Here is a 72,089-nt window from a genome sequence, read left to right on the forward strand (position 1 = left end):
TCACATGACTCCTTATTGGAGTTGATTTTTTAGTTACAAAGAATGCGATGGTGGACATGTCTTTATGGGCAATGACAATGCATGTAATATTGTGGCTATTAGTACAGTGAGTATCAAGATGTTTGATGGTATGGAGCATACTTTGACTGATGTCAGGCACATTCCTGATATGAAGAAAAGTCTAATATTAATTCTCTTTGTGCACTCGAGGTTATAGGGTGTAAGTTTACTGGGCTTAATGGTGTCCTTAAAGTTTCAAAAGGGAACTTGTGGTTATGAGAGCGCAAAGGCACGAAAAATTTTACAGGTTAATCAGGAGCACTTCAGCAGGTGGAGCGGCAGAGGCTGTTGCGGATTTCATGTCTACACGTATGTGGCATACCCTTCTGGGCCAAATGAGCAAGCGGGGTATGAAGGTACTATCTGATCATTATTTGATTCCAGTTTTTAAGAATTCTGATTTAGATATATGTGAACATTGTATATATAGTAAACAATTTAGATTATCTCTTAAATCTGGAAACCATGTATGTAAGGGAGTGCTTGATTATGTGCACTCTGATGTATGGGGGCTATCGCTAGAGGTTTCCGTTAGGGGGTCAGCATGGTTTGTTTCATTCATTAACGACTACTCTCGAAAATTTTGGGTTTACTTTATGAAACATAAATCTGAAGTTTTCACTATATTTAAACAATGGAAGGCAATGGTGGAAAAATGATCAGGGTGAAAAATAAGGTTTTAGAGATTAACAATGGTGGAGAATTTACTTCCACTGAGTTTAATGAATATTGTAAGGATGAATGGATCATTAAGCACAACACAATGCGCCACACACTCGAATAAAACAGTGTGGCTGAGCAGATGAATCGAACTCTCTTTGAGAGGGCCTGATGCATGTTATGTAATACTGCATTGGGTAAGGACCTATGGACAGAGACCATTAACACAGCTTGCTATTTAGTGAACTAGTCTCCTTTGACAATAATTGAATGTAAAATCTTAGTGGAAGTATGAGTGGTCATAAGATGAACTACTCAGATTTGCACATATTTGGTTGTGAGGCTTACTCTCATGTACCGTCAGTTGAGAGATAAGCTAAACCATAAAGCCAAAAATATATCTTTGTTGACTATGGTGTTGGTGTAAAAGGTTATAGGTTATTCGATAAGGTCACGCGCAAGGTTATCACTAACTGTGACGTCAAATTTGATAAAAGCACCCTATTCCATAAGAATAATCAACGAGGAGCAAGAGGAACCAGAAAGGTTGATCGTAGAAGTTTAGATTGACATATATGATACTCAAGTAGAGACAAATGCGCAGACAGATATACATGAGAAGGTGGAGTAGCCACCTGTGAGAAGAAACTATAACACCCTGGTTCTCATAACCCGAGGACGATCGCTCAAGTATGAGAACCCAAGTATTACACTACGAAGTAACCAACTTTACATCTAATTACTAGAAAATTTCATGATGTAAAACAAGGCAACTACCATGTAAACTAGAATATCAAGAGTAACAACAAAGAAGTTTAATACAAGTAATTGAAAGCAACATGGAATCCCACAGCAGGGGAATTGTTATTACAGCTCAAACAAAACTTAAAGTATAGGATACGAAAGTAAGTAAAATCCTAAGATATCAATTAAGCTTCAACGGCTCAACTACATTCACATTGAGTACTTCCTCGCCAAACTCCACCTTAGTTGTCCCTAGAATCCCATCATAGGAGGTCTCCACCTGTTCATCATACTTGTGTTTATTTGGTGCAACTGCACAATTGGGTAAGTGAAAACTTAGTGAAAATTTTCTGCAAGGATTCACGCATATCAATTTATTCCAAATTAGTTTCAATCAACATATTACATCTTAATAGAAATAATATGAACTCAAATATAAACGTATGGATGTATGAATGTATGTTCAAGTCATAGACCTAGGGATACACATCCAGCTGTCAAAATAAAAGGTCGCCTAAGGAGAACTAGTCACCTAGAAAAATATTCAAAGATACACCTAAGGAGAACTACGCACCCGAAAAAGACCATGCAGGTGAGTGCGCCTAAGGATATCTCCTGAAAAAATACACGGGGTACACCCAAGGAGTGTCTAATCCCAGAAAAGCCTCATGTAAAGAAAGAACGCCCTAAGTGACACAAATGCACATGCTCTATGAGTTTAACTAAAGTGATAGAACTTTCAGGAATTCGATCAGAGTGTGGCTTACATTTAGCACTCAAAAAAGCTCATATGTCGTGCGTGTATACCATGCACCATGATACTCATGCACACCATAGGATTCATAGGATTATATTCATAAATGTGGTCAAAGCTCATGGTCTTTTAATAGTATATCAACCATCCACACTTGGGTTTAATATAAATTCATTTCCATTCTCTAGATCCAAAGGAAGGCCCACAATTATTACATTTCAAGCATATTAAATTGTTAACAAGTCTATTCAACATTTCTCATGAAAGATAACATTCCATACATAACTTTAGTTTGTAAAATAGGATGAAATGGAATATCATGACCCTTGTCATTACTAGTAGGACTATGTCTAAAATCAAGCCATTGCTAAAACATCATAGAGAATGTAATGCTAAATTCCAACTACATAGTTATCAACCGTGGGGTTTGAGTAATGGAATTCGATATACTAACTCATGTTCATCACATCCATATGGAAACTAAAGAGTTACTATTGGTATTATTCTAAAATTTCATTAGTATAAAATTATACAATTCTAACCTATATAATGAGAAATGGAGCAAGCTTATCATTGTAGTGGAAGCAAGAATTCTTACAATTAATGCTACTTGAAGATGCATATATGTACTTAAGTAATTTCAAATGTGGCATAGTGAATGTGCAACAACCCTTATGAGGTGGATTAGAGTAACATAATTTAATGCATTCCCACATGTTTATTCATGTCAATTCAAACTTAAAGGAACACAACTACTATTTGCACAATTATAATATCTTTCTACAACTATTTAGAATTCCATGAAATGATGAAGCCATGTGGGATATCCCTCACCTCGAATGGATGTTTCTCGTCTTGAATTTCCTCTCAAGTGAGCTTATGAGTTCTTGATTGAACTAATTGAAGGAAGAAGTGCCTTCTAAGGAGAATTAGTGGTTGGTTGTACCTGGAGCATATGACCAGGGACCAGTAAGTCACGACCGAGTTGAATCGGTCGGGGTTGTTAACTAACAACGAGTTGAGTTAATCGATATGAGTTCTATTAATCACGTGGCTCAATTAATGATTTCATTGGATCGAATTGTAACACCCCGATTTCTAAAACCTAGGTACAAGACTCATTTTCAAAAATCTGGGGGTTTAGAAATCAGAGAACCATCGGAATGTAAACTCAGAGTGCGATAGCAAAAAGAAGCATATATAATCATGTAAACCCAAATATTTGGCCAGCCTAGCTGGGGGTCTTAGTTACAAAATTTCCATAAGTTCACAAAACACTAAACCATTGAAACAAAAAGAAATTGAACTACTAATTAAGACTGAAATATGCCGCTGCTTCTTGTTGCGGCTCGTCATCATAGTACTCTCCCTCGGGCTCCACGATCGCGTCATCAAGGTCAACACCATCATCCTCTACATCCGTCCCTGCATATTCTGTACGGTTGGATAGTTGATGGATGAGTAGCCAGCTCAGTGTGAATTCCCCTCAAGATTACACATCGCCGCCTTAACAAACATAGTTGAAAGGAAAACAAGCAGTAATCCAAAACAGACAATATGCAGTCTTATTAGATGCATGGATGCATGAATGCACATTGACTAGGGGATGCACATCCAGTCGGACTTGGGCTCGTCACTCATGCAATCATCGACCTAGGAATGATCATCCAGTCGGAACAGGGGTCGATAGTCGATAGTTTGGGAGCTAGCGAAACGATACCCCAACAACTCTAGGGCACGTGCTACAGCGTCCAGAATTAATCATACATCATCATCAATATGCCATGAATGCATGATTACCCAACTGTTATTAATCCAGTTACAATCAACCAATTTAAGTAACTCAATGATCACTACGGGAGGCTCGTTGCCCAGCGTAGGCTGACAGCTCGAGCATACTGTCCCATGACCACCATCCCCGGCTCATGAGGTTCTCCACCTTGGGATGTTTTAATAGGATACCTTGATCAAAATGACACTAGTTCAAGGGTCCTATTTCCCCACACATTTTGTCTAATTACATCTCAAGTGTGACTTGCATACAATTATGGAATCTTTCATGTGTAGCATCAAAGGCTATGTAAAGAGGCAATCATATTAGCATGTGACAACATATGAAAATAAAACATGTAAGGAAGCATCATGAGTTAATAACGACTGATGATATGCTACCAAGTCATGTGAATAGTGGTCATTATTTAAGGATTAACTAGCATCTGAGCCTATCATATGGTAAAAGTAAGTATTACAATGGTGGTAATCTAGTGCAAACTAGGTTTAGCTAATTTAGAAATGGAAAGTCCAAGGGGAAAGTCATGACCTGTATGGTAGTATCCACGAACTCGGTCTGAGTCTCCTTGTAGCCTGGGGTCACTCAAGGAATCTCCTAAAATTTACAGTTTACGTTTGTCAGGTATTTCTATGGCTTGGATTAACAAATATATTGCAATGAAGTCCTGTGGATGGTGTAGATATGCAACATATCACGAGGTGGGCCTCACCCGTCCAAAGGACTGAACGGGGTGGATGCAGAACACTCATTGAAGGTAGGGTCCTATGTCATTTGGTTGGTGTAATTAAGCACTACATTAGGTTGGGTTCCACGGTACCAATGGCGCAGATAAGATACTTATGCTGTGGTGGGATTCACTGCACATATGGATACGTATATCAGGGTGGAATCCACATGTATGGCCCATAGAAATTTCTAATGATTCAGAAGATATTTTGGCATCTTGGTCATCCATGACCAACCAGGGGGCGCATCTAACGAATGGTTCAGATGGCACTGGCGCCACCCATGCCAGTACACACACTTCATGTTAGCCACCCTGCTAGAGGTCGACACCAAGACCACAAGTGTTGTAACGAGGTATCTTCACTCAGCCTGCTAGTGGAGCTATGGATCTGGGTGTTCAGATCCCACGCTGGATGTCCACCGAAGGACGGTCTGCAGAAAGTTCCAGCCTTGACGTGGCCCACTGAGATTGAAATCTCAGGTGCAGCCCACTGTTTTAATGGTGCGGCCCACCAGCTTGCATTTAGCAGAGCAATACGGTTTTCCCGCCGTCCCAATATAGTTCGGGTAAGTTGGCACCGTCCAGACGTTGGACCGCGTGGTTGCAGAATGGTTTCATCAAGGTGGGGTCCCCACAGCCCTTACGTGTCGCACGTGTGGGATGGCCCCATGCATCCAACGAACAGATTGTTCAAATAGAACACGTACATCATTATGGAATCCCACGATCGCGTCCAACCACTGGACGGCTTGGATTACATCACGCCATGCGGTCAGAGCCATGGAATTGGCTTATGCATGCAGCAGTTTGCTGTTCAATGCTGGCCACCTGCTCACAGAGGTGGGTCTCACGTGGGTCCCACCATATATATATATATATAGTGTATACTATCTTATTTATTATTTTATTCTTTTTTTGGTTAGTGTGTACAGTAACCGTCCAGAGCTGGCTGTTCATTGGACGGCCTGGACATGATGTCCGTTGACAGACGGCCAGGACGAAACATGATGGTCCAGGGCTGTTTGAAATGGATGGACGGCCTGGATGCAATCCACATACACCATGCTGCATATATCAGAGGTACTTTATATAATATAATATATTTTTTTCTTTTAAAAATTCACATGTACGTGTTATATGTACATATATATGTAATGACGGCGGGGCCACATACATAGCCCACCAATTGTTGTAGGGTGAAGTCCACCTGCTGATGCAGGATGCGGCCCACCTGCACTTGTGCAGGGCCCAAAACTAGGGAATCCTATCGGTTTTGGGTGAGGCCCACCTGCATTTGTGCAGGGCCCACCTGCGTTTTGGCGAAGCCCGGATGCAGCCCACCCTCGTTTGCAACGTGCTCAGCACCCTACACGCTGGCAACGTGGAAACAGCCAATGTTGCAGGCTATTTTCGGAGCCCATTTCCGGCCCTGTTTTCAGCCCAAACGTGGTCCTTTCCGGCCATATTTCGACCCTCACCAGTGCTCAACTAGCGGCACAGTGGCTGTCACCTTCGTCGTCCAAAAATGGCCTGAAACAGGGTCGTTTCCATCCTCATTTTCGGGATGATATCAGCCCACACTGCAGCTCAACGGAGCTTGTTTGTGAGCTGCTACTACACTGCGTTTCAGCCCCCGGCTGGGGCCATTTACATGTCACGGTTTAGCCCCAAGCAGGGCCCGATCTCAGGCCATGTTCGGCCTTAAAACAGCGCCTGAGCGCAGGCTACTTTCAGTTTCAAACAGAGCCTGTCCTTGGCTATACGTTCAGTCCTTGCTGATGGGTGTTTAGTCAGCCATGAACGTGTGTGGTTGAGGTGTGATGGAGTTCTTGTTTGAGTTTATTTTAGAGTCCTAAAAAGTGGAGGGAAGGTTCTACCTGTTTCAGTCGGGTCCGACCCGAGCTCGAGCTGTCACGCGCACACCCACCTTTCCTTCTCCTACTTCCTTTCTTTTCTTACTCTCTCCTACTCAAGTGGCGTGGCCGTGGGCTCACACTGACTCGGCTCGGTCGGTTTCTCACGGACCCCTCTCTCTCTCTCTCTCTCTCTCTCTCTCTCTCTGTTTCATACCTTTCTTACCTCTCTTTCTGTGTAGGCTGAACCTTCCCTTATATAGGCAGGGAGAGGACGACTGGATTTAATGCGGCCTCAGGAGGCAGCGGCTGCGTCGCTGCCCTCCCCAACCTAAAAGAGGAAAGCCTCAGGTGCTCCTTCATGGCCCTGCCTAGCCATTTCTGGCAATGAGAGGACCCGCCCAGCTGTGCCGGTGAAAGCTTGGGTCCATTGGTTCACGGGGTGTTTCCCTTGCAAGAGAAGCACTCCGGGGTCCCTCTCCTTTGAATCCTAAACCCATGATAAGGGAATGGACAGTTGGGACTCAAATCCCAAGTCCCTATGCGTGGGGTCGAATCCTTATACCGTTTTGGGTGGGTGGACCCCACGAGGAGAATGGACGTCTTGGATCGTCCGGAAAATGGCCACGGTGGCCCACTTTGAAGCTCAAAGGCCATTGTTTTTAAAACAATGAGTGGTAGGATGAAGAGTTGAACACGACAAGTAAATATAATTTTATTTATTACAAATACTTGTACACAACAATGGTATACTTTACAACACTCACAAACTATCACTCTTGAATGACAACTCTCACACACAAGGAAAAACTTTTTTGAAGTCTTAATACTTGGACACCTTACTTTTACTCTTGAACTCACTCTTTATTGTTTATGTGTTATGTACATAATGAGGCTCTTCCCATATTTATAGAGAGCTATGGAAGATTCTAGAATCAATATAACTCTAAAGGGTTATAGAAGCTTCCAGAAATCCTATAAAGTTCTATTATATTCCGGAACATTCTAAGAGAATCCGGAAGGTTCTAGCATAGTCCGGAACATTGTGGAAGAGTCAAGAAAACTCTATCAAACTCTAGAAGTTTCTGGAAGATTCTAGAGAATTCTAGAACTTTTCAAAAATGTCTGGAAGTTTTTGGAAGACTCCGGAATATTTAAGAGAGGTGGTGATGACATTTAACAGTCCCCCTCAGCACCAACTCTCACAATTCTGCCTTGGTCATCATGCCAAGTTGTTTTTTGAATTCGGTGAACTTAGTATTGCTAAGTCCTTTTGTGAGTATGTCTGCAACTTGATCATCGGTCTTCACATGACTCATCTCGATTTCTTCTTGAAGTACCTTCTCTCTCACGAAGTGATAGTGTACCTCCACATACTTAGTCCTGGCATGAAACACTGGATTCTCAGCCAAGCAGAATGCTGATAGATTGTCGCGGCGCAATATCATTGGATAATCATCTAGTTGATGAAGATCCCTCATTAAATGTATAAGCCATGTGCTTTCTTGTGCTGCCATCGCCATTGCTCTGTATTCAGCCTCCGTGGTTGATAAAGATACTGTAGGTTGTCTCTTGCTACACCAAGAGATTGCTCCTGAGCCAAGGTTGAATACGTATCCAGTAGTTGATCGTCGTGTATCATGATCACCACCATAGTCAGCATCGCAGTACCCAACTATCTTGCATACTCCACTTTTCTTATATAATAGACCAAGGTCTATCGTACCCTTCACATACCTCAGTATTTGACATACTGCTTCAAGTTGCGGCTTCTTTGGTATTTGTATGAACCGGCTAACCACACCAACTGCATAAGCTATATCTGGTCGTGATAATGTAAAGTAGATTAGAATACCAACTATTTGTTGGTACATAGTTACATCTTCCAAGTCTTTTCCTTCTTCCGAACATAGTCTGGCGTTAACCTCTATAGGTTTGGCAATTGGCTTGCATTCAAGCATCCCATATTTCTTTAATAGGTCTTTGGCATACTTCTGCTGACAGAGGAATCTGCCTTTGTTGCTTTGGTCAATCTCTAACCCAATAAAATGCTTTAGTTCTCCAAGTTCCTTCATTTGGAATCGCACAAACAAGTTCTCTCTTGTCCTTTCAATCTCACTGTCATTATCTCCAGTGATGATTAAGTCATCCACGTATACTAGCACTATTGCTAGTTTACCTTCCTGAAATTTTACAAAGAGACTGGAGTCCACAGGTGCCACCGAGAACCCACTTTGCACTAAAAATTCCCCTATCTTGTCGTACCATGCCCTAGGTGCTTATTTAAGCTCATACAAGGCCTTCTTTAGTTTGCAGACGTAATCTTGATGCCTTTTACTCTGGAAACCACTTGGCTGCTCCATGTAGATATCTTGATCAATTTCTCCATGTAGAAAGGCATTCTTCACATCCATCTGCCACAACTTCCAAGATTTGCTCGCTGCAAGTGCTAGTAATACTCGCACCATTATAATTTTTTCTACTGGGCTAAAAGTCTCATCATAGTCCAACCCATATTCTTGTGAGAATCCTCTAGCCACTAGTCGAGCTTTGTACCTTTTTATTGATCCATCAGGGTGAGTCTTGACTTTGTATACCCATTTGCATGATATCAACTTCACATCCTTGGGTTTTAGAACTAGTTCCCAAGTCTGATTTTGGTTCAATGCCTTAATATCTTCTTCCAACGCCTTCTGCCATTTTATGTCTCGGGATGCTTCTTCAAATGTCGTTAGCTCTTTCACAGTCTCTTCTTCTGCTAAGGCAGCATCCACGTATCTTGGGTTAAGCTTTCTTTATCTAGTCAACCTCCTAAGTGGTGGGTTGTCTACCGCACCCTCTTGTTGACTCGGGCAAAGCTCTTCTAGACTACTTTGATGTACTCTAGTTTGCCATGGACTCATCGATTTATCTAGTGTTCCAAACAGATTAGGCACTTACTCACCATCTCATGCTATAGGCATCAACTCCTTAGTTGAACTAGGAGATTCTTCTCCTTCCCTTGTCTCCTCCATCTTCTCATGCAATTCATCTTCTAAGTCTTGAGAGTTTGGCAGCTCCTCCTTCAGTGGTGACCACCATGATGAGGTTTCATCAAAGACAACATTTCTAGATATATAGCACCCTGAATCAACGATCCAATCATCACTGTAGTTGATAGCTCCTTGATTGGAAACTGCGGTAAGGGCTATTTCACCAGTCTTTGTCACTATTGAGGAAGCAGCTACTTCGTCAATGACTGCGTTAGACTGCTTGAGTGGTTCGTCAAAATCTATCTCTTTATCTGAACAATCTCCTTTGATAGATTCAGACACTGCTAAGGATGTCTGAAAGTCCCAATCATCTTCACTGTCTTCTTGGTGATTTCTAGAAGTCACCAAGTTACCTTCGACTGATTTTTTCTTGAACCAACAATTTTTTACAAAGTGACATTTCTTGCCGCAATTGAAACACTCTATATCACACCTTCGAGATACGGATGATCGTCGTTTATTTGTGTTGTTGTCGGATTGAACTCCCCCTATCCGAGGACTTCTTCCTTATGCTTCTCTCTTCTTGGACTTTCCAAAGTTCTGCTAACTTTATTTGCCCTTTCTGTTTTGCTGTCGATGTCCGCCTTTTTTATTATTACAGTAGAATGTTTCATTTTCCTTGTTTATCGATGCTCCAACCATTTGTTTACATAAACTTTCTTGATTGGCCAACAAATTCTCCAACTCTATGAGAGTAGGTTGAGTAGGCCAACCTCGTATTGCCGTGATAAAAGTATTATACTCGGGCTTCAACCCGTGTATAATGATCCTCCTCATTCTTTCCTCATGAATATTTGCTTTAGGATCCAATTTTGAAATTTCTCGGCATAAATCCTTCACACCTGTAAAGTATTCGCTTATCGACTTATTTCCTTGGGTGGTGGACATTAACTTATTCTCCAAATATTGAAGTCGAGCATCATTTGTTTTTGGAAACAATGATGCAAAGGTGTCTCATGCCATCTTGGGTGTGTCATCATCCTTGATTCGCACGAGCAATTCATCCTCGATGGTTGACTTGAGCACGTACATTACCTCCCAGCCTTAATCTTCCACTTTTGGAGTGATTCAGCATTTTTCTTAGGAGGTGGAGTAATCTCATTCTCATTAACAACCTCCCACAAGTCCTGCCGTTCAAGGTAGGACTTAATGTGACTCTTCCAACTTTGATAGTTATTGTTGTTAAGCTTCGTAACTCCGCATGTTATGTTCACAAGATCCGCCATCGTGACTTGGTGTGATTATCACTCCCTTTACCAAGCAAGCCAACAAACTTCACAGTCTCCAAACTGTGCACGATCACCTTAGAAAACGGATCCCGACCAAACCTCGCTCTGATACCAAATTGAGGAGTTGGACATGACAAGTAAATGTAATTTTATTTATTACAAATATTTATACACAACAATGGTATGCTTTACAACACTCACAAACTATCACTCTTGAATGACAACTCTCACACACAAGAAAAACTCTTTTGAAGTCTTAATACTTGGACACCTTGCTTTCACTCGTGAACTCACTCTTTGTTGTTGGTGTTATATACATAATGAGGCTCTCCCCATATTTATAGAGAGCTATGGAAGATTCTAGAATCAATATAACTCTAAAGAGTTCTAGAAGCTTCCAGATATCCTATAAGGTTCTATTATATTCCGGATTATTCTAAGAGAATCCGAAAGGTTCTAGCATAGTCCGGAACATTGCGGAAGAGTCAAGAAAACTCTATCAAACTCTAGAAGTTTCTGAAAGATTTTAGAAAATTCTAGAATTTTTCAGAAATGTCTAGAAGTTTTCAAAAGACTCCGGAATATTCAAGAGAGGTGGTAATGACATTTAACAAACGGTTTTGTAATTGGGTTCAGTCAACCATGTTTTGACCATAAGTAGTGGTCCAGTGCACTTTGTGTATTATTATTTGGGTGTACATGCACCTAGTTTTTAGGGGCCTATCGTGACTCTGGTGGTTGATCTGCCCCGCTCGATCGTCTTAGCGTCTAGACATAAGGGTCCCAGCCCGATTTGGGGTGGGGCTGAGGCCCAAGTGGGCCACTATACACCTTTTGGAGCCGTATTTGGCCTGCATGATGTGATCTGTCAGTCAAACGGTTTCGATATTTGTTTTCAACAGTTAAATACATGTATAAGACACAGGGGGGCTTTGTTGGTTATCCTCTGACTCCCGTGGATTGAGTTTCCAGAGTACTGCTAACACATACGGTCTTAGAAACTGATTGAGCTTAAGTGATTCGATCCTGCTTACCTCTTTAATTGGTGTGGAGTGTAAACTGAGTCTTCAAAGTCATGGTAGATTGTCTCACCGTTGCTTGGAAATCCTACCCAGTGCGTGTTAAGTCATTAGGTTGACGGGTCTTGAGTTTTAATAATTGTGGTTTAAAGGGTAACACCAGTGCACCAGAGGTACAGCGTGTTACACGAATGCTACCCAAATCACCCATAGGTGATTGAAGTCAGCATAACTCAGTCAGGAAACTGGCCGAGTCAGCCCATTACTAAGTATAGAGTCAACTCAGTTGGAAAACCGGGGCAAATCCGGGATGCCCATGGTTGGGCTTCTAGCTGACTGGGGCGAGTTACTTCCCAGACCCAACTGAGTCAGGTCTTTTGAGCCTGAAATGGTCCTGAGTCACGGACTCATTGGTGATTCGACTCAGTCAAGTCTTTTCGACTAGCAACGTGCAACTTTGTGAACATATCTGAGACTGATTCCAGGTGCTGATCATTGCTCGAGGCAAACCGATCTCAGCCATGGATTAAGATCAGGGTTTTCACCCTGAAGTGTGGATCTAATTCACCCAACTTGTGACTGAGTTGGGAATGGCTGAGAACTCCATCAACTGAGTTGGTGAAAGAATCCTGAAACTGAGAGGAAACAGATGTGGGTACCTTGATCAGGGACGTCGTTTGGATGCTGAAAGGGACGTCGTTCTCCGAGTTCGTTGGAATCAAAAACTCATCTTCCTGACTTGGTTATGGTTGTCGTTTTGAGGCAAAACGGCCTGATATAACAGAGAGTTGGGTCGGATACTGATTAGTTTGGTAAGTGTTTAAGACAGAGGTAGGTTTCAGTTCCATTACCTGCGTTGTAGTGGGGTTTCCAACTGAGTGAAAAAGGGTCCGAGGCGAGTCCGAGAAGTCTCAGGCGGTCTACTGGGAGCTCGTAACAGAGGCTGGCATTGCCTTTCCTCTCTTTCTCTCCCTTCTCCCTTCTCTCTTTCTATCTTCTCTCCTTCCTACTCTCTCTCTGCTGTGAACGACTCAGGCCGAGTCGAGCTGCAATCAGACTTACAACTCGTTCCAGTGGCGGCAGACACTCCATCTCTCTCTCTCTCTCTCTCTCTCTCTCTCTCTCTCTCTCTCTCTCTCTATTTCCTTTATTTCTTTCTTTCTTTTTTCTTGTTTTTTCTTGAGATTCGCCCTAACGCGCGACTACTTATAGCCTTTCCGTTTCTGGATGGTTCTACCAATAATCATGAAGGTTTGTGCATTGGTTAACGTAAAGCCACCGAGAACGGTCGCCATCAGCGTCTCACCGTGCCTCCGATCTTGTGTATAGACTCCTAAACTAAACTTTGATGGATATTAGATGGGGTGGGCCACACGATGGACGTCTCGGATTAGAGATAGGGTCATCTTTAAAGAAGGTGGGTTCTTGACTGATTTGGAGAAGATGAGCACCTTGGCGATGGTAGTTTTATGGCGACCAAATGATCTACTGATCTAGTCCATTTAGATGGCTCAGATTCTTCCCAAAAGGCGTGTGGGGTCCATCTCACGGTGAAAGGTGGACCGTTGGTTAAGATAGGGCACCATAGGTGAGAACTCCCTGCCGCTCTAATTTCTCCTCATTATCTCGTTCCCTAGGAGGAACGCTTGGCAAACCTATCTTGGACGTCCCAGATGGCTCGGACGAATCTTCCAGAAGCCGGAGAAGAGTGGAGATCGTGCCAGCCAGAAATGGAAGTTATTCTTCTGCCTTTTTCTACTTAGGTAGCCATTCCAGGAAACTGTAGGGGTGACGAGGCTCCTGTTACGCGCGTGGCTTCCGTCCGATGAATTCCAACGGTTGGAATTTCCAGCTCCACCGCAGACGTGGTTGTCTCTCCTCGTCAGCAGTCCTCTTTTTGCAACGTTCGACTGGTCACTGACCGAGCGTGAGTGGGGGTCTTTTGACCATGGATTTCGCCATGGTTAGGGTCGTGGACCCCACCGATCATGATGGACGGTCTGTATCATGGAGACGGGTTTGATAGTGGGCCATCATCAGCATCAGATAAACGGCCTTGTTTGAATTCGAGACGGGCAGGAACTTTTGGAGGAAAATCTGAAATTTTCAAGACCGAATTTACTTCCCATGTACGGCCAGTGCACATGGTTCAGTGCATGTGCATGATTTAAAGTGGGGTCCATGAAGATGTATGGTGCAATCTGCACCGTCCATTTATTAGGCAATTCACATGCTTAGGGGGACCATATCTACTAAAATATCAGCCGTTAAGTGGCCATTTCGTCGATTCGATGGTTGGATCAGTTCTAATTCATACATTAAGTGTGCTAGTAGTCCACTTACATTATATTTTAATTTTTCTGAATTCGTCTTCAAGTTTATTCTTTTTTCTGAATTCATCTTCGAGTTTATTCTTGTGTTAGGGCATTTTGGTAATGTTTGGTTGGATTCCAAATCATCGATTTGTCATAAATCGATGATCTATGGTTTCCTTGGGTTTCCAAGGTGTAGGTGTATAGTTGGACTCCTAAATCAATGGTCAGATTGGCTTTGAATCGGAGATGAAGTGACCACGGGGTTTCTTCCCAAGGATCCATGGTTGGATGATTCGATTAAAACGGAATAAATGATCATTTAGTCCTTTTAGGATCCTATGATGTAAAAATCATCAATATACGGTTTTAGGATCTCTTAGGATTATTCAGGTGAATTTGAATGATTGATTTGGTAATCATTTGTTGATAACTCTAGTAGTTCCACTATCCATCCAAGTGGACTTTAATGTTTGGCTATACATTTAGATTGTTTGATTAGTATGATTAGGCAGTGGATCGCTTTACGGGGTGTTGTTGGCCTAATGGACAGTATATTTGATGACAAGTCTTGATGTTAAAATGATTGGTTTAATTTATGCATGATTGAGTTACATGCAGATCTCGACATCGATTGCTCAATTAAACCCATTCTATGATTACAATGTGAATTGATCAAGTTGATTTAGGGCCGAGTTAAGAGATTGGATTATGTTTATATTTATATTGATTAGGGGTTTGATCACCATTGTTGGTGTAATCTTAGGTTGAATGGTCAAAGGTCAACTCGAAGTACCTTGCAAGTACTTTGTGGCTATCATATTCTGAATCTAATGGTTAAGATGGATAGTTTGTGAATAGTTGGATGAAGGTGTGTTGTTTAAATTACATGTGTTCTCACACATGTATAAAGTTATTTAGATCTCTATAGTAATACCAATTCAGGGTGTTACAGAAACCCACCGCGTGATCGTAGGTTACCGGCAAGATACGAGGATGACTCTAATATTGCATATGTCCTCATTACAGATAAGGGGGGCCCATCTACTATTCAGGAGGCTCTTAATGAGCATAATGTAAAAAAGTGAAAGGTAGCTATAGACGATGAGATAAACTCATTACACAAAAACAACACATGAAAACTGGTAGAGCTTTCAATGGGTCGAAAAGCAATCAGATGCAAATGATTATTCAAAAGGAAACAGGACAAATACAAAGCGAGGCTGGTAATGAAGGGATATGATCAGAGAGAAGGAATCAACTTCACAGAGATATTCGCACTGGTGGTTACACAAGTATCTATCAGATTCATGTTGGCGTTAGTTACTCAATACGATCTCGAGCTGGAACAGATGGATGTTAAGACTGCATTCTTGAACATAGAGTTGGAAAAACATGTCTACATAAAGCAACCAGAAGGCTATGAAATTAAAGGGGCAAAGAAAAAAGTTTGCAAGTTAATGAAGTTGTTGTATAGCCTAAAACAGTCGCCTAGGCAATGGTATAAAATTTTGTTTCTTTCATGATGAGTCAAAAATTTATTCAGAGTAAATACGATCACTGTGTTTATTACAAGACATTGAGTGATGTCAAATTCATTATCCTACTATTGTATATAGATGATATGTTGATCGTCAGTCATGACATGTCTGAAATCAACTTACTGAGGACTCAGTTATCAAGGACATTTGAGATGAAAGATTTGGGAGCTGCAAAAAGGGTTCTCGGCATAGATGTTCATAGAGACAGGAAGAGAAGCTGACTTTGGTTATCACAACCAAAATACCTTGAAAAGATGCTGATCAAGTATGAGATGGACTAGACAAAGTTGATGAGCGTTCCTCATGCGACTCACTTCAAGCTTTCCTCAGAACAATGTCCTAAATCAAATGAGGAAAAACAGGTTATGTCTCATGTGTCGTATTAAAATACGGTTGGTAGTTTAATGTATGTCATAGTTTGTACAAGACTAGACATTCGCAGGTAGTCAGTGTTGTGAGCAGATACATGTCAAACCCCAACAAGTAACATTGAGAAACAGTGAAATGGATACTTCGATACATTCGATATACAAAATACTACGTCTTAACTTTTGAGAAGACATTGGCAAAGTTGGTAGGCTATGTGAATTCAGACTACCCAGGTAGTGTGGATTTCAGAAAGTCAACTTCATGATACTCATTTGTTCTAACGGGTGAAGCAATTAGTTGGATGTCGAAGCTTCAGTTTGTAGTGGCTCTTTCCACGACCGAAATAGAATATATGGCAGTAACAGAAGCGTTTAAGTAAGGTGTTTAGTTAAGGGGCATGATAAATCAATTGAGGCTTTAGCAGAAAGCCGTGCCAATTAATTGTGATAGTAAAAGCACTATAAATTTGGCTAAATTTTCTGTTTATCACTCTCGTACTAAGCACATTGATGTTCGTTACCACTTTATCCGACAAGTGCTTGAAGAAGGAAGCATAACTTTGGAGAAGATTCACGCCAGCGTGAATTCGACAGACATGCTCACCAAGGTTGTTCCTATAGAGAAGTTTAAGTTTTGTGCAACTTCTCTAAGCTTGGTGATGACGTAAAAGGAAGACGGAGTATGCACGAGAAGTATTGATGAAGTTATGATGCAATGCAGAGATAAGAGAAGAGGACAATGAGCTACACATTTGAAGATTGAAGACATGGTAGAGATTATTGTATTTAATGTCTTAAATCTAATTAGATTTTACGCAGATTTTTTTCACAAAACTGTTAAATTGCGGAATTTATTTTTTATTTCGTTTAGGATTCTTTCCAAGGCTCTGTGTGTGTGTGTGTGTGTGTGTGTGTGTGTGTGTGTGTGTGTGTGTGTATATGGGATTAGAATGCATTCCAAGGGTTTCTAAATAATTCTAAGGTTTCAAAGGATTGTAGCAAAGGTGAGATTTGAGGTTGTTCGAATCGAGTAAGCCTTCTTTCTTTGCAATTTCTGCTTTCATAGTGAATTTTTATCGCTTTGTATCATGATTTTTTCTCGAAAGGGTTTTCCACGTTAAATTATTGTGTTCTCCTTCCTTTTTGCTTATTGCTTTTAGATTGCTATCCTAGATTCATCTCTGTGTGATTTCACTGTTTCCCCAACAACATACCTTTTAGATTCCAGTGTATTCTAATTGTAAGTATCCAAACACAATTAAGGATTCAAATTCACACCAATTTCATTTAGCATATAATTTAGATTTCATTATATTCCAATTACAAGCATCCAATCAAGCCCTTAGTGAGAATAAGAGGATATCTGTCCAACTTACCATCATTGCATTCTCAAAATTGGGGCTGATTTTGCATGTGGGAGTGTCTACTGACAAAATTTCTTATTGCTAATTTCTCTGTTTGGGAATTCTGAGAAGATCCTCAGATTGAGAAGCTTTTCAAGGGCTATTATGGAGGGGAAAAAAAATTTGGTTGAAAATAAAACAGGACACTTATGTTTAACATGACACTGAAATCCCCAACTCTACAAATGAGTCAAATTACAACATTAGAATATTCAATAGACAGATTGATTAAGGAGATGAACGCAAGCGAGTCAGCACTACATCTCTTGGTGCTTTTGGACAATCAAAACGTATTAGGCAACAATGTATTTTTCAATTGTAATGGAATTAAATTTCTTTCTTAAAAAATTCTAATATATTTTTCATGAACACTCATTCATCAGCATATATGTGTTGAGACACATCAACAAACGGCATGCTGAATGTAAACATAGACATCTTCTTAAGGTGGCCCGAAATTTCGGGCTCACCTCTTCCACTATCTTTTTTAGGAGAATGTGTTTTAACTGCCACTTATCTTATCAATCGCATACCTAACACCAACTTAGCTGAAAAAAATAAAAAAAAAATCTATATAAAATAATCTGATACCATGAAAATTTTTAAAAAATAAAATTGATTGATTTTCTCTATTGCATATTCTTTCAATGGATAAAATCAAATCCTTAATTGGAGGGGGAAAAAATACAACTAGAAAACATATTGTTGCCTAATAAAACGGTTGATAAGTGGGCCATAATGTAAATGAGGCTATGGATTAAAAAAAAAATTACAGCTATACCACATAGCTATTGCATTAGATGTTAGAAAAATGGACAGATGAATTTTTTTTAAATTAATTTTGCGATTTTATTGGGCATGGTCTATTGAAATGGTGGCCTAACAGATCAACGGTTCTGATCGCATTCTACGTTATCCGTATATAAGGTGGAGATGCCTCCCAATCTTCTCTTTAAGGGAGAGGAAAATTTGATTTTGACCAATTTTCACCACTATATCTCGAGACCTCAAGAGAAATTCAAATTCACATCAATAAGAGATGTGGGCCCATAGATGAATGGTTATGCTCATCGCATCTCTACTTTTTTGGCCGAAGGTAGGGCTGTACACGAGCAGAGTTAGCTCGGTAGCTCACTCGACTCGACTCAGATCGAAGTTGAGTTCGAACCGAGTCGAGCTGATTTTTGGAGCTCGAAATGAGTTCAATCTTGCCCCAGCTTGACTCGACTCGAATACTGCTCGAACTCGGCTCGACTTGGTTCGACTCAGCTTGACTTGGTACAGGGTATATATACCTTTCAAAAAAAAAAAAACCCTGCCCATTTTCAAAAACCATCCTAGCCCGCCCGAACCCTAGACTCTCCTCCCTAACCCTCTCTTCCTCCCTGTTTCTCTCAGTCGGCTAAGCTAACCTCTCTCTCTCTCTCTCTCTCTCTCTCTCTCATCCTCCCTTACCCGCACGACCGTGCCAATGCATGGCCGTCCAATCTCCCTACTGTCTCCCTCCTCCCTTACCTGCACGGCCCTCGCTACTAATCTCTCTCCCTCCTCCTCCCTTACCTGCACTGCCGCATGGCCACCATCCGATCTCTCTACTCTCTCCCTCCTCCCTTACCCGCACGGCCACCGTCCAACCATTTTCCTAAACCCTAAGTCTGTCATTGCTGCTTGAACTCGGCTCGAACTCTGCTCGAACTCGGCCGAGCCGAACACGAGCGGCTGTTCCGAGCTCGAAGGCCGAGCCGAGCCAAACATGAGCTGAGACTTGAGCAATCCAAGTCGAGCACAAGATAAGCTCGGCTCAGCTAGACTGGAGTACACCTCTAGCCGAAGGCATGATAACTGTCACTAAGCACGGGTCAAGATGAACTAGTCTTTGTTCATTGACTCTCCACCGTTCAAATGGTTGTCCTGTTGGTGAGTCCGGATCCTCTGTCTGGTGGGCCCTGTTGTAGATGACCCACTCGTGGAACAGCTAGGCATGGGTCCACGTTGAAAATGGAAAAAGTCAGTACGAAGGCTAGGTTTAACCAATGGTTTTTTTTTTTTTTTTTTTTACCGTGGCTTATCCACAGTAAAGCCCACAAGATGGACGGTCCGATCCACTGATGATAGATCCGCATGACCAGTTGTGATGGGAAGTTTCCTGATGATCAGGAGCAGATTAGGTGCGGCCCTGATCGTGGCCCACTTTGATGCATGTCCTGAATATCCACTCAATCCATCCACTTTTCCAGATCATTTTTGGACGTGAACCAAAAAATGAAGCAGATCCAAATCTCAGGTGGACCACACCATGTGAAACAGTGGTGATTGAACTGTCACCATTAAAAAAAAAACTTGCCAGGGCCCACCGTAAATTTTATTTACCATCCAACCTGTTGGTAAGGTCACAAAGGCATGAATGAAGGAGAAAAACAAATATCAGCTTGATCCAAAGCTTTTATGGCCCATGAGAAGTTTTTAATGATCCATCACCACTGTTTTCTACATTGTGGTTCACCTGAGATTTGGCTCTGCTTCTTTTTTTTTTTTCCTAAACTGATATGGAAAAACGGATGGATGATTTATATATACAAGAAATACATCAGGGTGGGCCCCACGGTCAGTGCCACAGCATGATCAGTAGGCATCTCAGCTTCAGTTTGATTGGGTATAAATACAAGGGCATTTTCGTCATTTCATGAGATGCGCACCTTACGTGGTGAAATCATACGCTAGGAGTCCCTCATTTTTCTGCACTATATGTAAGTGTTAAATCATACGATAGGAGGCTCGCATCTTTCAGCACTATATATGAGTTTTAAATTATGATAGATTGAGCTCACTAGTCATAAATCCACACCATTGGTATGATTTTATAATGAACTCTATTTTAAGATATCATCAATTTGAAAACTTTATTTATTCTATAAATGACGGTTTAGAAGAGAAATATAGAAACGTTCTATATTGAAGTGGAAAAGTATACTAGTAAAATAGATATTTTAATAAGATAAATATCTTTCAATTATCCATCTACACTTTTTTCATCATATCATTGGTTTGGATTACGAAAAAATGGACAACACCTTTCCGGAATAAAAATTCGTATATACACCGCGAAAGTGCTGTCCACACAACCATACAATTCCTCCTCCGTAAGGCAAGGAAAATGGGGGTCCATTAAACATGCCTTTTGGCGTACGCGGAGGAGCTGGGGAGCGGATTAGGGACGGCCCTTAATGTGGGGCCTACCATGATGTAAATATTATCAATCCATTCCGTCCATCCGTTCTCCCAGATCATTTTACAGTACTTGGTGTAAATGAAGCAGATCTAAGATCCATGGGGGACCACACCGTATGGAAATAAAGTCATTACCATTAAAAACTTCTTAGATCTACCATAATGTTTCCGTCATTTTTATTTTCCATCCAACGTGTTGCTAAGGTCACATAAACCTGGATGGAGGGAAAGAATAAATAATTACTTTTTTTTTTTTTTTGCAAGATTTGGGTCCACATATATAGTCAATGTGGAAGCACCCTCACCACTACAAAGGACAATGGAGATGTGGATAAGGGGGTGTCGGTGGACGGCAGCCGGCATGCCTAAATTAGCTAGTAAATTTTAATCAAAGAATCGGTTCTGAAATCGTCGTGTATTAATGGGATACGCCGAAGAGTGTCTGGACTCATGGGAAATTGTCAAGAAGATGTCGTCAAGCTTGCCTCGGTCAGTGTAATATTCGTCAAGATTAGGTAATCTTTGGCCAAGATTAGGTAAGGCTTTATTCTTCCCAGTTTGGGGCCTAATCCTCTTAGGGTTACTTGTGCAGCCCTGGCAGTGGTCGACCTGGTCAGCTCGAGGTGCCAAGAAACTCGAGGCTTGAGCTCATTCCCTTGTGGGTGGCTTGAGTTTCTTCTCCTATAGGTCTCTTGGCCGTGTTGCCACATTGCAAGATCTCAGTGATGGTTGTCACATTGCAGCCACGATCTTGCGCCACTTTGGGTGGCTGGGATCAGGCTCATGCCTATTTTAGTTCGGCCCGTCATGGCCTAGGCCAGGCAGGGGTCTAGGTTTTACTCCAATGGACCAACTTAGATATACCTTGACCAGCTCGACCCAAGCTTGTTGACAAACCTAGTGTACTTATCCAAAGCAAGCCAGACATGGGCTACCTGGCCCAGCTGAGGCGGATCACCGCTGCAGCCATCCTGCTGGAAAATGGACTTGCTTATTATAATTGGAGTTGAAATTCTAGAAATACAAATGTTCAAGCACTAGCAAAGAAGCACGAGGGCTGGGTCTTCCATCACCCATCCATTTTGGCCCACCATATGAATGGTCCAGAATAAGTACATGAGAGGGAGGCTTCGGCTACAAAACTGAAGCAAAAGGGCAAGTGCTTATGGTTCTCCCAAAAGAAACCGATGAGATTCTAGGACAAGTACTGGTCAGTGGTGGCTAGTCTAGCCAATTTACTTCTAACTCGATGGCGTGACTGGACTTCCTGATTCTTCCGTGTTCAGCTGATAAACTTCCCTGACATTCTACACGTGTCAAGTGGGTGAATTGGGGACGTACTAGTCAGGCAGATTGGGTTAGGTAAAAGGTTCAACCACAGCCCAACCCTACCTCAAGAGGACCAACCATGCAAACCGGCCGAGTTCCAAGCCGAGGTTCTCAATTGATGTAGAGCGGGTCGCAGGCAGTTTCATGGTAAAGGTGTATGAGAAAAAGCCCATTCGGAGGCGGAAGTGATCTGGACCGTCAGGGCCTTAAAACGGACATATTTTGCAAACCAAAATGAGTTAATGAAGTTATCATATATGATTTTGGAGTACAATGAGTTTAGCCACCCAAGCACGTTGTGCCTAGTTGTGCACACTGGATTTGCAAAATATCGACGGACGAATCCTTGTTTTAATTCCATTTTTACTATTTATAATAAGTTTTAGTTTGATTATTACTCTTCATCAGTTCGGCTTTAGAAGTTGCGCCCAACATGTATGGTGAAGCCAATTAGGACACTATTTTTGGGCAAAACCTTGCGCACTAGTAGTAATCACAGCCATCTATAAATATTAAGTTAGTTTACTAGTTATAGTTAAGTCACAATTTTTTTTAGTTGTATTTTGATTCCGAAACTTCTTCCATGGCTTAGTATACCTATTTAAGGGGTGTAAACTCATTTATTCAATCATTAATCAATTTATGAAATTTTTAGAATTTCTTTATCTTGATATTTCCTCATGAATTTGATAAGTTTACGTGAGAAATCCAAGAAACTCCATTAATTTAGAATAGTTGTCCTTGAGAAAGACAGTGATCGACCTCGTTGTGTTCATCCCTGCATCACCAACCCAAACTTCTCCACCCTCGACATAAACTGGCCCAACCTAACACAAACACCATGAACCCAATTCGCAGACCTTGACAACCCGGCCTCAATTTGATTGACCTGAACCCAATTCGCAGACCTTGAACCCAATTCGCAGACCTTGACAACCCGGCCTCAATTTGATTGACCTGAACCCAATTCGCAGACCTTGACAACCCGGCCCGACCCATCATTGGGTCAATTGGGTTTGGGTCAACCTGAATTCAAGCTGCATCCTTGCCCCGGCTCATGCTATGGACGTAAAAACACTTCAGTGCTAAGATTTTAGAGAGCCATGATACGCCAACTACCACCTCACAAACTGCCTCTGGTGGGCCCCACCACGAGGATGACCTGGTGCAAAAACCCGGGTGGTCAACTCATGAGATGTACCATGCTTCCATATTCAATGTATAGAGTGGACCGGCCTGCTTTAGGTCCAGATTATCAAAACGGTGGGTCCCACCTACTGAAGGCTCAGATGTCCTATATGGGTAATAGTTGGCACGTGGGTCCCACCTGCTGAAAGCTCAGATGCACTCATCAAACAGCTATAATTATAGTTGATGAGTGCGATTATAGATACCCTTCATCCATGGGACACATCTTTTAAACTCTGCAAAAACCTAACACAATCCCAACTGCTATATCATAACATGGCCAAAAATGCAAGTAGATTGTTTTTTATTTTTATTCTTTTTTTTTTTAAATTTTTTATTTCTCATCCTAAATTTAAATGTTAGGATCGTCTGAATGGATCGGATTTTGGGCAATCGCCCATTTATCGTGGGCCCACCAGATGTGCAGTCTGGATTTTCAATTCAAAGAAACTCAAACTAGAAGAGATCAAAATAATAGAACCCCAATAGTAATATAAAACAGGACAATCGCATGTTGCTGTTATAACCAAAGGATTTCAAAGAAACCTATAGCGCGTTTGGATACTCAATTCAACTGAAACGTGATAATCTGTAGATACAGAACAAGTAACTTAGTTCCATGATTTCAAGTTGGACCTAAAACAATCTAAACCTCAAATAGGGAACCAACATCTGCCCTGTTCAACTGAAATATCACGATTGAATTCAATTGAACATCCAAACGTGGCCTATATATAGAGAGAAACTGAAGAAGACAGAGCTACTATAAGAAACTAATTTCTGCGCGATGATTTGAATTGGAATTTGAGATGTTGAGATCTCTCCATGACAATCTCTACTCCTTGGAACTTGCTGACGACACGCTTTTGGACTGTGAATTCGTTGATGAATTGCTTGGCAGTTCAGAGCTTTGAGAAGCCGCCGGTGAAGAGTTGGAGAAGAAAACCACGTTCTGATTTTCTGCGAGAATCTGAAGCGATCTCGGTACCGGTGGGACGTTTGCTTCCAAAACACCCTCCAAGATTTGAATAACCTGCCCCATAGACGGCCTGTCATTCTCGTCGTCTTGAATGCACCAGCCTGCAACTCTGCAAGCTCGACCAAGCTCTTCCATGTTCGCATTTCCCTCCAATCTGTAATCCAACAAGCAATGGATTTCACCATCCATGATTTTTCTCAGAGCCCAAATCGGGAAAAAGACTGTTTCCCCAACCGCCGATTGCTCTGTATTCCTCCTCCCTGAAATGATCTCGAAAACCATCATCCCATAGCTGTAGACATCGGCTTTTGGCGTGATTGCAAGGCCTGAAATCCATTCAGGAGCAAGATAGCCTCTTGTTCCTCTCATGGTTGTTAAAACCCGACTGAATTCCCGTCCAACAAGCTTTGCCAGACCAAAATCAGCCACCTTGGGACAGAACCCACCATTCAGAAGTATGTTTTCTGGCTTAATATCGCAATGTATGATACAGTCTCTGCATTTCTCATGAAGATAAGATATTCCTCTTGCCGTCCCAATCGCAATCTGATACCTCGTTGGCCAATCCAGGACATTGGAATTCTTACCAAACAGATGAGAATCCAAAGACCCATTTGGCATGTAATCATAGACAAGCAGCCTTTTAGCCATTTCCGAGCAAAACCCACGAAGGCGGATGAGATTAACGTGTTGGATCGTCCCGATTGTGCTAACCTCCGTCCGGAACTGCTTTTCTCCTTGCCGAAGCCCTTCAAGCTTCTTCACTGCCACAGTTGTTTGATCAGGTAAAGTCCCTTTGAAAACAGAACCGAAACCTCCACCGCCTAATTTCTCTGAGAAGTTCTTCGTTGCCATCTGCAGACTTCGGTAGCTAAATGCAGTCAAAGAGCCTTGAACTGCATCCGAACATACCATATTCAGTTGCCACCGTCGCCTCCAAATAAAAAACAGTGCAATACCCAATAGAAAAACAGCTCCTGCAACTGCGCCTACAACAGCCCATGTAATGGTTCCCTTCCTACTGACCGAAAACTTCATTTCAGAGGGATCAAGACGGAGATGAAGAGTGCCTTCGTCAACATTTCCACCAGACAACTGCTTCAGATCTAACAATTCTCCATTCCATATCAAACACCTGCTCTTGAAAGCATAAGCAGTGCAAGAACAGTCATTTAAGCAAGCCAATTCACATTCTCTGTCACTCCCAACTGCCAAAGATCGATTGTGGTCTGGCAGCTTCATGCCGGACAAATTCCAAAACCTGTCTTTCTCACCATCAAAAGACACATTCTGCCCACACCTCAAAGGAGTTTTCCTCTTGCACCCACCTGACCAACTACTCAAATTCCAGTCATTCGGAGACTTTGGCTCGAAACCCTGCAAGCACGTACAGAACGACGAGCTCTCCTCTTTGCAGCTCCCAAAGGCCCCACAAAGAGCATAAACCTTACACTGAGATCTTGGCTGAGACCAGAACAGATTCCATGAATGTGAGTTTTTCAGCCATGAAAACTGTTGAATTTGGCCTGAAAAACCCATCACGAATCTTGAAAGGATGAAATCATTTCTCACCGAGTATGTGAAAAACTTCCTCTCTTTGGTTTCATTGAAGCTGAAATCGTATATATAATTCGATGTCATTTCGGGTACTAAGTTGAAAATATTTCCATCCCAATCCCCACTAGTCCAGTAATTTTGAGTCCCATTCCACATCAAAAAATACTGCGTGCTTCGGTTCGGGTCTATTGAGAGAGAGAATGGCCCAGGGGCCGGATCTTCGGAGTTCTTCCATGAAGTAAGCCGTTGGTTTTCCTTCGTCACCTTGTTCAAACCAAGCCACCCTCCAGGCAGCCATGTATGAGTTGGGTGATCAAAGCTCTGCCAGTGCAGGACAGACGGATCGGACCGGTCTCTCAGAACTAGATTTCCATCATCTCGGAGGACCACAACAGTCGAGTTCAACGGCTTGGATGTTAGATTGGTGGACCAGATTGGAAATTTCGAGGTGCTGAGGAGGACTAGATTGCCATCTTCTGCAATTGTTAGGATTGAATTGGAGGGATTTGGGAGGGGCTTTTCTCTGTTAGCTACCCAGACAACTGTTTGTTCTGAGATCTGTTTGTACCAGATGCCTATGTAGTACTTCTGGGATTTGCCTGGTGTGAAGAAACCCAGTTCAAATATCCTACCTTGGGAGGTTAGGTTATGGGGCCAACTAAGATGTTGAGTTGGGGTGATGGAATCTAAACCATTGGAGAGGTGGGCCTTGAGAGAAAGGATGAAGAAGAGGAGGAGAGAGAGAGATGGCATGCTTCTTCTGGTATCCATGCCTACTGAAACATGCATGGACATGCAAGATATATGTAGGGAGGAGAAGATACGATGAGGTGCTTGAAAGGAGGTTTCCTGGTATTGAAGTGCGAAGTTAAAATTACTTAAATACCCCTTGGTTACCATGGTTGACTGGTTCTTCAAAGTTCAAATTTTGCGGCTGAAACACCCTTCTAGACATGGTCAATGTGGAGTTTGTCTTGCCGTGTTGTGCTCGTGCCAAAGTTCTAAAACTCGCTGAGTCGACTCTGAACTCGTCTGAGTCAGCTTGACTCGGTGAGATTTCAATCCGAGTCACTGGAAGCCAAGGATTGATGGGTGGTTTTAAGCTGAAATTTGGTAGCCGGAAAAAAAAAAAAAAAAACCATGTTACAAAATACCGAGAATGTCTTCTCGTGCTTTGCATGTATCATAGTTAAAAAATACCTGAAAATTCAATCTTGAGTCCTTGCATGCATAGTTTTTATATTCACTGGCTCGACTCAAAACTTGTTTAGATCAACTCAACTCAGTGAGAATTTGAGCCGAGTCGCCAGAAACTCAGTACTGATTCGCTAGAAAACTCTGTCGTGGATGTGACTTCTGATGGTATATCAATGTATCCCAAGGGACTTCAGCAGTCTGTGGCATGTGCAGGGTGGAGCTATGCACAGGAACATGTTAGGTGAAGGTGGGTGGAAGGACACTCACACCATGCGTGATTTCTCAATCCCTTGGCTGGACTTAATTTTCTTGGTCCCTATAGGAGATTCAAAAACCTGTCTCCTCTAATACCATATCAAATAATCATTTGCTCTAGAAGTTCAAGTTGTTAGACAATGATATATTAATACATATCAAGGAACTTGAAGATGACTCAACACTATGCCAAGAAGACTCATTGAGCCGACTTGATAGAACTGGAACCGAACAAGGGAAGCAAACCAACTATCCCTACCAGAGGTAAAATGCACTTAAACAGTGCCTTATGTAGTGTGCTACTATTAGATTTAACTATGTTAGTATTTCTAATTTATAGTTATTAAATATTGAGTCAACTCAGGTCGAGTCTCAAATTTTGGAACCTTCTTGCATAACACAAGAACTATTCAATAATTAAGTTTTTTTTTTTTTTTTAAAGGAATGGTAATAAATATTAGAAAAAAAGGAAGGTTCTGCTTACTTCCCCACCTTCTTGGGGATGTTCCAAACCCTTTAAATGACACAAGAGGTGATTAATCATCAATCTAAACCATTCATTCATTCACATAACTAGGAGCAAGCCATGGTAACAGAATCACACCTATATCGGATTAACGTAATTATAAAGTTTTGTTTGGTGCTAAGCTAAAGTAGCTTGATACTCCTAGGAGAGGTTGCCTAGTGGAATATCTCCCATCAGCTTTAAATTTCAGTCAAAAGAAAGTTTGAATGTAATTAGTGGTAAATGGATGCACATGGATGAAAAGGGGCATTTGGTTATTGGTAAATAGTGGCAATCGGAACCAAAGCGAAATGAAATCCAACAAAATAATGTAAATTGAAATCCTCTAGAAGGGCTGAGATACGAGTGAAAATATTAATATTAGTTGGATTTTAAAAAGCGGGCCACTTTTATGGCTCACCCAAGGCTTAGAATTTCTTTAGTTTTTTGCCAAGTATATATTTTGGTGAGCTTATTATAATTATTAGTTTAAATGCCACATAAACTAATTTGAGAGTATTAAAACAGATTTACTTAATGTATTCCAATTACAGGCATCCAAAAACAACTTTTAAATTCTAGTGTATTCTAATTGCAAGTATCCAAATACAACCAAATTCACATTAATTCCATTCACCATGTAATTTAGATGTCACTGTATTCCAATTACAAGCATCCAATCAAGCCCTTAGTAAGAATGAGATGATATCTATCCGACCAATCATCATTGAATTCTCAAATTTGGAGCTGATTTTGCATGTGGGAGTGTTTAGTGACAAAATTTCTTGTTGGCAATTTCTCTGTTTGGGAACTTCCGAGATGATTCTCATATTGAGAAGTTTTTCAAGGGTTATTATGCAGGATAAAAAATCTGGCTGAAAATAAAACAGGACACTTGTGTTTCAAGTGACACTAAAATTCCCAACTCTACAAATGAGTCAAATTGCAACATTAAAATATTCAATAGAGAGATTGATTAGGGAGATGAACGCATGCCAGTCAGCAGTACATCTCTTGGTGCTTTTGGACAATCAAAACGTATTAGGCAACAATGCAATTTTCAGTTGTAATGGAATTAAATTTCTTTCTTAAAAAATCGTAATCTATTTTTCATGAACATGAGGCATACCTGTGTTGAGACACCTCAACAAAACGACACACTGAATGTAAACATAGATATCTTCTTGAGGTGGCCGGAAATTCCGGGCTCAACTCTTCTACTATCTTTTCTAGGAGAATGTGTTCTAACTGCCACTTATCTTATCAATCGCATACCTAATACCAACTTAGTTTAAAAAAACTCTATAGAAAATAATCTGATACCATGAAAAATTTTTAAAAATAAAATTAATTGATTTTCTCTATTGTATATTCTTTCAATGGATAAAATCAAATCCTTAATTGGAGGAAAAAAAATACAACTAAAAAACATATTGTTGCCTAATAAAACGGTTGATAAGTGGGCCATAAGGTAAATGAGGCTATGGATAAATAAAAAATTACAGCTATACCACTTAGCCTTTGCATTAGATGTTAGAAAAATGGACAGATTAAAAAAATCAAATTAAATTAAATCTTGTGATTTTATTGGGCATGGTCTGTCCAAACGGTGGCCTAACAGATCAACGGTTCTGATTGCATTCTACATGATCCATATATAAGGTGGAGATGCCTCCCTATCTTCTCTTTAAGGGATAGGAGAAAATGATTTTGATTAATTTAATTTCACCAATATATCTCGAGAGACCTCAAGAGAAATTCAAATTCACATCAATAAGAGATGTGGGGCCATAGATGAATGGTTACCCTCATCGCATCTCTTAGATTTTTGGCCGAAGGCATGATAACTGTCACTAAGCACAGGTCAAGATGAACTAGTCTTTGTTCATTGACTCTCCACCGTTCAAATGGTTGTCCTCTTGGTGAGTCCGGATCCTCCGGCTGGTGGTCCCTGTTGTAGATGTCCCACTCCTGGAACAGCTAGGCATCGGTCCACGTTGAAAATGGGAAAAGTCAGTACGAAGTCTAAGGTTTAACCAATGGTTGTCGTTTTTTTTTCTTCTTCTTCTTCTTCTATTATTATTTTATTATTATTAAAGCCCACAAGATGGATGGTCCGATCTACTGATGATAGATCCGCATGACCAATTGTGATTGGCAAGTTTCCTGATGATCAGGAGCAAATTAGGTGCGGCCCTGATCTTGGTGCCCACCTTGATGTATGTCCTGTATATCCACTGGCAATAGGTGTTGTGAACAGATATATGTCAAACCCCGGCAAGTAACAGTGGAAAGTGGTGAAATGGCTACTTCGATACATTTGAGTTACAAAGGAATACGCCTTAACTTTTGAAAAGATAAGGGTAAAGTTACTAGAGTATGGGGATTCAGACTACGAAGGTAGTGTACATTCTAGAAAGTCAACTTCAGGTTACTAGTTTATATTAGCAGGTAGAGCGATTAGTTGAATGTCAAAGCTTCAGTTTGCGGTGGCTCTTTCTACAACCGAAGCAGAGTATATGGCAGTGACAGAAGTTTTCAAGGAAGGTGTTTGGTTGAGAGACATGATAAATCAGTTGGAACTTGAGAAGGAAATTGTGTCGATTAATTGTGACAACAAGAGCGCTATTAATTTATCTAAAAACTCTGTTTATCATTCTCGTACTAAACATATTGATATTCATCATCATTTTATCCGGCAGGTGCTTGAGGAAGGAGGCATGATTTTGAAGAAGATTTACACCAGCGTGAATCTAGCGGATATGCTTACCAAGGTAGTTCTGTTCACTCCCCAAGTATAGAGTTGTGATGTAGTAATAAACTCGGTGAGACCGAGGTCGAATCTCAAGGGACTGATACCTGTACGTTATCTGAAACTAAGTAGAACTAGAACTAGACTAAGATGTAATCTAAATCAAATAGAATTTAAGGAATAATTGTGGAATAATTATCTAAAACTTTAAACAATTCAGGGAAGGGAAACTAGGGATTCAGAGGAAGTTAAGCTGAACTTACTTGATCTAGTTTTCACGAGATGAAAGGTATATGAATTAGAATGGATTCCATCACCAAACCATGCCCAGGAGACAAAGCAAACAAAAGAATTAAACTAATTACCAACCAATCAACAATGCATGAAGGTTAAGAAGGGTACCGTCATCCGACCATGCCCATGAGACGATGGCGAACAACAGGGCTTCCTGACGTCATAAACATAAAAAGAAAAAAGAAATACTCAAAGCTATCACAAACCTATTGTAATTTTAGTCACAACAGACCATTAAAAACTAAAAACATTCCATTAAGATCAAACTATTATCAAATTCAATGTAAATAAAAAGCACCAGCTAAAAGTCTCCCATCACGCTACAAGCTTCACCTCTTAGCCCTAGTTAAGAAGTTTAGTCACACATAAACATGATTAGGCTAAATCTCAAAAAGAAGAGAAAAAAAGAAGAAGAAAACAAACAAAGAATAGGAAAAACAAACAAACTCTCTCTCATGTACTTCACGTCCTAGCTGTTCCCTAAAACTCCCTTTTCTCCAGCTCACCTAGGACGTTTTTATAGCTACTAGGGCCGGTGGAGAAGCTGTCGCAGCAGCTACACATGCACAACGAAAGCTTTTTCGCAGCAAACTTTGGAGCCTTCAAACTTGTCACTTTCCTCGCTCAATTTTCAAAGAAACACCGTCCCTTAGGACGTTTTTGAGTGCTCTGCATGATGGACGGTTCAAATTTACCTTATGATGAAAGATGGTGGGCCACAACCGCCTGAAAATCTGGATTTTTACGGATGTGCGAAAGCTTCCACACCTCTTCGCTGTCGTGATCGGTGGGCCCCACAGAGGTATTTTCAGGGAAATCCACCCCGTCCATTGGATTCAGGACGAAATTTCAGTCAAGAATGGGTGGTTTTGAACGTCCATTCATGAGGCCCAGAGGAGAAATCACGCCAAAAATCATTTTAAACGTCGCAGGACCACCTGTTTGTGGCCTCTGTATCGCGCACATGTGCACGCATGGGTGTAAAATTTCAGCAAGGTTTTGTAGTATTCGAGGCCCTCTACACGATGGACGGCTTGGATCATCCGAAAAGTTACTCTGTGGGGCCCACTAGCGTCCGCAAAACGGACGCCGTCCGTCCGTTACGCAGCGCAAAAAGCGGCTGCTGCCGTTTTTAGAAACAGACGCGGGTCAGTGCCTGCTGACCTGCTGACTCGGTTCGGTGCGCGGCGGGAGTACACAGTACCGTGCACTTGCAAAGACAGATGGGGTCCACTATGATGTATATGTAAGATCCGATCCATCCATTTGTTTTGTCAACTCATTTAATGAGTTGAGCCCAAGATTGAAGCATTTTCAGATACCACGCGGGCCCCAAATCATTGATTAATGGGCTGATCTGTCCGTTGGGCCACTTCCAGAGGGATCCAATGGCTGAAATTTGACGTGTACGGTTACTTTTTGGTCCTCGAGCCATGTATAAAGTTTCGAGCCAATCGGATGGCGAGAACCCTGTGATCTTGCATTCTGTGCCAGTTTCGGGCCTCTTTAACGTGAACGGCTTTATTTCCTCGGATCCCTGGTGTGTAATTCCGTCGATCTTGGTCCCCTGGAGTCTGTCCCTTGCCTTGGTGCATTCTGAACGTTAAATCCGTGCTTTTAGCATTCCGATCCAGTCCAAGCTCGCAATTACACCTTGCAACACAAACATGATTAAAATGGGCTATTAAATGGTACCATGTTCATAAATCCAAGCAATAATTGGGTCTGATATGCAATATTTGACCCTCAACACAACTCCCAACCAGTATTTTTCTAGTCCCGAGCAAAATATGCGAAAAGTAAGTTGAGAATTACAGAACAATCTCTATAAACTCGAGTGATTTTTACAGAAAAATCGAGATGTGAAAATTCTAAGATTCATGAATGGTGAGTGGAATTTTCTTCTGGAATCAAGCTTACAGTAAACTTCATAATCAAGTGGAAACTATTAATCCATTAATTAGAATGTTCTAAACATTAAGTTCCATGAGTGTATAGTGTAATCACGGCTTACGATCATTAAAAGATCCAATCGTTAATTACATGATATCATTGGTAATTAACAACGGAATTCATGAAAACTGAAACCAACACTTTCCTTACAGATTAACTTTTCCTTCTATCAGCCTTTAAATTTTATTTTTTTTATGAACAGTAATGCTAAGGAAGGGCATCAAATCCTCACATATAGGGAGCAAACCTATGATGAAAACTTGTCGCCTAACTTTTTTTCTAAATGTCAACCATGGGGGATCAAATCTACACCTATAGGGAGCAAACCTATGGTGAAGATTATGCGACTTACCCTTTTAACTCTTCTTACTGAACTGATGCTAATTTTTTTATTTTTTATTTTTAGGCTGGTTCCTTTCATGTTTAGTGATTACCAAGTTAATCATTCAATTATCGAACCGGAACCTTAGTGTATAAGCGAGATGTGATATGTGAAATCATGACTCAATCAATGTTTACAACTTTTAATCATGGATTAACAATTTAAACTTAACTGTGAAATCTAACAGACGGTTGAATCCAAAAGTCATAAATTATCACTTCAAATTCACAAGAAATTCCAGAAAAATTTACAAATTTTCATAATTCTTGCTCAAGACCAAGAAAACACTGATTAGGAAACCTAGTCTCCCACCCCCAACCTAAAATCTACATTGTCCTCAATGTAAAAGAATAAGCATGCAATGCACATGGGACAACGAAAGTAAATGAGAAGTGATGGGAAGATAATACCTGAACGAAAGAATCAAGAGGCTTTCCATAAATATCTACGTAAAAGGGGGTCAGTACAAGAGAGAAACCAACAAAAATAAAGATAAAATCCTACCTATACCACTTTCGCAGGTGCTCTCGATTGCATTTAGCGTATGCAACAAGCCTTTAAACCCCTAGGTTGCCCCTAGTGGACGAGTTGTAGTCTCGTGAGGGTTTGCAGCAATGTTACCCACAAACATTGAACTAAGAAAATAAAACGGAATGAAAAGCTAGGATGCCTGCCAGGAGTGCTAAGTTTATCATCTATCCTAAAGCAGTATAAAACAAACTACCCTAGTCCTATGAAAGCAGGGAAAAACTACTCGATCATACCGCAAGGTTCCTCTTCCGGCCAATATCTTGACAAGTTTCTTAGTAAGTTCCTTAACAGGATCATCCAAAAGCCCTTTTTGCAATAGGCTTGGACGCTCTAGAGCATGACTTTCCAGAGAAACTTATGTACCTCATAAGAAATTTTCCATTGAATTACTTGAGGTATCCAGAGTATATATGATTCACCTGTGACAAACGAAGTTTCAATGTTAGTATCCCATGGTGAATCAAAGACTACAAGTAAATAAAGTTTAGAAAACTTCTTAAGAAGTGATGTAGTATCAACACATTCCGAAGTTCCAAACTTCGGCTCAATTTTCAACTCCTCTTCCTTTACTGGTAGACGTTTAAGATCAGGGGAAGAAGGGGCTTCAGAATAAGGGTTTTCTCGGTCAGTGATGACTACCGAGATGTCATCTTGCAAGGCATCCACTTTATCCTTTGACATGGGATCGTTTGAATCTGCAAAGTATGCCAAACAATCATCCAAAGAGTTGGGAAGTTCAGCTGAGTGTGACTTATTTTTTCCATTGTAGCTCGTGATGATCTGCCTAAGGAAACCATCATCCTTGACAGTAGCTAGATGTACGCTTTCTTCCTCCAATCCTGCACAGACAGATTGAAAATCAATAGGGTAAGCATCGATGTGATCACTTTGTTTATTGAGACTACTCAATCGAGGCGTTGAATTGTCAAATGTGTATAGCTCAGATGGTAGCCTCAATTGAGTGGTTTCAAATTCCAGGGTCATAGCGAGCAACTCGTCCTTCTCCTGAATCACATCATCATTCGATTCAGAGGCGTGGTCCAAACATGTTTCACAAGAGTTAAAAGGGTCGGTTGTAAGGAGCTATTCCTCCATCTTTAAATCAGAAATGTCAGGTGAGGGGAGTGACTCATTATGACCGACCACTTTGTGTGCATCTTGATCATTGACCTGGACCAACCTTGAGATGGATTCCAGGGGAATTGTAGCTACACATTCAGGATCACCGTCCCAATATTCATCATATTCTAGTTCAGTGCAATGCACATTTGGGATAGGATCGCCTTCCTCACATTCTATTCCTAAATTTGGTTGAGGTTCAAATAAACTAACCTTTATCTCATCATTGAAATCCTGTGTGTCATATAAGGAAGGTGTGTCATCATCACTATATTTAAAAGACACCCCATGTATCTTCACTATTCCTTTGAACAGTCATCGGGATCTTCTCATCAGGAGATTGAACCGCATGCTCATTAATGGAATCCAACTCCTCATTCCAAATTCCAGATTCCTTCAAAAGTGAGTGAGGATCACTTTCTTCGCATTGTATTTTTGGATTGGGTTGTGGTTGGGATGAGAAAGCTTTCTCTATCCTTTCGAGACGCGAAGTGAGTGTTTCCATTGCTTTTCTAATTTCCGCAAGACAGGCCATGTCATGTTGAAGTGAATCCTCTTGGGTCGTTTCTGGTTGGATTTCAAAGGTATGAAATTCAAGAGAATTATTATAACATGTTGATGGTTCATTTACCCAATTTTGATGTTCCCACCAGTTATAGTCATGCTGATCATAGGTGGGAGAATCTGCTGGTTAGTAATATTTATTATCACTCATGATATAATCACGCATTGTTTTCTTTTTATCAGATGGGTGATAATAATTCTCACAACCATAATTATGATAACCCCAACACTCACGTACTGTTTTGTTAATCCGTGGGGTGTAATTGGTCTCCTGCATATAATCACGTAAGGACTTCTTAGCCGGTGGATCTTTATATTCTGATCGGTTCTCACTGATAGTTTCAGAAAAGTTTTGAGACATAGGTTGATTTATATCTTCATCATTCCAAAATAGGTTATTCTTCTTAGCATACTGACGTTCCCACTCGTGCATATACATGATGAAACCCTTAATCTGAATTTAATCCTAAGAAAAACAGAAGGAAAAATCCTACAACAATGTGTAAAATAAGAGGAGGAGAAGTTAGAAAGAAGGTACCGCATGAGAAGTTCCTATGTTAAGACCCTGAAAAAAAGAAAAACAAAAGAGATTAGTTTCTAAAATACAAAGTCTAAAGTTAGAAAGTTCCTACAATTGAAATAGAATGTTAGTTTCTAAAAAAGAAAGTTCCCTAAACCTAAAAGCTAAGTTAGTTTCAAAAAAGAAAACCTAGAATTAGAAAGTTTCTAAAATAGAAAATCTAAACCTAAAAATAAACTAATTCTTAAAAAGGAAAGCTTCTAAAAATAAAATAAAGGAAATATGAGTTAGTTTCTAAAATTAAAAGGAATTTCTAAAAAGGGAAATAACTAACCTAGTTTCTAGAAACAAAAGAGGAAAGTTTCAAAAAATAAACTAGTTCCTAAAAATAGAAAAATACTAGAAAATAGAAAATTTCTAAAATTAAAAGAAAGCCTAGAATAAGAAAATTTTTAAAATTCAAACAATAATTCTAAAAATAGAAAAAGTAGAGGAATTAGAAAGGGATTACCAATTTAGAAGTTATTTCAGGATCCTACAAAATAGGAAAATAGGTTAGTTTCTAAAAATAAAATAAAATAAAAACCTTTAACCTAAAGTTAGTAAAATCCTAATCTTAACCTAATTCTAAAACTAATTAATTTCAGAAAAATGAAGCCGTCAATCCCCGGCAACGGCGCCAAAAACTTGTTCACTCCCCAAGTATAGGGTTGTGATGTAGTAATAAACTCGGTGAGATCAAGGTCGAATCCCAAGGGACTGATACCTGTACGTTATCTGAAACTAAGTAGAACTAGAACTAGACTAAGATGTAATCTAAATCAAATAGAATTTAAGAAATAATTGTGGAATAATTATCTAAAACTTTAAATAATTCAGGGAAGGGAAACTAGGGATTCAGAGGATCCACTTGTAGAGATCAGGGAGATCTTCTGCCTGCATCAAAAATTATAGAAGTTAAGCTGAACTTACTTGATCTAGTTTTCACGAGATGAAATGTATATGAATTAGAATGGATTCCATCACCAAACCATGCCCAGGAGACAAAGCAAACAACAGAATTAAACTAATTACCAACCAATCAACAATGCATGAAGGTTAGGAAGGGTACCGTCATCCGACCATGCCCATGAGACGATGGCGAACAACAGGGCTTCCTGACGTCATAAACATAAAAAGGAGAAAGAAATACTCAAAGCCATCGCAAACCTATTGTAATTTTAGTCACAACAGACCATTAAAAACTAAAAACATTCCATTAAGATCAAACTATTATCAAATTCAATGTAAATAAAAAGCACTAGCTAAAAGTCCCCCATCACGCTACAAGCTTCACCTCTTAGCCCTATCTAAGAGGTTTAGCCACACATAAACATGATTAGGCTAAATCTCAAAAAAAAGAGAAAAGAAGAAGAAGAAAACAAACAAAGAATAGGAAAAACAAACAAACTCTCTCTCCTGTGCTTCACGTCCTAGCTATTCTCCAAAACTCCCTTTTCTCTAGCTCTCCTAGGACTTTTTTATAATTACTAGGGCCGGTGGAGAAGCTGTCGCAGCAGCTACACTCGCGCAACGAAAGCTTTTTCGCAGCAAACTTCGGAGCCTTCAAACTTGCCACTTTCCTCGCTCAATTTTCAAAGAAACGCTGTTCCTTAGGACGTTTTTGAGTGCTCTACATGATGGACGGTTCAGATTTATCATATGATGAAAGATGGTGGGCCTTAACCGCCTGAAAATTTAGATTTTTGTGGATGTGCGAAAGCTTCCGCACCTCTTCGCTGTCGTGATCGGTGGGCCCCACAGAGGTATTTTCGGAGAAATTCACCCCGTTCATTGGATTCAGGATGAAATTTCAGTTAAGAATGGGTGGTTTTGAACATCCATTCACGAGGCCCAGAGAAGAAATCACGCCAAAAATTATTTTGAATGTCGCAGGACCGCCTGTTTGTGGCCTCTGTATCGCGCACATGTGCACGCATGGGTGTAAAATTTCAGTAAGGTTTTATAGTATTCGAGGCCCTTTACACGATGGACGACTTGGATCATCCGAAAAGTTACTCTATGGGGCCCACTAGCGTCCGCAAAACGGACGCCGTCCGTCCATTACGCAGCGCAAAAAGCGGCTGCTGCCGTTTTTAGAAACAGACGCGGGTCAGCGCCTGCTGACCCGCTGACTCGGTTCGGTGCGCGGCGGGAGTGCACAGTACCGTGCACTTGCAAAGACAGATGGGGTCCACTATGATGTATATGTAAGATCCGATCCATCCATTTATTTTGTCAGCTCATTTAATGAGTTGAGCCCAAGATTGAAGCATTTTCAGATACCAGGCGGGCCCCAAATCACTGATTTATGGGCTGATCTGTCCGTTGGGCCACTTCCAGAGGGATCCAATGGCTGAAATTTGACATGTACGGTTAGTTTTTGGTCCTGGAGCCATGTATAAAGTTTCGAGCCAATCGGATGGCGAGAACCCCGTGATCTTGCATTCTGCGCCAGTTTCGGGCCTCTTTAACGTGAACGGCTTTATTTCCTCGGATCCCTGGTGTGTAATTCCGTCGATCTTGGTCCCCTGGAGTCCGTCCCTTGCTTTGGTGCATTCTGAACGTTAAATCCGTGCTTTTAGCATCCCGATCCAGTCCAAGCTCATAATTACACCTTGCAACACAAACATGATTAAAATGGGCTATTAAACGGTACCATATTCATAAATCCAGGCAATAACTGGGTCTGATATGCAATATTTGACCCTCAACAGGTTCCTACAAAAAAGTTGAAGTTCTATGTAACTTCTTTGGGCTTGACAATGGCATAAAAGTAAGATGGAGTATACACGAGAAGCGTTGATGGAGCTATGATAAGAGAAGAGGACAACACGTTTGATGATTGAAAACATGGTATAGATTGTTGTATTTGATGTCTTAAATCGAGTCAGATACAGGCCTGTCGATGCCATCGACAAACTGTTTGATGCCGCCTTTGATGGCATCGAACAATGCTCGATCCCACCGGAATTTTTTGGATTTTCTCCAGTTGGTTGCTAGACACATTGGTATCAATTTTCAATGACATCGTGGAGTGTTTGATGCCATCAAAGCTAGGTCGATGCGATCGAAGGAATCCAAAATTTCATGTGTCGTCTCTGGACTGTTTTGGCATTAGTTCGATGTCATCGAAGTATCTTCGATGCCATCGAAGGTTTAGTGTTGATGACATCAAAGGGTATTCGATGTCATCGATCAAATCGCACCGAATTTCTATTTGGGAATTTCTAAAATTTTGTTTCCGATTTCGTTTGGAATTCTTCCCGAGGCTATATATATATAGGTGTAAACGGGATTGGGAGATATTACTAGGGTTTCAAATTTGCCCAAGGGGTTTCAAGTTGTGTAGGAATGGTGCGATTCGAAGTTACTCGAATCGGTTAAGCCCTTTCTCTTTGTAATTTCTATTTTTTCATAGTGTTCATCTGTCGCTTTATGCCGTGCTTTTTTTTTTTTTTTTTACGAGGGTATTTTTATGTAAAAATCTTTGTATTCTCTTGTTGCCTGATTTATGCAATTGGATTACTCTTCTAAATTCATCTCCGTGTGCTTTTAATAAATTCCAATCTTGTTGACATTTCACGCCTATTTGAATGTCAGCCGGATGCAGAACCACCGCTCTAAGTAGGAAGGAGATGATAATGGTCGAACTTATCATCATTGGATTCTCAAATTTGGAGCTGATTTGTAAGATTGTTTACTGACAAATTTTCTTCTGGACGATTTTTCCATAAAAGAATTTCTCAGAAGGTTCTCAGATTTTGAAGTTTTTCTAGTGATATTATTCAAAAATCTTGCTGAAAATAAAACATGAAACTCATGTTTTACATCACATCAAAATTTTCAAATCTACGAATTAGTCAATTTGCTATGTTTTAATAGTACATTTCTACTGACACTGCATGCATTGCATTAGCTGTTAGAAAAATGGACCCAAAAAAAAAAACTCAAATCTTGTGATTTTATTAGGCATGGTCTGGCCACACTGGTCAACAGATGAACGGCTCTGATTGCCCTGTGCATGAGAAAAATGGACCCAAAAAAAAAAACTCAAATCTTGTGATTTTATTAGGCATGGTCTGGCCACACTGGTCAACAGATGAACGGCTCTGATTGCCCTGTGCATGATCCATGTATAAGGTGGAGATGACTCCCTACCTTCTCTTTTATTGAGATCAATTGGAAAAAAAAAAAAACTATTTTCACTCATTTTCATCAATCTTTCTTATGACAAGAAATTCAAATTTACATCAATGAGAAACGTGGGGCCCATGGATGAATGGTTAGGATCATTGTATCTCTGCTTTTTTTGGCCCAGGGCATGATATGTGCCTCTAAGCACAGGTCAAGATGAGCTAGTCTTTAGTCATTGACCGGACATGGTTAATGGTTTTGCCGCCATGTCCGGTGACCCCAACACCAGCCAACCAACTAGTTGGTGTCAAACCTCTATGGGCCCACCATGTTTTATGTGTTTAATCCACACTGTTCATCCATTTTGCCAACTCATCTTTAGATCCTGGGCTAAAAAAAATGAGGCAGATTCAAAGATCAAGTGAACAGCACCATAGGAATTGTACGCTTGCCATTGAAAAACGTAATGGGGCCTGAATTCCCTTCATCCAGGTCTATGTGACCTTATGAACAGGTTGGATAACAAATAAACATCATTTGAGCCCTAGGAAGGTTTCAACGATGGACATCATTCTCTCCACTATTTCCTGTGGTGTGGTCCACTTGAGCTTGTGAGCTTTAAAAATGAGCTAGAAAATAGATCGACAGTGTGGATAAAACACGTGCATCATGGTGGGGCATAGAGATTTGACACCAGCTAGCTGGCTGGTGTTGGGATCACCAGCCAAACCTCGTCCAAGTCAACCCGTACCCCTAGTGGGCCCTGCTGTCGCTGTGCCACACGTGGAACAGCTAGACTATTTAAGCTTTCCTAGGTCTCAGTTCACGTTAAAAATGGGAAAAGTCTAAACGAATGTTACGTTTAACCAATGGTTGTAGCTTTATTGCCATGGCTTTTTTTTTTTTTTTTACAACCAGAATCAAGAGGACCATCTATTAAAACAGACACCATCGGCCGTACTACACCCATCTGTCTCATTCTAAATACAGAGTAAAGACAGCGAGATGGACGGTACCCATCCAATGATCGTACATCCATATAACCGGCTGTGATTGGCAAGGTTCCTGATTATTAGAAGAGATCTTAACTTGGGTTGACTGGGTCAAAAGTGATATTTAGTGAAAGGAGGAGCAATTTCATCATTTCAGGAAATGTACACCTCTACTGGTGGAATTATATGATAGAGGCCTGCATCTTTTTCCACCACACATGGGTTTTAAATTATGATAGGTGCACTGCACCATACGTTAAAAACAAATATCAGGTTGATACAGTACTTTTGTGGCGCATCAGAACCATGTAATAGTCAATCACCACTTTTTCCTTTGTGTGGTCCACCTGAAATTTGGATCTGCTTCATTTTTGGGCTCATAGCCTAAAATGAGCTGAAAAACATGAACAGTGTGGATATACAAAATATAAATGAAGGTGGGCCCCATAGTCAGGGTCGCACCGTGTGTTGTGAGGCCCGGACTGCTCCTAATCCGAATGAAACATGCCCTTCCGAAGAGCAATCATACAGTAGGAAACGGGCTTCTTTGTGTGGTATCCCGGGTTTTTAATATCTGACTAGTGAGATTACTAATTAGTTAATCTTGACCACTGAAAGATTGAAAATAACATCGAATTGAATATTATCTAAAGAAATTCTCAATAAAACAATCTTAACAATTCGAATTGTGGCATAAGCTTATTATTTTGTCAGTGAAAATGTATTCCAGTATTGGAGGTTTCTATCATTTTGTTAGGAAGATATTTTGGAAATATTCAATCTGCTTCCTTACACATGAAATCATCGGTGTAGATTATCCAACTATGGGCCTTATTTGATACACGGATTGCCTGGTGACCCAGTTGCCACTATATCACCACCAGTGACCAGACATGGCAAGATTTGATTAGACCTAGAAGTGACCACTTCAATAAGAGACTTGTCAAAGTTCTACATATGCATTTTATCCGCGCCATATGATCATCTTGCCATCTCATTTTATAGCATGAGCCAAAAACCAAAGTTGACCCATAGCTTAAGTAGACTACACCATATGAAGGAAGTGTGGGATGGTGATGCCTATTGTTGAAACCTTCTTTGAACCCACTGGAATGTTTATTTGCAATCCAACTTATTCATAAAGTCCTGTAAACCTTGATGAAGTGAAAATATGAAAATCAGCTTGTTCCAAAACTTTTGTAGCCCACAAAAAGTTTTCAACAATGGCATTTAATATCCACTATTTCATGTAGTGTGTGATGGGATTTTTTCCCAGGCTCGACCGGTCGTGAGCCTTACTCGACCAGTCGAGGGTGGTGCTCGACCAGTCGAGCCCTGGTTTGACTTAAAGTCAAGTGACTTTGGGTTTATTTTCCCCGTGGTGCTCGACCGGTCGAGGACTCCGCTCAACCGTCGAGGTTACGCAGATTCGAGTTCAGTTCTTGTGTGGACTGCGGAAATCTGAGACGATTTCGCAAGAGGTGTGAAAGGGAGTTTCATAAACTATAAATAGGGGTGCCTAGGGCCTTTTTAGGCAATGCAAGAGGGTTTCTTAAAGCTTTGTAAGGGTTTGTCAAAGGGTTTAAGGCTATCAAAGGTGAGAGAGAGAGAGAGAGAGAGAGAGAGAGAAAGAGAAAGACAGGAAGCTTGTGGAAGGGAGTCGACGTCTCAGTGCTTCTACGTCCTCGTAATCGATGAGATCTCTCCGTTTTCATTTTTCTCTCTCATTGTTTATCCACTCATGTATGAGTAAAAAAGGTTTGATCTAAGCGGTGTGTGCTTATGATTGGTTGTAACGTTCTACTTCATAGTGGATTATTGATCTGGACTAGGTCTCGTGATTTTTACCTCTTTAAAGATTTTTCACGTAAAAATCTTTTGTGTCTTATGGTTTATGCTTTGATTTATTTCATTGCTTTATTATCTCATAATTCTGGTGCATTTGGGAGGCTAGATCTTAAGGTTTTGTCCAAGGCCCCCAACAAAGTGGTATCAGGGCCAAGTTCATTGAACGGAGAAGGATCGATTTTGAATTATGGAGGGTGGCTCATCAAAGATGATCAACCTCAATGGTTTTAACTGGACTATATAGAAGGCTAAGATAGAGGACTTACTTTATTATAAGGACATGTATTCTCCAATTTTAGGCATATTAGCAAAATCAAAGGATATGTCTGATGATGATTGGAAGAAGTTTGACCGAAAGGCAGTGGGGTTTATTAGACAATGGCTGGATGATTCCGTGTTCCACCATGTGTCTACGGAGACCTCAACCGTTAGCCTATGGCTGAAACTAGAAGGGTTGTATAAGAGGAAGACAACCGGTAATAAAATCTTCCTGATAATACGACTTGTGAATCTCAAGTTCAAAGATGGTGGTTCTGTGGCTAAGCACATGAATGAAGTCAGCAATATTGTAAACCAACTCTCCGCTATGAAGATAGTCTTTGATGATGAAATATAGGCTTTGTTATTGCTTAGTTCATTACCTGACAGTTGGGAGACATTGGTGGTGTCTCTAAGTAACTCTGCGCCAGACGGAAAGGTATCCATGGAACAGGTAACTAGCTGTCTCTTCAATGAGGAGACAACGAGGAAGTCTCAGGGATCCACTCAGCAAGAGGCACTTATGACACAAGAATAGGGGAGAGGAAAGAACAGAAAGGGCAGGAAGGCCCGAGATAAATCAAGAGGCAAGTTAAGTACCAGGAAGGATGTTGAATGCTGGAATTGTGGCAAGAAGGGCCATTATAAGCATAAATGTCGTAAGAATAAGAACGATAAGAAAGAAAAAGAAAATGAGAAAGAAGGTGAATCTGATTCCATTGCGGTCGCTTCAGATGACAACATTGTAGTTATTCTTTCAGCAGATCAAGATGTATATCTCACGGCTACGAGTCAGGAAACTAAGTGGGTGATAGACTCGGGAGCCTCGTTTCATGTGACTCCACGTAGGGATTTCTTCACAAGCTACAAGTCAGGTGATTATGAGACTGTGAAGATGAAAAATTCTGGTATATCAAAGATCGTATGGGTCGGTGATATTTGTGTGAAGACTGATGTAGGTTGCACATTTGTTCTCAAGGATGTGAGGCATATCCCAGACCTTCGTTTCAACTTGATGTCGACGGGAAGGTTGGATGATGATGACTATGAAAGCCGATTTGTTGGTGGGCGCTGGAAGTTTATCAATGGTTCATTGATCGTAGCTAAAGGAAAGAAGTGTTGCACCCTTTATAAGGCAAGTGTCAGTGTGTGCAAGGGTGAGTTAAACGCAGAGGAAGATTCAGCTATTGACATGTGGCACAAGCGTCTACGCCACATGAGTGAAAAATGACTTCAGGTACTAGCGAGGAAGCGGCTCTTTCCAGACGTGATAGGTATACCTCTCAAAACCTGTATTGATTGTTTATCAGGGAAACAGCATACAGTTTCATTTGTTAAATATACTTCTCATGTTAATAAAGTGCATGTATTAGATTTGGTTTATTCTGATGTTTATGGTCTTATGAGGACAAAAACTTTATGTGGGGCATTATACTTTGTTACTTTTATAAATGACGCTTCTAGGAGGGTTTGGGTTTATGCTTTAAAATCCAAGGACGAGGTCTTTAATGTATTTAAATTGTTCCATATTATGGTCGAGAGAGATAGGTAGATCATTGAAGTGCATCCGCACTGACAAGTGGTGAATACATCAGTGACTTTCATGAGTATTTTAAGTCCCTGGGTATACGGCATGAACAAACGGTTCCTAAGACCCCCCAGTATAATGGTATAGCTAAGCGAATGATTCGCACCACTGTAGAGAAAATCAGATGCATGTCATCCCATGTGAAGTTGCTCAAGATGTTCTGGGGAGAAGCAATGCACACGGTAGTATATTTAATAAACAGGTCTCCATCAGCCCCGTTGAATGGAGAAGTACCCGAGAAGGTGTGGACTGAACAGGATCCATCGTACAGTCATCTCAGGGTATTTGGATGCAGGGCATCCATTCACGTACCAAAAGACGAGAGGTCCAAGTTCGATATGAAGATCAGGCAATGTGTATTCTTAGGGTATGGTGATGAAAAGTTCAGTTACAGATTATAGGATCCGACTAAGAAGAAGTTCGTCAGGAGCAGAGATATGGTATTCTTTAAAGATCAGTGTATAGAAGACATTATTGAGCCAGAGAAGAACAAACCTAGTTCAAGTGAGCTAGATGTCATGGATCTGATTATTCATCCCGTGATGCCTGATGACGGGGGAATACAGCAAGGTGCAGAAGATGAGGGAGTTTCTAAAGAAGATGGACCGGGGGAGGAGCCCCCACTTGATCCACCTGTTAAGCCATGGGTGAGGAGGTCATCTAGCTAGGGATAGACAGCCGTCAAAGAGGTACTCACCGCATGAGTACATTATGCTTACTGATGGGGGAGAGTCAGAAGATTATTCTGAGGCCCTAGCCGACGAGCATAAAGGGGAGTGGTTGAAAGTTATGCAAGAGGAGATGAAATCCTTGCATAAGAACCACACTTATGATATGGTGAAACCGTCTAAAGGCAAGAAAGCTCTGAGCAATAAGTGGGTATTCAGAAAGAAGGTTGAGCAAAAGAATTCATAAACGAAGTTTAAGGCCAGACTTGTAATAAAAAGGTTCGGTCAAAGGAAAGGTATAGATTTCGAGGAAATATTCTCACCAGTGGTGAAGATGACATCCATATGGGTGTTGTTTGGGTTGATGACTAGCATGGATCTGGAGATAGAGCAGTTAAGTGTTAAAACTGTCTTTCTCTATGGTGACCTGGAAGAAGATATCTACATGCATCAACCAGAGAGGTTCGAAGTCAAGGGCAATGAGCATATGGTGTTTAGGCTGAGAAAGAGCTTGTATGGGCTAAAACAAGCTCCACGGCAATAGTATAAGAAGTTCGACTCGTTCATGTTACAGCATGGGTATGACAGAACAGAGTCGGACCACTGCGTGCTCACGCGCAAGTTCTTAGATGGTGATTTCTTAGTTCTGTAGTTATACGTTGATGGCATGCTCATCATGTGAAAAGATATTAAGAAGATCAACAGGCTGAAACAGGAGTTGGGTAAATCATTTGCGATGAAAGACTTGGGCTCTGCTAAACAGATCGTAGGAATGGAGATAACCCGTGACAGAAGCATTGGGAAGCTTTGGTTGTCACAAGAGCGGTATATTGAGAAAGTCCTAAAGCGGTTCAATATGAATGCAACGAAGCCGGTCAGTACTTCATCAGATGGTCACTTCAGATTGATCGATATGTAGTGTCCTAAGACGAAGATAGTGGTGGATGGGATGTAAAAGATACCCTACGCATTAGCAGTAGGAAGTTTAATATATGTTATAGTGTGTACATGCCCAGACATTGTATATGTAGTTGGTGTTGTCAGCTGGTATCTTGCCAATCCTTGTAAATAGCATTGGGCAGCGGTAAAGTAGATACTGTGGTATCTAAGAGGCTCATCTAGGTTGAGCCTATAATATGGTGACGGAAGACTTGCGTTAGAGGGCTACATAGATGCAGATATGGTAGGTGACATAGATTCTAGGAAGTCTACGTTTACGTTTGCAGGGGGAGTGGTCTCTTGACAGAGCAAGCTACAAAAGGTCGTAATATTATTGACAACAGAGGCCGAGTACATTATGGTCATAGAAGCATGCAAAGAAATGCTTTGGATAAAAAGGTTCGTACAGGAACTTAGCCTGAAGCAGGAGGAGCACGTGCTCTATTGCGATAGTTAAAATACTATACACTTGAGCAAGAATCCAAGTCAGCATTCCAAGTCGAAGCACATAGAGATTTGGTATCACTGGATTAGAGATACTTTAGAACAGAAGGTGTTACAGCTCGAGAAGGTCCACACTGACGATAATGTGTCAAACATGATGACCAAGGTTTTGCTCAAGGACAAGTTTGAGGTTTGTAGAAACCTGGGTGGCTTAAAGAAGGTGAATCCCTCCTGGGTTAGAAATGGGGAGTTTTGATGGGATTTCTTCCAAAGCTCGACCGGTCGTGAGCCTTACTCGACCGGTCGAGGGTGGTGCTTGACCAGTCGAGCCCTGGCTCGACTCAAAGTCCAGCGAGTTTGGATTTATTTTTTCCATGGTGGTCGACCAGTCGAGGGAGGTGCTCGACCGGTCGAGTGGGCTGCTTGATCGGTCGAGGACTCGGCTCGACCAGTCGAGGTTATGCAAATTCGAGTCCAGATCTTATGTGGACTGCGGAAATTTGAGGCGGTTTCGCAAGAGGTACAAAATGGAGTTTCCTAAACTATAAATAGGGGTGCTTAGGGCCTTTCTAGGCAATACAAAAGGGTTTCCTAAAGCTTTACAAGGGTTTGTCAAAGAGTTTAAGGCTATCAAAGGTGAGAGAGAGGAAGCTTGTGGAAGGGAGTCGACGTCTCAGCGCTTCAATGTCCTCGTAATCGGTGAGATCTCTCCGTTTTCTTTTTACTCTCTTATTGTTTATTCACACATGCATGAGTGAAGAAAGTTTGATCTAAGCGGTGTGTGCTTGTGATTGGTTGTAACGTTCTACTTCATAATGGATTGTTGATCTAGACGAGGTCCCATGGTTTTTACCTCTTTGAGGGTTTTCCACGTAAAAATTTCTTGTGTCATGTGGTTTATGCTTTGATTTATTTCATTACTTTATTATCCCATAATTTTAGTGTTTTTGAGAGGCTAGATCCTAAAGTTTTGTGCAAGGCCCCCAACAATGTGGTCTACTTCAGCTTTAGATACTCATTTTTTAGCCCATTCTCGAAAGCATGATGAAAAAATTAATGGACATCATAAATAAAACAAATTCACATTGTGGGATACACGGAGCTTTGACCAGTGCCGGTAACTACCAAGCTCCGTACTGGAGGGGTTACTACCCAATCCATGTCCCATTCAATTACCCAATTGTCAAAGATAGGCCACCAAGCATGTTTGAAAGTTATTTTGTACTCACTTGACTTATTGTTTACGGTCACATGGCTCAATTAAATTCTACCACGGCAAGTCACAGGCGACCTATGTGGGGTGATGACTTTCAAACGTCTACCTAGACTAGTATCAATCAAGACCTTTCTTGGTAGACTTAAAATGAACGATAAAAGTAAAAACATTTACTTTTACATAGGATGATACTTACACCTTTTGTAATGTGGTTGTTAGAATTTATTGAGCAGTTTTTTTTTTTTTTTTTAAACGCTCTTTCCTTTTCTAGCTTTGAAGGAAAATTCACAGTAAGTTTGATCTTACTCCATTGTTTGGGTTTTCCATTAGGAAGTGTACGAATCTTTGTTAATAATGCTAGAAATGAGCTAAACAATTGTTGGATGATTCATAATATTGGATCACCAAGTTGCAGTTCTTATTGAAGTTTTTCTTGGTAAGTCTGTTTCTGTTTTCTTTTTTCTTTTGGAAAAACAGATAGTCTTCAATAAATTTTCCCATGTGGATTGCCTGAGTTGTGCCCTCCATAGAGCTTTTCCAAACAAACCATTTTTTATTATTTTTTTGAAAACTCACAAAAAATAGTCATTAATAAAAAAAAATTTCTCAAATCATCTAACTGGACTGCCGGATGGGTTGATATTAATCGGTCTAAAAGATTTATTTGGAAGCACTCTTTTATTACCTGTTGACCTTCGTTGGTAGGCTTAAGATGAAAAGTAGATTAAAAAGATTTTAATATCATATCATATAAAAATTATACTTTTTATAATTTAGGGTTAGAATCTATAGGAGTTTTTTTTTTTTTTTTTTTTTTTGTTTTTTAACTATGATATCCACGTTATAGAATTAAATCAAGTAACGATTCTTCAAACCTTCAATGAATCGAGCAGATTCATTTAGATTTTGAGCCTAGCCTACTAAAGATGTGCTTCCACTCATATATTAGGTCAATAGGTTGGGGTGTGACCTAAAATTTTATCCTAAATTATTAATGGGGCTGGGTTTGGGCTCCATTTGAGACCCATCAGCCTCTCGCATTTAAGGTTTCATGGACATTTTTGTCATATGGTGGGGCACACTTCATGAACAACCAGGCATAGTGATAAATACTTGTTCTTGGTGACTTTTAGGCAGAGATATTTCGCGCGAGATTTTTAAATTTTAAAGCTTTTCCCATGATATTATGGGGAAAATCTGGCCTAAAATAAATTATTTAAAAATATTTATTGTGAATAAAAATAAATTTATATAATTAATTCTTTATTATATTTAGTTATTTTTGGATATCATTGTCATAATATCATTTAGTGTATTTTTCATGATATTATTGTGAGAATTTCAAGATCTCAGTGATGGTTGTCACATTGCAGCACTTTGGGTGGCTGGGATCAGGCTCAGGCATATTTTCGTTTGGCCCCTCACAGCCCAGGCAAGCTGGACATGGCTTATTGACCAGGTCCACCCGGGCTTATTTACAATCCTAGTACTTATCCAAAGCAAGCTGGACATGGGCTACCTGGCCCAGCTGAGGCAGATCACTGCCGCAGCCATCCTGTTGGAAAATGAACTTGCTGATTATAATTGGAGTTGAAACTCTAGAAATGCTAATGTTCAAGCACTAGCAAAGAAGCACAAGGGCTTGTTCTAATACAAGAAGATGGCACATGACCCATCCATTTTGGGCCCACTATATCAAAGGTCCAGAATAAGTACTTGAGATCTGTGGTCGGTGCTCTGTGGGCCCCACCATAATGTATGTGTTTCATCCATTCCGTTCATTCATTTTTACAGATCATTTTAGTGATTGTTTCCAAAAATAAGAGGGATGTGAATCTCAGGTGGACCACACCACAGGATAACAATAGTGATTGGATATCCACCATTAAAATCCTCCTAAGGCCCACTGTACTGCTTATTTTACATTAATTTGTTGATTAGGTTATACAAGCCAAGATGAAGGGAAAATACAAAGATCAGCTTGATCCAAAACTTTTATTTCCCCCAAAAGGTTTTTAAATGGTTGATCCTCATTCAACACTGTTTGTTTCCTGTAATGTGGTCCACTTTTGATTGTGATATATCTCATTTTTGGTCTCATTCTATTAAATGATCTAGAAAAATAGATGGACGGAATGGATGAAACACATACATCATTGTGGCGCCCACAGAGAACCAACCACCAGCCATTGGCTGATGGCAGGGGAAGTAGCCAATCCGTTTCCGATTCTTCTGTGATGAGCTGATAAACCTGGACGCGGATTTCAGGAAGTTCCTGCCCAAGGATGCTGGGTGGGGCCCACTGATATGTTTGTGTGCAATCTACCCCATACATCCTTTTCGAGAGATAATTTTAGGACGTACGATCAAAAAATAGATGTATCAAGCACTCAACTGGGCCACACGAGATGAAGTAGTTGTTATTCAGTGAGCACCATTGAAACATTTTTATGGCCATAAAATTTCTGTATCAGGATATATTTTTAGTGTTTTCACTTCATCCAATATGTAATGACCTTATAAACGGTTTGGATTGCATATAAACATCAAGGTGGGGTCCAGGAAGGTTTCAACGGTGGGAATTTCTTTCCCCTATTTTCCCTCTCGTGTGACCCCTTTGAGTCTTGTATCCACCTCATTTTTGGTATAACGTCCTAAAATGTGCTCGCAAAACGGATGAACGGAATAAATTTCTCACATACATTGCACTGGGCCCCACCCGGCATGGTTGCGCAGGAACTTCCTGCTAAAGGCTTTCGCAGGAAATCCTCGTCCGATAAACCTTACTGACATCGTACACGTGTCAAGTGGGTGAATGGGGAAGTACTAGTCAGCTTGGTTGAGTCGACCAGAGCCCACCCTTACCTACCTCAAGAGGACCCAAACATGCAAACCAAACCGAATTCCAAGCCAAGGTCCCAACCCAAACTTCTTCACCCTCAACATAAACTGGCACAACCAAACGCAAACACGTGATTGTCCCTGACCCGGCCTGAATTTGATTGACCTGAAAATTCACCTGAACGCAATTCCCAGACCTTGACAACCCGCCCAACCCAGCTGGAACTCAGGTTTGGTCAATCGGTTTCGGGTCAACCCGAACTCATGTTGCATCCTTGCTCCGGCTCATCCTGTAGACTTACAAAAACTAGTGCTGAGATTTTAGAGAGCCCTGATACGCCAACTACCACCTCACAACGTGCCTCCGGTGGGCCCCACCACGAGGATGACCTGGTGCAAAAAACATGGTGGTCCACTCATTAAATGTATCATGCTTCCATATTCAATGTATAGAGTGGACCGGCCTGCTTTAGGGCCAGATTATCAAAACAGTGGGTCCCACCTACTGAAGGCTCAGATGTCCCACATGGGTAAGAAACGGATTGGCTACTCCCCTTGCAACTTGCCTGTGGCTGGTGGTCGGTACTCTGTAGGCCCCAACATCATGTATGTGTTTCATCCATTCCGTTCATGAATTTTTATAGATCATTTTATGGCTTGATCCAAAAAATAAGAGGGATATAAATCTGAGGTACACCACACCACAGGAAAACAATAGCGATTGGATATCCACCATTAAAATCCTCCTAAGGCCCACTGTACTGTTTATTTGACATCCAATATGTTGATTAGGTCATAAAGACCTAGATTAAGGGAGAAAACAAAGAACAGCTTGATCGAAAACTTTTATGGCCCCCTAAAAATTTTTATGGTAGGCGTTCATTCAACACTGTTTCCTATAATGTGGTCCACCTGAGATTGGAATATACCTCATTTTGGTATCATAGTCTAAAATGATCTAGAAACATAAATGGACAGCATGGATGGAAAACATAAATCATGGTGGGGCCCACAGATCACTGACCATAAGTCATTGGCTGGTGGCAGTGGGAGTAGCCAATCCGTTTCCTCTATAATCGCACTCATCAAGCAATCCTGAAAATCCAAGTAATAGCTGTCAGATGTATGGTTAAGAGTAAGTGACTGGTTGATGAGTGCATCTGAGCTTTCAGCAGGTAGGACCTACGTGCCAACTGTTACCCATGTGAATACGGATCCTCTCTTTGCGTCTAACAGGAAGTTGTAATCTAAGAGCCTGTTTGGCCGGGCAGATTGGATGGGATTGGAAGGTAGAACCTGGGATTAGCCAGGCGTGCAGATACGGGATGCTGATCCCTGGATATAGCAATCCAATGGATCTTAAGACAATCCACTGACATCAACATCATTACCTTTAAATCCCATCCAATCCTCCCTAATCCCTTCAAAATTACCCAGGACGTGTTTGGTTTGAGGGATTGAAAGGGATTGGAAGGTTTAATCCCGGGATTGGCCTGGCGTGCCAAACAGACCAGATATAGCAATCCCATAGATCTTGCACCATTCCACCGATGCAGCTACCATTACCTTGAAATCCGTGCAATCCAATATAATACCATCCAATCCCATCCAATCTGCCCGGCCAAACAGGCCCAATTGGACCGTATGACTGTGGAATGCATTGAATTTGCATCTCTGACTGAGACGGACCAATCGCTATGTAGCAAAGGAGTAAAAAAGCAGGAAAGTTGTGGTTTTGGCAAACAGAGGATCCGGACTCGATTAGAATATAGATACCCTCCATCTAAAATGGGACCCACAATTTGGATGGTCCAGATAGCTGTACATCAGTGCCAGTTGTGAGGGGGATGAGACACATCTTTTAAACTCTGCAAAAAAAACTAACGCAATCCCAACTGCCCACCAGATTTGCAATCTGGATTTTCAATTCAAAGAAACTCAAACAAGAAGAGATCAAAATGATAAAACTCCAATAGTAATATAAAACACGACAGTATCATGTAGCTGTTATAACCACAGGATTTCAAAGAAACCTATAGCGCGTTTGGATCCTCAATTCAACTGAAACGTGATAATCGGTCGATGCAGAACAAGTAACCTAGTTCCATGAGTTCAAGTTGGACCTAAAACAATCTAAACCAAAAATAGGGAACCAACATCTGCTCTGTTCAACTGAAATATCACGATTGAATTCAATCGAACATCCAAACGTGGCCTATATACAGACAGAAACTGAAGAAGACAGAGCTTCTATAAGAAACTAATTTCTACGCCATGATTTGAATTGGAATTTGAGATGTTGAGGTCTCTCCATGACAATCTCTACTCCTTGGAACTTGCTGACGACACGCTTTTGGACCGTGAATTCGTTGATGAATTGCTCGGCAGTTCAGAGCTTTGAGAAGCCGCCAGTGAAGAGTTGGAGAAGAAAACCACGTTCTGATTTTCTGCGAGAATCTGAAGCGATCTCGGTACCGGTGGGACGTTTGCTTCCAAAACGCCCTCCAAGATTTGAATAACCTGCCCCATAGACGGCCTGTCATTCTCGTCGTCTTGAATGCACCAGCCTGCAACTCTGCAAGCTCGACCAAGCTCTTCCATGTTCGCATTTCCCTCCAATCTGTAATCCAACAAGCAATGGATTTCACCATCCATGATTTTTCTCAGAGCCCAAATCGGGAAAAAGACTGTTTCCCCAACCGCCGATTGCTCTGTATTCCTCCTCCCTGAAATGATCTCGAAAACCATCATCCCATAGCTGTAGACATCGGCTTTTGGCGTGATTGCCAGGCCTGAAATCCATTCAGGAGCAAGATAGCCTCTTGTTCCTCTCATGGTTGTTAAAACCCGACTGAATTCCCGCCCAACAAGCTTTGCCAGACCAAAATCAGCCACCTTGGGACAGAACCCACCATCCAGAAGTATGTTTTCTGGCTTAATATCGCAATGTATGATACAGTCTCTGCATTTCTCATGAAGATAAGATATTCCTCTTGCCGTCGCAATCGCAATCTGATACCTCGTTGGCCAATCCAGGACATTGGAATTCTTACCAAACAGATGAGAATCCAAAGACCCATTTGGCATGTAATCATAGACAAGCAGCCTTTTAGCCATTTCGGAGCAAAACCCACGAAGGCGGATGAGATTAACGTGTTGGATCGTCCCGATTGTGCTAACCTCCGTCCGGAACTGCTTTTCTCCTTGCCGAAGCCCTTCAAGCTTCTTCACTGCCACAGTTGTTTGATCAGGTAAAGTCCCTTTGAAAACAGAACCGAAACCTCCACCGCCTAATTTCTCTGAGAAGTTCTTCGTTGCCATCTGCAGACTTCGGTAGCTAAATGCAGTCAAAGAGCCTTGAACTGCATCCGAACATACCATATTCCGTTGCCACCGTCGCCTCCAAATAAAAAACAGAACACTACACAATAGAAAAACAGCTCCTGCAACTGCGCCTACAACAGCCCATGTAACGGTTCCCTTCCTACTGACCGAAAACTTCATTTCAGAGGGATCAAGACGGAGATGAAGAGTGCCTTCGTCAACATTTCCACCAGACAACTGCTTCAGATCTAACAATTCTCCATTCCATATCAAACACCTGCTCTTGAAAGCATAAGCAGTGCAAGAACAGTCATTTAAGCAAGCCAATTCACATTCTCTGTCACTCCCAACTGCCAAAGATCGATTGTGGTCTGGCAGATTCATGCCGGACAAAGCCCAAAACCTGTCTTTCTCACCATCAAAAGACACATTCCGCCCACACCTCAAAGGAGTTTTCCTCTTGCACCCACCTGACCAACTACTCCAATTCCAGTCATTCGGAGACTTTGGCTCGAAACCAGGCAAGCACGTACAGAACGACGAGCTCTCCTCTTTGCAGCTCCCAAAGGCCCCACAAAGAGCATAAACCTTACATTGAGATCTTGGCTGAGACCAGAACAGATTCCATGAATGTGAGTTTTTCAGCCATGAAAACTGATGAATTTGGCCTGAAAAACCCATCACGAATCTTGAAAGGATGAAATCATTTCTCACCGAATATGTGAAAAACTTCCTCTCTTTGGTTTCATTGAAGCTGAAATCGTATATATAATTCGATGTCATTTCGGGTACTAACCTGAAAATATTTCCATCCCAATCCCCACTAGTCCAGTAATTTCGAGTCCCATTCCACGTCAAAAAATACTGCGTGCTTCGGTTCGGGTCTATTGAGAGAGAGAATGGCCCAGGGGCCGGATCTTCAGAGTTCTTCCATGAAGTAAGCCGTTGGTTTTCCTTCGTCACCTTGTTCAAACCAAGCCACCCTCCAGGCAGCCATGTATGAGTTGGGTGATCAAAGCTCTGCCAGTGCAGGACAGACGGATCCGACCGGTCTCTCAGAACTAGATTTCCATTGTCTAGGAGGATCGCAACAGTCGAGTTCAACGGCTTGGATGTTAGATTGGTGGACCAGACTGGAAATTTTGAGGTGCTGAGGAGGACTAGATTGCCATCTTCTGCAATTGTTAGGATTGAATTGGAGGGATTTGGGAGGGGCTTTTCTCTGTTAGCTACCCAGACAACTGTTTGTACTGAGATCTGTTTGTACCAGATGCCTATGTAGTAGTTTTGGGATTTGCCTGGTGTGAAGAAACCCAGTTCAAATATCCCGCGTTGGGAGGTTAGGTTATGGGGCCAACTAAGATGTTGAGTTGGGGTGATGGAATCTAAACCATTGGAGAGGTGGGCCTTGAGAGAAAGGATGAAGAAGAGGAGGAGAGAGAGAGATGGCATGCTTCTTCTAGTATCCATGCCTACTGGAACATGCATGGACATGCAAGATATATGTAGGGAGGAGAAGATACGATGAGGTGCTTGGAAGGAGGTTTCCTGGTATTGAAGTGCGAAGTTAAAATTACTTAAATACCCCTTGGTTACCATGGTTGACTGGTTCTCCAAAGTTCAAATTTTGTGGCTGAAACACCCTTCTAGACATGGTCAATGTGGAGTTTGTCTTGCCGTGTTGTGCCCGTGTCAAAGTTCTAAAAAACTCGCTGACTCGACTCAGAACTGTCTGAGTCAGATTGACTCGGTGAGATTTCAAGCCGAGTCACTGGAAGCCAAGGATTGATGGGTGGTTTTAAGCTGAAATTTGGTGGCTGCAAATAATAATAATAATAATAATTAAAAAAAAAAAAAAAAAAAAATCATGTTACAAAATACCGAGAATGTCTTATCGTACTTTGCATGTATCAAAGTTAAAAAAATACCTGAAAATTCAATCTCGAGTCCTTGCATGCATAGTTTTTATATTCACTGGCTTGAGTCAAAACTTGTCTAGATCAACTCAACTCAGTGAGAATTTGAGCCGAGTCGCCAGAAACACCGTACTGATTCGCTAGAAAACTCTGTCGTGGATGTGACCTGTGATGGTATATCAATGTATCCCAAGAGACTTTAGCACTCTCTTGCATGTGCGGGGTGGAGCTATGCACAGGAACATGTTAGGCGAAGGTGGGCGGAAGGACACTCTTAATTTTCTTGGTCCCTATAGTCGATTCAAAAACCTGTCTCCTCTAATACCATATCAAATAATCATTTGCTCTAAAAGTTCAAGTTGTTAGACAACGATATATTAATATAAAGGAACTTGAAGATGACTCAACACTAAGTCAAGAAGACTCGTTGAGTCGACCTGATAGAACTGGAACCGAACAAGGGAAGCAAACCATCCCTACCAGAGGTAAAATGCACTTAAACAGTGCCTTATGTATTGTGCTACTATTAGATTTGACGTCGTTAGTATTTCTAATTTATAGTTATTAGATATTGAGTCAACTAAGGTCGAGTCTCAAATTTTGGAACCTTCTTGCATAACATGAGAAATATTCAATAATTAAGTTTAAAAAGAAAAAAAGATAAAAGAAAAAACGAAATGGTAATAAATATTAGAAAAAAAGATGGAAGGTTTTGCTTACTTCCCCACCTTCTTGGGGATGTTCCAAACCCTTTAAATGACACAAGAGGTGATTAATCATCAATCTAAACCATTCATTCATTCACATAACTAGGAGCAAGCCATGGTAACAGAATCACACCTATATCGGATTAACATAATTATAAAGTTTTGTTTGGTGCTAAGCTAAAGTAGCTTGATCCTCCTAGGAGAGGTTGCCTAGTGGAATATCTCCCATCAGCTTTAAATTTCAGTCAAAAGAAAGTTTGAATGTAATTGGTGGTAAATGGATGCACATGGATGAAAAGGGGCATTTGGTTACTGGTAAATAGTGGCAATCGGAACCAAAGCGAAATGAAATCCAACAAAATATTGTAAATTGAAATCCTCTAAAAGGGCTGAGATATGAGTGAAATTATTAATATTAGTTGGATTTTAAAAAGCGGGCCACTTTTATGGCTCACCCAAGGCTTAGAATTTCTTTAGTTTTTTGCCAAGTATATATTTCGGTGAGCTTATTATGATTATTAGTTTAAATGTCACATAAACTAATTTGAGAGTATTAAAACAGATTTACTTAATGTATTCCAATTACAGGCATCCAAAAACAACTTTTAAATTCTAGTGTATTCTAATTGCAAGTATCCAAATACAACTAAATTCACATTAATTCCATTCACCATGTAATTTAGATGTCACTGTATTCCAATTACGAGCATCCAATCAAGCCCTTAGTAAGAATGAGATGATATCTATCCGACCAATCATCATTGAATTCTCAAATTTGGAGCTGATTTTGCATGTGGGAGTGTTTAGTGACAAAATTTCTTGTTGGCAATTTCTCTGTTTAGGAACTTCTGAGATGATTCTCATATTGAGAAGTTTTTCAAGGGTTATTATGCAGGATAAAAAATCTGGCTGAAAATAAAACAGGACACTTGTGTTTCAAGTGACACTAAAATTCCCAACTCTACAAATGAGTCAAATTGCAACATTAAATTATTCAATAGAGAGATTGATTAGGGAGATGAACGCATGCCAGTCAGCAGTACATCTCTTGGTGCTTTTGGACAATCAAAACTTATTAGGCAACAATGCAATTTTCAGTTGTAATGGAATTAAATTTCTTTCTTAAAAAATTGTAATCTATTTTTCATGAACATGAGGCATACCTGTGTTGAGACACCACAACAAAACGACACGCTGAATGTAAGCCTACATATCTTCTTGAGGTGGCCGGAAATTCCGGGCTCACCTCTTCTACTATCTTTTCTAGGAGAATGTGTTCTAACTGCCACTTATCTTATCAATCGCATACCTAATACCAACTTAGCTTTAAAAAAAAAAAACTCTATATAAAATAATATGATACCATGGAAAATTTTAAAAAATAAAATTGATTGATTTTCTCTATTGCATATTCTTTCAATGGATAAAATCAAATCCTTAATTGGAGGGGGGAAAATAATACAACTAGAAAACATATTGTTGCCTAATAAAACGGTTGATAAATGGGCCATAATGTAAATGAAGCTATGGATAAAAAAATTTACAGCTATACCACTTAGCCATTGCATTAGATGTTAAAAAAATGGACAGATTAAAAAAATAAATTAATTAAATTAAATTAAATCTTGCGATTTTATTGGGCATGGTCTGTCCAAACGGTGGCCTAACAGATCAACGGTTCTGATTGCATTCTACATGATCCATATATAAGGTGGAGATGCCTCCCTATCTTCTCTTTAAGGGATAGGAGAAAATGATTTTGACTAATTTAATTTCACCAATATCTCGAGAGACCTCAAGAGAAATTCAAATTCACATCAATAAGAGATGTGGGGCCATAGATGAATGGTTACCCTCATCGCATCTCTTAGATTTTTGGCCAAAGGCATGATAACTAAGCACAGGCCAAGATGAACTAGTCTTTGTTCATTGACTCTCCACCGTTCAAATGGTTGTCCTCTTGGTGAGTCCGGATCCTCCGTCTGGTGGTCCCTGTTGTAGATGTCCCACTCCTGGAACAGCTAGGCATCGGTCCATGTTGAAAATGGGAGAAGTCAGTACGAAGTCTAAGGTTTAACCAATGGTTGTCATTTTTTTATTTTTTTTTCTTCTTCTTCTATTATTATTATTATTATTAAAGCCCACAGGATGGACGGTCCGATCTACTGATGATAGATCCGCATGACCAATTGTGATTGGCAAGTTTCCTGATGATCAGGAGTAAATTAGGTGCGGCCCTGATCTTGGTGCCCACCTTGATGTATGTCCTGCATTTCCATTGGCAATCGGTGTTGTGAACAGATATATGTCAAACCCCGGCAAGCAATAGTGGGAAGTGGTGAAATGGTTACTTCGATACATTTGAGGTATAAAGGAATACGTCTTAACTTTTGAAAAGATAAAGGTAAAGTTAAGACGTATGTGGATTCAGACTACCGAGGCAGTGTGCATTCTAGAAAGTCAACTTCAGGTTACTAGTTTATATTAACAGGTAGAGCGATTAATTGAATGTCAAAGCTTCAGTTTGCGGTGGCTTTTTCCACAGCCGAAGCAGAGTATATAGTAGTGACAGAAGTTTTCAAGGAATGTGTTTGGTTAAGAGACATAATAAATCAGTTGGAGCTTGAGAAGGAAATTGTGCTGGTTAATTGTGACAACAAGAGCACTATTAATTTATCTAAAAACTCTGTTTATCATTCTCGTACTAAACACATTGATATTCATCATCATTTTATCCGGTAGGTGCTTGAGGAAGGAGGCATAACTTTGAAGAAGATTTACACCAGCGTGAATCTAGTGGATATACTTACCAAGGTGGTTCCTACAAAAAAGTTCAAGTTCTATGTAACTTCTCTGAGCTTGACAATGGCGTAAAAGTAAGATGAAGTATACACGAGAAGCGTTGATGGAGTTATGATAAGAGAAGAGGACAACACGTTTGATGATTGAAGACATGGTATAGATTGTTATATTTGATGTCTTAAATCGAGTCAGATACACGGCCTGTCGATGTCATCGACAAACTGTTCGATGCCACCTTTGATGGCATCGAACAATGCTTGATCTCACCGGAATTTTTCGAATTTTCTCCAATTGGTTGCTAGACATATTGGTATCAATTTTCAATGACATCGTGGAGTGTTCGATGCCATCGAAGCTAGGTCGATGCGATCTAAGGAATCCAGAATTTCATGTGTCGTCTCTGGACTGTTTTGGCATTAGTTCGTTGTTATCCAAGTATCTTCGATGCCATCGAAGGTTTAGTGTTGATGACATCGAAGGGTATTCGATGTCATTGATCAGACCGCACTGAATTTCACATATTTGGAAATTTGTAAAATTTTGTTTCCGATTTCGTTTGGGATTCTTCCCAAGGCAATATATATAGGTGTAAATGAGATTGAGAGATGTTACTAGAGTTTTAAATTCGCCCAAGGGGTTTCAAGTTGTGTAGCAATGGTGCGATTCCAGGTTACTCGAATCGGGTAAGCCCTTTCTCTTTGTAATTTCTATTTTTTCATAGTGTTCATCTGTCGCTTTGTGCCGTGCTTTTTTTATTTTTTTCACAAGGGTATTTTTATGTAAAAATCTTTGTATTCTCTTGTTGCCTGGTTTGTGTAATTGGATTACTCTCCTAAATTCATCTCTGTGTGCTTTTAATAAATTCCAATCTAATTGGCATTTCACGCCTATTTGAATGTCAGCCGGATGCAGAACCACCGCTCTAAGTGGGAACGAGATGATAATGGTCGAACTTATCATCATTGGATTCTCAAATTTGGAGCTGATTTGTAGGATTGTTTACTGACAAATTTTCTTCTGGACGATTTTTCCATAAAAGAATTTCTCGGAAGGTTCTCAGATTTTGAAGTTTTTCTAGTGATATTATTCAAAAATCTTGCTGAAAATAAAACATGAAACTCATGTTTTACATCACATCAAAATTTTCAAATCTACGAATTAGTCAATTTGCTATGTTTTAATAGTACATTTCTACTGACACTGCATGCATTGCATTAGCTGTTAGAAAAATGGACCCCAAAAAAAAAAAAAAAAAAAAACTCAAATCTTGTGATTTTATTAGGCATGGTCTGGCCACACTGGTAAACAGATGAACGGCTCTGATTGCCCTGTGCATGAGAAAAATGGACCCAAAAAAAAAAAACTCAAATCTTGTGATTTTATTAGGCATGGTCTGGCCACACTGGTCAACAGATGAACGGCTCTGATTGCCCTGTGCATGAGAAAAATGGACCCAAAAAAAAAAAAAAAAACTCAAATCTTGTGATTTTATTAGGCATGGTCTGGCCACACTGGTCAACAGATGAACGGCTCTGATTGCCCTGTGCATGATCCATGTATAAGGTGGAGATGACTCCCTACCTTCTCTTTTATTGTGATCAATTGGAAAAAAAAAAACTATTTTCACTCATTTTCATCAATCTTTCTTGTGACAAGAAATTCAAATTTACATCAATGAGAAACGTGGGGCCCATGGATGAATGGTTAGGATCATTGTATCTCTGCTTTTTTTGGCCCAGGGCATGATATGTGCCTCTAAGCACAGGTCAAGATGAGCTAGTCTTTAGTCATTGACCGGACATGGTTAATGGTTTTGCCGCCATGTCCGGTGACCCCAACACCAGCCAACCAACTAGTTGGTGTCAAACCTCTATGGGCCCACCATGTTTTATGTGTTTTATCCACACTGTTCATCCATTTTGCCAACTCATCTTTAGATCCTGGGCTATAAAAAATGAGGCAGATTCAAAGATCAAGTGAACAGCACCATAGGAATTGTACGCTTGCCATTGAAAAACGTAATGGGGCCTGAATTCCCTTCATCCAGGTCTATGTGACCTTATGAACAGGTTGGATAACAAATAAACATCATTTGAGCCCTAGGAAGGTTTCAACGATGGACATCATTCTCTCCACTATTTCCTGTGGTGTGGTCCACTTGAGCTTGTGAGCTTTAAAAATGAGCCAGAAAATAGATCGACGGTGTGGATAAAACACGTCCATCATGGTGGGGCCATAGAGATTTGACACCAGCTAGCTGGCTGGTGTTGGGATCCCCAGCCAAACCACGTCCAAGTCAACCCGTACCCCTAGTGGGCCCTGCTGTCGCTGTGCCACACGTGGAACAGCTAGACTATTTAAGCTTTCCTAGGTCTCAGTTCACGTTAAAAATGGGAAAAGTCTAAACGAATGTTACGTTTAACCAATTGTTGTAGCTTTATTGCCATGGCTTTTGTTTTTTTTTACAACCAGATTCAAGAGGACCATCTATTAAACAGACACCATCGGCCGTACTACACCCATCTGTCTCATTCTAAATACAGAGTAAAGACAGCGAGATGGACGGTACCCATCCAATGATCGTACATCCATATAACCGGCTGTGATTGGCAAGGTTCCTGATTATTAGAAGAGATCTTAACTTGGGTTGACTGGGTCAAAAGTGATATTTAGTGAAAGGAGGAGCAATTTCATCATTTCAGGAAATGTACACCTCTACTGGTGGAATTATATGATAGAGGCCTGCATCTTTTTCCACCACACATGGGTTTTAAATTATGATAGGTGCACTGCACCATACGTTAAAAACAAATATCAGGTTGATACAATACTTTTGTGGCGCATCAGAACCAGGTAATAGTCAATCACCACTTTTTCCTTTGATGTGGTCGACCTGAGATTTGGATCTGCTTCATTTTTGGGCTCATAGCCTAAAATGAGCTGAAAAACATGAACAGCGTTGATATACAAAATATAAATGAAGGTGGGCCCCATAGTTAGGGTCGCACCGTGTGTTGTGAGGCCCGGGCTACACCTAATCCGAATGAAACATGCCCTTCCGAAAAGCAATCATACAGTAGGAAACGGGCTGATTTGTGTGGTATCCCGGGTTTTTTCTTCTCTGACTAGTGAGATTACTAATTAGTTAATCTAGGCCACTGAAAGATTGAAATAACATCGAATTGAATATTACCTAAAGAAATTCTCAATAAAACAATCTTAACAATTCGAATTGTGGCATAAGCTTATTATTTTGTCAGCGAAAATGTATTCCAGTATAGGAGGTTTCTATCATTTTGTCAGGAAGATATTTTGGAAATATTCAATCTGCTTCCTTACACATAAAATCATCGGTGTAGATTATCCAACTATGGGCATTATTTGATACACGGATTGCCTGGTGACCCGGTCGCCACTATATCATCACCAGTGACCAGATGTGGCAAGATTTGATTGGACCTCGAAGTGACCACTTCAATACTGATTTGAGACTTGTCAAAGTTCTACATATGCATTTTATCCAAACCATATGATCATTTTGCCATCTCATTTTTTAGCATGAGCCAAAAACCAAAGTTGACCCAGAGCTTAAGTAGACTACACCAAATGAAGGAAGCGTGGGATGGTGATGCCTATTGTTGAAACCTTCTTAGGACCCACTGGAATGTTTATTTGCAATCCAACTTATTCATAAAGTCCCGTAAACCTTGATGAAGTGAAAATATGAAAATCAGTTTGCTCCAAAACTTTTGTAGCCCACAAAAAGTTTTCAACAACGGCATTTAATCCCCACTATCTCCTGTAGTGTGTGATGGGATTTTCTCCTAGGCTCGACCAATCGTGAGCCTTACTCGACCGGTTGAGCCCTGGTTTGACTCAAAGTCAAGCGACTTTAGGTTTATTTTTCCCGTGATGTTCAACCAGTTGAGGGAGGAGCTCGACCGGTCGAGGACTCGGCTCGTCCGTCGAGGTTATACAGATTCGAGTCTGGATCTTGTGCGGACTGCGGAAATCTGAAACGGTTTTGCAAGAGGTGTGAAAGGGAGTTTCCTAAACTATAAATAGGGGTGGCTAGGGCCTTTTTAGGCAATGCAAGAGGGTTTCCTAAAGCTTTGCAAGGGTTTGTCAAAGGGTTTAGGGCTATCAAAGGTGAGAGAGAGAGATAGAGAGAGAGGAAGTTAGTGGAAGGGAGTCAACGTCTTAGTGCTTCTACATCCTCGTAATCGGTGAGATCTCTCCATTTTCTTTTAACTCTCTTATTGTTTATCTACTCCTATGTGAGTGAAAAAGGTTTGATCCAAGCGGTGTGTGTTTGTGAGTGGTTATAACGTTCTACTTCATAGTGGATTGTTGATCTGGACGAGGTCCCGTGGTTTTTACCTCTTTGAGGGTTTTTCACAAAAAAATCTCGTGTCGTGTGGTTTATGCTTTGATTTATTTCATTGCTTTATTATCTCATAATTCTGGTGTTTTTGGGAGGCTAGATCCTAAGGTTTTGTGCAAGGCCCCCAATAAAGTGGTATCAGGGCCAAGTTCATTGAACGGAGAAGGATCGGTTTTGAATTATGGAGGGTAGCTCATCAAAGATAATCAGCCTCAATGGTTCTAACTGGACTATATAGAAGGCTAAGATAGAAGACTTACTTTATTGCACGGACATGTATTCTCCAATTTTAGGCATATCAGCAAAATCAAAGGATATGTCTGATGATGATTGGAAGAAATTGGACTAGAAGGCAGTGGGGTTTATTAGACAATGACTAGATGATTCTGTGTTCCACCATGTGTCTACGGAGACCTCAGCCGCTAACCTATGGCTAAAACTAGAAGGGTTGTATGAGAGGAAGACAACCGGTAATAAAATCTTCCTGATAAGACGACTTGTGAATCTCAAGTTTAAAGATGGTGGTTCTATGGCTAAGCACATGAATGAAGTCAGCAATATTGTGAACCAACTCTCCGCTATGAAGATGGTCCTGGATGATGAATTACAGGCTTTGTTATTGCTTAGTTCATTGCCTGACAGTTGGGAGACATTGGTGGTGTCTCTAAGTAACTCCGCGCTAGACGAAAATGTATCCATGAAGCAGGTGACTAGCTGTCTCTTCAATGAGGAGACAAGGAGGAAGTCTCAGAGATCCACTCAGCAAGAGGCCCTTGTGACACAAGAATGGGGGAAAGAAAAGAACAGAAAGGGCGGGAAGGCCCGAGATAAATCAAGAGGCAAGTCAAGCACAAGGAAAGATGTTGAATGCTGAAATTGTGGCAAGAAGAGCCATTATAAGCATGAATGTCGTAAGAATAAGAACGATAAGAAAGGAAAAGAAAATGAGAAAGAAGGCGAATCTGATTCCACTGCGGTCGCTTCAAATGGCGACATTGTAGTTATTTTTTTAGCAGATCATGATGTATATCTCACGGCTACGAGTCAGGACACCGAGTGAGTGATAGACTCGAGAGCCTCGTTTCATGCGACTCCACGCAAGGATTTCTTCATAAGCTACAAGTCAGGTGACTATGGGACTGTGAAGATGAAAAATTCTGGCATATCGAAGATCGTATGGGTCGGTGATATTTGTGTGAAAACTGATGTAGGCTGCACATTTGTTCTCAAGGATGTGAGGCATATCCCAGACCTTCGCCTCAACTTGATGTTGATGGGAAGGTTGAATGATGATGGCTATGAAAGCCGATTTGTTGGTGGGCGTTGGAAGCTCATCAATGGTTCATTGATCGCAGCTAAAGGAAAGAAGTGTTGCACCCTTTACAAGGCAAGTGTCAGTGTGTGCAAGGGTGGGTTGAACGTAGAAGCAGATTCAACTATTGACATGTGGCACAGGCGTCTAGACCACATGAGTGAAAAATGGCTTCAGGTACTAGCAAGGAAGCGGCTCTTTCTAAACGTGACAGGTATACCTCTCAAAACCTGTATTGATTGTTTATCAGGGAAACAACATAGAGTTTCATTTGTTAAATTTGTTTCTCATGTTAATAAAGTGCATGCATTAGATTTGGTTTATTCTGATATTTGTGGTCTTATGAGGACAAAAACCTTGGGTGGGACATTGTAGTTTGTTACTTTTATAAATGATGCATCTAGGAGGGTTTGAGTTTATACTTTAAAAACTAAGGACGAGGTCTTTAGTGTGTTTAAATTGTTTCATACTATGGTCGAGAGAGAGATAGGTAGATCATTGAAGTACATCCGCACTAACAATGGTGGTGAATACATCAGTGACTTTCATGAGTATTGTAAGTCTTTAGGTATACGACATGAACAGACGGTTCCCAAGACCCCCTAGCATAATGGTGTAGCTGAGCGAATGAATCGCACCATTGTAGAGAGAATCAGATGCATGTTATCCCATGCGAAGTTGCTCAAGATGTTCTGGAGAGAAGCAATGCACATGAGAGTGTATTTGATAAACAGGTCTCCATCAGCCCCATTGAATGGAGAAGTACTCGAGAAGGTGTGGACTGAACATGATCTATCGTACAGTCATCTCAGGGTGTTTGGATGCAAGACATTCATTCACGTACCAAAAGACAAGAGGTCCAAGTTCGATATGAAGATCAGGTAATGTGTATTCTTAGGGTATGGTGATAAAAAGTTCAGTCACAGATTATGGGATCCAACCGAGAACAAGCTCGTCAGGAGAAGAGATGTGGTATTCTTTAAAGATCAGTGGATAGAAGACATTGTTGAGCCAGAGAAGAACAAGCCCAGTTCAGGTGAGCTAGAAGACATGGATCTGATTATTCCTCCCGTGGTGCCTGATGACGGGGGAATACAGCAAGGTGAAGAGGACGAGGGAGTTTCTACAGAAGATGGACCGGGGGAGCAGCCCCCACTTGATCTACCTGTTGAGCCATGGGTGAGGAGGTCATTTAGGGACAGACAACCATCCAAGAGGTACTCGCCGCATGAGTACATTATGCTCACTGATGGGGGAGAGCCAGAAGATTATTCTGAGGCCCTATCCAACCAGCATAAGTGGGAGTGGTTGAAAGTTATGCAAGAGGAGATGGAATCCTTACATAAGAACCACACCTATGATATGGTGAAACCGTCTAAAGGCAAGAAAGCTCTGAGCAACAAGTGGGTGTTCAGAAAGAAGGTCGAGCAGAAGAATTCACAGACGAAGTTTAAGGCCAGACTTGTGGTGAAAGGGTTCGGTCAGAGGAAAGGTATAGACTTCGAGGAAATATTCTCACTAGTGGTGAAGATGACATCCATACGGGTGTTGCTTGGGTTGGCGACTAGCATAGATCTGGACATAGAGCAGTTAGATGTTAAAACTATCTTTCTCCATGGTGACCTGGAAGAAGAGATCTACATGCATCAATCAGAGGGGTTCGAAGTTAAGGGCAATGAGCGTATGGTGTTTAGGCTAAGGAAGAACTTGTATGGGCTAAAACAAGCTTAACGGCAATGGTATAAGAAGTTCGACTCGTTCATGTTACAGCATGGGTATGACAGAACAGAATCGGACCACTGTGTGTTCACGCGTAAGTTCTCAGATGGTGATTTCTTAGTTCTGCAGTTATACATTGATGACATGCTCATCATGAGAAAAGACATTAAGAAGATCGACAAACTGAAACAGGAGTTGGGCAAGTCATTTGCGATAAAAGACTTGAGCCCTACTAAATAGATCGTAGGAATGGAGATAACCCGTGACAGAAGCATTGAGAAGCTTTGGCTGTCACAAGAGCGGTATATTGAGAAAGTCCTAAAGCGGTTCAATATGAATACAACGAAGCCGGTCAGTACTTCATCAGATGGTCACTTCAGATTGATCGATATGTAGTGTCCCAAGATGAAGACAGTGGTGGATGGGATGTAAAAGATACCCTACGCATTAACAATAGGAAGTTTGATATATGTTATAGTGTGTACACGCCCAGACATAGTATATGTAGTTGGTGTTGTCAGCTGGTATCTTGCCAATCCTTGTAAAGAGCATTGGGCAGCGGTAAAGTAGATACTGTGGTATCTAAGAGGCTCATCTAGGTTGAGCCTATAATATGGTGACGGAAGACTTGCGTTAGAGGGCTACATAGATGCAGATATGGTAGGTGACATAGACTCTAGGAAGTCTACATTTACGTTTGCAGGGGGAGTGGTCTCTTGGCAGAGCAAGCTACAAAAGGTCGTAATATTATCGACGACAGAAGCCGAGTACATTATGGTCACAGAAGCATGCAAAGAAATGCTTTGGATAAAAAGGTTCGTACAGGAACTTAGCCTGAAGCAGGAGGAGAACGTGGTCTATTGCGATAGTTAAAATACTATACACTTGAGCAAGAATCCAAGTCAGCATTCCAAGTCGAAGCACATAAAGATTTGGTATCACTGGATTAGAGATACTTTAGTACAGAAGGTGTTACAGCTCGAGAAGGTTCACACTGACGATAATGTGTCAAACATGATGACCAAGGTTTTGCTCAAGGACAAGTTTGAGGTTTGTAGAAACCTGGGTGACTTAAAGAAGGTGAATCCCTCCTGGGTCAGAAAGGGGGAGTTTTGATGGGATTTCTTCCAAAGCTCGACTGGTCGTGAGCCTTACTCGACCGGTCGAGGGTGGTGCTTGACCAGTCGAGCCCTGTCTCGACTCAAAGTCCAGCGAGTTTGGATTTATTTTTCCCATGGTGGTCGACCAGTCGAGGGAGGTGCTCGACCGGTCGAGTAGGCTGCTTGATCGGTTGAGGACTTGGCTCGACCAGTCGAGGTTACGCAAATTCGAGTCCAGATCTTATGTGGACTGCGAAAATTTGAGGCGGTTTCGCAAGAGGTACCAAAGGGAGTTTCCTAAACTATGAATAGGGGTGCTTAGGGCCTTTCTAGGCAATACAAAAGGGTTTCCTAAAGCTTTGCAAGGGTTTGTCAAAGGGTTTAGGGCTATCAAAGGTGAGAGAGAGGAAGCTTATGGAAGGGAGTCGACGTCTCAGCGCTTCTACGTCCTCGTAATCGGTGAGATCTCTCCATTTTCTTTTTACTCTTTTATTATTTATCCACTCCTGCATGAATAAAGAAGGTTTGATCCAAGCAGTGTGTGCTTGTGATTGGTTGTAACGTTCTACTTCATAGTGGATTGTTGATCTGGACGAGGTCCTATGGTTTTTACCTCTTTGAGGGTTTTCTACATAAAAATTTCTTATGTCATGTGGTTTATGCTTTAATTTATTTCATTGCTTTATTATCCCATAATTTTGGTGTTTTTGGGATGCTAGATCCTAAGGTTTTGTGCAAGGCCCCCAGCAGTGTGGTCTAGTTCAGCTTTAGATACTCATTTTTTAGTCCATTCTCGAAAGCAAGATGAAAAAAATTAATGGACATCATAGATAAAACAAATTCACATTGTGGGATACACAGAGCCTTGACCGGTGCTGGTAGCTACCAAGCTCCATACTGGAGAGGTTACTACCCAATCCATGTCCCATTCAATTATCCAATTGTCAAAGATAGGCCACCAAGCATGTTTGAAAGTTATTTTGTACTCACTTGAATTATTGTTCACGGTCGCATCGCTCAATTAAATTCTACCACGGCAAGTCACAGGCGACCTATGTGGGGTGATGACTTTCAAACGCCTACCTAGACTAGTATCAATCACGACCTTTCTTGGTAGACTTAAAATGAACGATAAAGCAAAAACATTTAATTTTACATAGGATGATACTTGTACCTTTTGTAACGTGGTTGTTAGAATTTATTAAGCAGTTTTTTTTTTTTTTCTCTTTCCTTTTCTAGCTTTGAAGGAAAATTCACAGTAAGTTTGATCTTACTCCATTGTTTGGGTTTTCCATTAGGGAGTGTGCGAATCTTTGTTAATAATGCTAGAAATGAGCTAAACAATTTTTGGATGATTCATAATATTGGATCACCAAGTTGCAGTTCTTATTGGAGTTTTTCTCGGTAAGTCTGTTTCTTTTTTCTTTTTTCTTTTGGAAAAACAGATAGTCTTCAATAAATTTTCCCATGTGGATTGCCTGAGTTGTGCCCTCCATAGAGCTTTTTCAAACAAACCATTTTATTTTTTATTTTTTTTGAAAACTCACAAAAAATAGTCATTAATAAACAAAATTTCTCAAATCATCTAACTGCAGTGCCGGATGGGTTGATATTAATCGGTCTAAAAGATTTATTTGGAAGCACTCTTTTATTACCTGTTGACCTTCGTTGGTAGGCTTAAGATGAAAAGTAGATTAAAAAGATTTTAATATCATATCATATAAAAATTATACTTTTTATAATTTAGGGTTAGAATCTATAGAGGTTTTTTTTTTTTTTTATTTTATTTTATTTTTTTTTAAACTATGATATCCGGGTTATAGAATTAAATCAAGTAATGACTCTTCAAACCTTCAATGAGTCGAGCAGATTCATTTAGATTTTCAGCCTAGCCTACTAAAGATGTGCTTCCACTCATATATTAGGTCAATAGGTTGGGGTGTGACCTAAAATTTTATCCTAAATTATTAATGGGGCTGGGTTTGGGCTCCATTTGAGACCCATCAGCCTGTCCCATTTAAGGTTTCATGGACATTTTTGTCATATGGTGGGGCACACTTCATGAACAACCAGGCATAGTGATAAATACTTGCTCTTGGTGACTTTTAGGCAGAGAAATTTCGCGCGAGATTTTAAATTTTAAAGCTTTTCCCATGATATTATGGGGAAAATCTGGCCTAAAATAAATTATTTAAAAATATTTATTGTGAATAAAAATAAATTTATATAATTAATTCTTTATTATATTTAGCTATTTTTGCGATATCATTGTGATAATATCATTTAGTGTATTTTTCATGATATTATTGTGAGAATTTCAAGATCTCAGTGATGGTTGTCACATTGCAGCCAGGATATATATTGCAGTACTTTGGGTGGCTGGGATCAGGCTCGGGCATATTTTAGTTTGGTCCCTCACGACCCAGGCAAGCTGGACATGGCTTATTGACCAGGTCCACCCTGGCTTATTTACAATCCTAGTACTTATCCAAAGCAAGCTGGACATGGGCTACCTCGCCCAGCTGAGGCAGATCACTGCTGCAGCCATCCTGTTGGAAAATGAACTTGCTGATTATAATTGGAGTTGAAATTCTAGAAATGCTAATGTTCAAGCACTAGCAAAGAAGCACAAAGGCTGGTTCTAATACAAGAAGATGGCACATGACCCATCCATTTTGGGCCCACTATATCAATGGTCCAGAATAAGTACATGAGAGAGAGACTTCGGTCACAAAACTGAAGCGAAAGGGTCAATGCCCATGCTTCTCCCAAAAGAAACCATGAGATTCATAGCATGGTGGCTCGTCTGGGTAGGACTCAGTAAGGACAAGTACAGGTCAGTACCACTAGTTACCCCTGATTCAACCCTAACTTTGGCTAGTCTAGTCAATTTACTCCTAGCTCAATGGCCTTTGCATTCGAAGAACACGCGTTGCTACCTGATAACCGGACTGCGTGATTCTTCTGGAAACGGATTGGCTACTCACCCTGCGACCAGCCCGGTGGCTGTGGTCGGTGCTCTGTGGGCCCCACCATGATGTATTTGCTTCATCCATTCCGTTCATTCATTTTTACAGATCATTTTAGTGTGTGATTCCAAAAATGAGAGGGATATAAATCTCAGGTGGACCACACCACAGGATAACAATAGTGATTGGATATCCACCATTAAAATCCTCCTAAGGCCTATTCTACTGTTTATTTTACATCTAATTTGTTGATTAGGTTATACAAGCCAAGATGAAGGGAAAAAACAAAGATCAGCTTGATCCAAAACTTTCATATCCCCCAAGAGGTTTTTAAATGGTCGACCCTCATTCAACACTGTTTGTTTCCTGTAATGTGGTCCACTTGTGATTGTGATATATCTCATTTTTGGTCTCATTCCATTAAATGATCTGTAAAAATAGATGGACGGAATGGATGAAACACATAGATCATTTTGGAGCCCACGTAGCACCGACCACCAGCCATTGGCTGATGGCAGAGGGGGAGTAGCCAATCCCTTTCCGATTCTTCTGTGATGAGCTGATGGATAAACCTTACTGGCATTCTACACGTGTCAAGTGGGTGAATGGGGAAGTAGTAGTCAGGCAGGTTGGATCAGGTTAAGGGTCAACCAGAGCCTAACCTTACCCACCTCAAGAGGACCCAAACATGCAAACCGGGCCGAATTCCAAGCCAAGGTTCCCAACCCAAACTTCTCCACCCTCAACATAAACTGGCCCAACCAATCGCAAACACATGTGATTTTCCCTAACCCGGCCTGAATTTGATTGACCTGAGCCCAATTCCCAGACCTTGACAACCCGGCCCAACCCAGCCGGAACTCAGGTTGGGTCAATCGTTTTGGGTCAACCCGAACTCATGTTGCATCCTTGCTCCGGCTCATGCTGTAGACTTAAAAACAATAGTGCTGAGATTTTAAAGAGCCATGATACGCCAACTACCACCTCACAACATGCCTCTGGTGGGCCCCACCACGAGGATGACCCGGTGCAAAAAATA

At 40.9% G+C, this 72,089-nt stretch overlaps 3 protein-coding genes across 3 annotated transcripts; all 3 read right to left on the reverse strand.

Annotated features, from left to right (window-relative positions):
• Positions 1 to 7,792: 7,792 nt before the first annotated feature.
• LOC131220300 (uncharacterized mitochondrial protein AtMg00810-like) lies at positions 7,793 to 9,058 on the reverse strand. Its single transcript, XM_058215249.1, has 2 exons — positions 8,909 to 9,058; positions 7,793 to 8,773 (listed from the first exon to the last, which is right to left on the reverse strand). Exons 1-2 carry the CDS (start codon positions 9,056 to 9,058, stop codon positions 7,793 to 7,795), a joined length of 1,131 nt encoding a protein of 376 aa, XP_058071232.1.
• A 14,647-nt stretch (positions 9,059 to 23,705) lies between these two features.
• On the reverse strand, positions 23,706 to 26,621 carry LOC131221831 (G-type lectin S-receptor-like serine/threonine-protein kinase At2g19130). The gene has a single exon (XM_058217131.1). It carries the CDS (start codon positions 26,568 to 26,570, stop codon positions 24,075 to 24,077), a length of 2,496 nt encoding a protein of 831 aa, XP_058073114.1. The 5' UTR covers positions 26,571 to 26,621; the 3' UTR covers positions 23,706 to 24,074.
• A 26,433-nt stretch (positions 26,622 to 53,054) lies between these two features.
• Positions 53,055 to 55,656, reverse strand: LOC131221832 (G-type lectin S-receptor-like serine/threonine-protein kinase At2g19130). Its single transcript, XM_058217132.1, has one exon. It carries the CDS (start codon positions 55,633 to 55,635, stop codon positions 53,140 to 53,142), a length of 2,496 nt encoding a protein of 831 aa, XP_058073115.1. The 5' UTR covers positions 55,636 to 55,656; the 3' UTR covers positions 53,055 to 53,139.
• Positions 55,657 to 72,089: the final 16,433 nt, after the last annotated feature.

The sequence above is a fragment of the Magnolia sinica genome, chromosome 12 (genome assembly GCF_029962835.1).
Source record: "Magnolia sinica isolate HGM2019 chromosome 12, MsV1, whole genome shotgun sequence".
NCBI classification, from domain to species: Eukaryota; Viridiplantae; Streptophyta; class Magnoliopsida; order Magnoliales; family Magnoliaceae; genus Magnolia; species Magnolia sinica.

Bases quoted from the DNA above. Each gene is read 5' to 3' on its own strand.
- LOC131220300 (XM_058215249.1), bottom strand. From the start codon at position 9,058: ATGGTGCGAGTATTACTAGCACTTGCAGCGAGCAAATCTTGGAAGTTG. The intron at 8,774-8,908 runs GTCTGCAAACTA...GTAAAATTTCAG, and splicing joins GTAAAAGGCATCAAGATTAC to GAAGGTAAACTAGCAATAGT.
- LOC131221831 (XM_058217131.1), bottom strand. From the start codon at position 26,570: ATGTCCATGCATGTTTCAGTAGGCATGGATACCAGAAGAAGCATGCCA.
- LOC131221832 (XM_058217132.1), bottom strand. From the start codon at position 55,635: ATGTCCATGCATGTTCCAGTAGGCATGGATACTAGAAGAAGCATGCCA.